Source organism: Spermophilus citellus (assembly GCF_964194105.1).
Source record: "Spermophilus citellus genome assembly, chromosome: 14".
Lineage (NCBI taxonomy): Eukaryota > Metazoa > Chordata > Mammalia > Rodentia > Sciuridae > Spermophilus > Spermophilus citellus.
In genome coordinates this window covers 38,507,911-38,579,999 of record NC_138194.1, presented here as the reverse complement: position 1 = coordinate 38,579,999, position 72,089 = coordinate 38,507,911, and the positions used below count along the sequence as shown (strand labels likewise).

The following is a 72,089-nucleotide window of genomic DNA, read 5'->3' as shown; positions in this document are numbered from 1 at the left end:
GGCCACCAGCCGCTTCTGCAGGCAACCGGCGGCCCGGAGTGGCAGACGACCCCCGCCATCCCGGCTCTCCTGGGAGGCTCCATTCTCGCTCTGTGAATGGCCACCCCGCCCGCCCAGCTCTTGGCCACTCGGCCTCAGCTGCCCGGCTCTACAGACGATCCCCGGTGGCCCGGCTCAGCGAAAGGGGTCCCGGCCCGGCTTGCGGAGGGCCCCTGCTATCCCGGCTCTCCTGGCGGCCCCGCCCACTCTGCGAACGGCCACCCCGCCCACCCGGCTCTTGGCCACGCCGCCGCAGCTGCCCGGCTCTACAGGCGGCCCCTGGTGGCCCAGCACAGCGAGAAGTGTCCCTGGCCCAGCAGATGGCCCGTGCCCTCCTGGCTCTGCTAACAGCCCCGCCCACCCGGCGAACGGCTCCCCACCCCTGAGACCACGTGAAGGGAATCCAACCAAGCCTTTACGAAATAGCGAACTGGGAACTAAAACCAGAGATTGTGTTAGACCAGAGACAAGCCAGTTCAACCCCTCCCTTCGGACACTCCGGCAAGGAGCCAGGGGCCCGCCATAGCAGAGAGGGGAAGTCACCAAAGTTTGGCCAAAGAGATTCCTTCCCAGCAGAATCTACTTTAGCAGGTGTGTGACTCCCACCCACACCAGATACAAACAACCGGGAAACTTCAAAATCTTTCCGTGGGCGTGACCGTAAGGGCCAAGGGACTCTTGACCCCCAACTCCTCCTACTGCCAGTGACGTGGGCGTGACTGTAGGGGCAGAGGGAAGCAGAGAAGACTCCCCACCCCCAACTCCCCCAACCGCGAACTGAGAGGGTGTGACGGTAGGGGCGGAGGGAAACAGAGGACACTCCAGACCCCCAACTCCTCCTACCGCCAGCGGAGTGGTCGTGATTGTAGGGGCTGAGGGAAGCAGAGGGGATCCTCGACCCCCAACTCCTATTACCACCAGCAGTGACACCAATGGTCTTAGCCGCCAGATTCTGAAGGTGTGCCCACCAAAGGGGTCCGGAAAAATTAAACAATTGACTCCCAGACCACAGCTCCACAGCACTGGGGCTTAGATGAATGACAGAGAGAGTGCTCAGTCATTAGGGAAATAGAGCACTCGGTGGGGCTGAAAGTGTAACCAAATCCTTGGGGAACTGCCTCCGGTGAGCAGGACCTGGCTGGCTGGCAAGAGGAAGGGGAGGAGGGGCCATAGAAGTGAAATGGCTCTGGACCAACAGGATTGAGAGACTCCCAGGAACCGCCTTACAGGGATTGCTGTTGACACATTGAGGGCAAAACTCAGCCCGGAGGGCACAGCTTTGCCTACGGGAAGAGAAGAAAATGGATCTCTAAGACCTAATTTTATTTCCTATTTCATTTTATTTTTTTCTCTCCCTTTTCCCTCTCTCTCTCTCACCTTCCAAGTTTTATTGCTCTTTCCATTCTCCTCTATGCTATCTATCTCCCTCTCCTTCTTTCTTTTCAAGAGCACCTACCTTCCCCTTCCCCCCAACTTTTATCCCAAGCATTACGTCCTCCATTTCATGTAACTGTCTAAATGCAAATAGGTGAATGTTTCGAGGTCCTCTATAGTGCTCCTAAATACCTAGCTCCTACCAACACCCTGATCCAATCGATGGTTAGTATCCCCCTTCAGTAGAGCAATCTTCTAAAGTAGCCAAGACATACTAACCCTTATACCTGCATAGCACCTAACCTAAAGTCCTAAGAATAAAAAACAAATGACTATATGCATACAAAATCCAGAAGCCCTTTATAAATTGAATGAATCAGCTCTAAAGTACAATAAATCCCAACATCTATAGGCATAATTTCCCACCACAAAGGAGAGACAACAGAGATAAACAAAGACAAAACAAATGTATAGGAGAAAGCAGTTTCAAAGCAGTCAAACAGAGCTGGAAAGTAACATGAACAACATGAAAAAACAAGGGAAAAAAGGATTACAGATAATGCAGGACAACTTAAATCTACAGGAGGACCTAGAAGCATCAGAAACATGGACAGGGAAAGAAATCAAGGTATACCTAACTCAGATGGAACGGAATTTTAGAGAAGACATGAGACAGCAAGTCCAAGAATTGAAAGTATATTTTGAAAATGAACTAAACAAACAAATTCAAACTGCAAAGAACAAGCTTTACCAGGAGATAGAGATCTTAAAAAAAAACAAAGAGTAATTTTAGAAATGCAAGAAACCATAAACCAGATTAAAAACGCTAACGAGAGTATTACAAATAGGCTAGATCAAGTAGAAGTCAGAATATCAGATAATGTAGACAAAGTTTATCAACTTGAAAAGAGTATAGTCAAAACTGAAAAGATGCTTAAATCTCATGAGCAATCTATCCAAGAGTTATGGGATCTCATCAAAAAACCAAATTTGAGAGGCATTGGGATAGAAGAAGGCACAGAGGTTCAAACCAAAGGAATGCACAACCTATTAAATGAAATAACCCTAGAAAACTTCCCAGAGATGAAAGATGGAATGGATTGCCAAATCCTGGAAGCCTACAGGACCCCAAACATCCAAAACTGTAATAGACCAACTCCAAGACATAATTATGAAGATAGCCAACATACAGAACAAGGAGAGAATATTAAAGGCTACAAGGGAAAGGAGGCAGATTACATTCAGGGGTAAACCAATTAGGTTAACGGCTGATTTTTCATCACAGACTTTGAAAGCGAGAAGATCCTGGAACAATGTATTTCAAACGCTGAAAAATAATGGATTCCAACCAAGAATACTGTATCCAGCAAAATTAAGCTTCAGATTTGACAATGAAATTAAAATATTTCACGATAAACAAAAGCTAAAAGAATTCGCAGCCAGAAAACCAGCACTGCAAAGCATTTTGGGCAAAATTCTACAAGAAGAGGAATGGAAAAATAGTGCCCAAAACCAACAGCAGGAGGTTTCTCAGTAAAGGGGGAGGGAAAAAAAATCAAAAAGTAAAAACTAGCCAAACTAAAATAAATAAATAAATAAATAAACATGACGGGAAGTACAAATCATATTTCAATTGTAACCTTAAATGTTAATGGACTAAACTCACCAATCAAGAGACACAGGCTAGTAACCTGGATCAAAAAAACAAACCCAACAATATGCTGCCTTCAGGAGACTCATATGTAGGAAAAGACATACACAGGCTGAAGGTGAAAGGTTGGGAAAAATCATACCACTCACATGGCCCTCGGAAGCAAGCAGGAGTGGCCATACTCATATCGAATAAAATCAACTTCAAACATAAGTTAATCAATAGCGATAAAGAAGGACACTATATCCTGTTAAAAGGAACTATCCACCAACAAGACATAACAATTATCAATTTATATGCACCAAATAATGGTGCAGCAACGTTTGTAAAACAAACTCTCCTCAAGTTCAAGAGTCAAATTGACCACAACACAATAATTATGGGTGACTTCAACACACCACTCTCACCATTAGACAGATCCTCCAGACAAAAGCTGAATAAAGAAACTATAGAACTCAATGACACAATCAAGAACCTAGAATTAACCGACATATATAGAATATATCAACCATCATCTAGTGGATACATGTTCTTTTCAGCAGCACATGGATCTTACTCAAAGATAGATCATATATTATGCCATAGGGCAACTCTTAATAAATATAAAGGTGTGGAGATAATACCATGCACCATATCTGATCATAATGGAATGAAACTGGAAATCAATGATAAAAGAAGGAAGGAAAAATCCAGCATCACATGGAAAATAAACAATATGTTACTGACTGATCAATGGATTACAGAAGACATAAAGGAGGAAATCAAAAAATTCTTAGAGATAAACGACAATTCAGACACAACATACCGTAATCTATGGGACACAATGAAAGCAGTTCTAAGAGAGAAATTCATTTCCTGGCGTTCATTCCTCAAAAAAAAAAAAAAAGAAAAAAACCAACAAATAAATGAACTCACACTACATCTCAAAACCCTAGAAAAGGAAGAGCAAAACAACAGCAAATATAGCAGAAGACAAGAAATAATTAAAACCAGAGCGGAAATTAACGAAATTGAAACCAAAAAAACCATTGAAAAAATTGAAAAATCTAAAAGTTGGTTCTTTGAAAGAATAAATAAGATCGACAGACCCTTAGCCATGCTAACGAAGAGAAGAAGAGAGAAAACTCAAATTACTAACACACGGGATGAAAAAGGCAATATCACAATAGACACTACAGAAATACAGAAGACAATTAGAAAATATTTCAAAACTCTATATTCTAATAAAATAGAAGATAGTGAAGACATCAATAAATTTCTTAAGTCTTATGAGCTGCCCAGATTGAGACAGGAAGACACACACAATTTAAACAGACCAATAACAAAGGAAGAAATAGAAGAATCCATTAAAAGACTACCAACCAAGAAAAGCCCTGGACCGGATGGGTATACAGCGGAGTTTTACAAAACCTTCAAAGAAGAATTAATACCAATACTTTTCAAGCTATTTCAAGAAATAGAAAAAGAAGGAGCTTTTCCAAATTCATTCTATGAGGCCAACACCACCTTGATCCCAAAACAAGACAAAGACACTTCAAAGAAAGAAAACTACAGACCAATATCTCTAATGAACATAGATGCAAAAATTCTCAATAAAACCCTGGCGAATCGAATACAAAAGCATATCAAAAAAATAGTGCACCCTGATCAAGTAGGATTCATCCCTGGGATGCAAGGTTGGTTCAATATAAGGAAATCAATAAATATTATTCACCACATCAATAGACTTAAAGATAAGAACCATACGATCATCTCGATAGATGCAGAAAAAGCATTTGACAAAGTACAGCATCCTTTTATGTTCAAAACACTAGAAAAACTGGGGATAACAGGAACTTACCTCAACATTGTAAAAGCTATATATGCAAAGCCTCAGGCTAGCATCATTCTAAATGGAGAAAAACTGAAGGCATTCCCTCTAAAATCTGGAACAAGACAGGGATGCCCTCTCTCACCACTTCTATTTAATTTAGTCCTTGAAATACTAGCCAGAGCAATTAGACAGACAAAAGAAATTAAAGGCATAAAAATAGGAAAAGAAGAACTTAAAATATCACTATTTGCGGACGATATGATCCTATACCTAGAAGACCCAAAAGGGTCTACAAAGAAACTACTAGAACTAATAAATGAATTCAGAAAAGTGGCAGGATATAAAATCAACACACATAAATCAAAGGCATTTCTGTATATCAGCAACAAAACTTCTGAAATGGAAATGAGGAAAACCACCCCATTCACAATATCCTCAAAAAAAAAAAAATACTTGGGAATCAACCTAACAAAAGAGGTGAAAGATTTATACAATGAAAACTACAGAACCCTAAAGAGAGAGATAGAAGAAGATCTTAGAAGATGGAAAAATGTACCCTGTTCATGGATAGGCAGAACTAACATCATCAAAATGGCAATATTACCCAAAGTTCTCTACAGGTTTAATGCAATGCCAATCGAAATCCCAACGGCATTTCTTGTACAAATAGACAAAGCTATCATGAAATTCATATGGAAAAACAAAAGACCCAGAATAGCAAAAGCAATTCTAAGCAGGAAGTGTGAATCAGGCGGTATAGTGATACCAGATTTCAAACTATATTACAGAGCAATAGTAACAAAAACAGCATGGTACTGGTACCAAAATAGGCAGGTGGACCAATGGTACAGAATAGAGGAAACAGAGACCAATCCACAAGATTACAACTTTCTTATATTTGATAAAGCGCTAAAAGCATGCAATGGAGAAAGGATAGCATCTTCAACAAATGGTGCTGGGAAAATTGGAAATCCATATGCAACAAAATGAAATTGAATCCCTTTCTCTCGCCATCCACAAAAATTAACTCAAAATGGATCAGGGAGCTTGATATCAAATCAGAGACACTGTGTCTAATAGAAGAAAAAGTTGGCTACGATCTACATATTGTGGGGTGGGGCTCCAAATTCCTTAATAGGACGCCCATAGCCCAAGAGTTAATAACAAGAATAAACAAATGGGACTTACTTAAACTAAAAAGTTTTTTCTCAGCAAGAGAAACAATAAGAGAGGTAAACAGGAAACCTACATCCTGGGAACAAATCGTTACTCCTCACACTTCAGATAGAGCCCTAATATCCAGAATATACAAAGAACTCAAAAAATTAAACAATAATATAACAAACAACCCTATCAACAAATGGGCCAAGGACCTGAACAGTCACTTCTCAGAGGAGGACATACAATCAATCAATAAGTATATGAAAAAATGCTTACCATCTCTAGCAGTCAGAGAAATGCAAATCAAAACCACCCTAAGATACCATCTCACTCCAGTAAGATTGGCAGCCATTATGACGTCAAGTAACAATAAGTGCTGGCAAGGATGTGGGGAAAAAGGTACACTTTTACACTGCTGGTGGGACTGCAAATTGGTGCAGCCAATTTGGAAAGCAGTATGGAGATTCCTAGGAAAGCTGGGAATGGAACCACCATTTGACCCAGCTATCGCCCTTTTCGGTCTATTCCCTGAGGACCTTAAAAGAGCATACTATAGGGATACTGCCACATCAATGATCATAGCAGCACAATTCACAATAGCTAGACTTTGGAATCAACCTAGATGCCCTTCAATAGAAGAATGGATTAAAAAATGTGGCATTTATACACAATGGAGTATTACGCAGCACTAAAAAATGACACAATCGTGGGTTTTGCAGGGAAATGGATGGCATTAGAGCAGATAATGCTAAGTGAAGCTAGCCAATCCTTAAAAAACAAATGCCAAATGTCTTCTTTGATATAAAGAAAGCAACTAAGATCAGAACACAGAAGAAGAGCATGAGGAAAAGACTAACATTAAACAGAGATGAGTGGGGTGGGAGAAAGGGAGAGAGAAGGGAAACTGTATGGAAATGGAAGGAGACCCTCATTGTTACACAAAATTACATATAAAAGTTTGTGAGGGGAAAGGGGAAAAAAAACAAGGGAGAGAATTAAACAACAGCAGATGGGGTAGAGAGGGAAAATGAGAGGGAAGGGGAGGGGTGATAGTAGGGGATAGGAAAGGTAGCAACAACAGTTATTAATATGGTATTATGCAAAAATGTGGATGTGTAACCAATGTGATTCTGCAACTTGTATTTGGGGTAAAAAATGGGAGTTCATAACCCACTTGAATCAAATGTATGGAAGATGATATGTCATGAGCTTTGTAATGTTTTGAACAACCAATAAAAAAAATACACTTATCAAAGCCAGGATATGCAATATTGATATGGTCCTATTATATAAACCACAAATATGTATTTTAAAATGTTCAGTTGTAACAAAAACAAAAACAAAAACAAATAAAATAAAACAGAATATCCAAAGATTATGGTGTAACTACAAAAGATGTAACCAATTTGTAACAGGAATACAGAATTAGAAAGAAAAAAACAGAAGAAATACTTAAAGAAATAATTACTGACGATTCTCCAATTCTCCAAAATTAATTTCAGACAGCAAACCACAGATCTGGGAAAGGCACAGAACACCCACCAGGATGAAAGTAAAAAAAAATAAAAATCCACAGCTAGGTTTGAATATGATAATTCAAACTGCAGACAGTCAAAGATAAAGAAAAGATCTTGAAAGAAGCTGGAGAAAAAGAATTAAACCATACAGGATCAAAAATAAGAATTGCATCTGATTTTTTTTTCTGAGGAAAGTAAAATTTTAAAAGTATTGAGGAGAAGAAAAACTCTTAACAACCTAGAATTCTGTATTGTTATTCTTCAAAAGTGAAGGAGAAATAAAGTCTTCCTCAGACAAACAAAAATTGAAGGACATTTTATGAGTGTTTCTACCTTGCAAAAAAAATAATATCAAAGAAAATCTTCAGAGATAAGGAAACTCAGTCCTACATAAAGGAAGAGTATCAAAGAAGAAATGAATGAAGTTAAAATAAAACTGATTTTTCTTATTCTTAATTGTCCTAACATAAAACTTGCTAAAATAATAAAAGCAATAATGTATGCAATTATATGTGTGTATACAATCTTATATATGATTCTGTATAAGGGAAATTAATATCAGCAATGATAGAAGAATAGGAAGAAGGAATCAGGAACATTTTTTTTTTTGTAAGATACTTGCCTTCCCAATGTTTCTATTTGACATTCCATGTCATTATATGAAATGATATGGACTTTATGTACCATGATTCTCATTTCTAAGCTTCATCTGCAGAAACATTAAAGTCTATATTTCTATCCAGAGTCTCCATGATGATTTAGGTATTTGTGACAGTAGCATCTCACTTACGATATTGAAAAATTCAGAGCACCCTTAGTGGCTTAAAAGCAACACACATTTATTCTATTACATTTGTGGAGCTCAGAAGATCAAAATTAGTTTCTCCTGGCTAAAGTCAAAGTGTCATAGAAGCAAGTTCCTTCTGGACACTTCCCGGGCTACAGAATTCTCTGACCGCTGGCTGTATCACCCCATCTATGCCTCCAACACCACACCACCTTGCTTTATGACCACTATGACCACTTACTTAGTCTTATGCTAGCATAAATCCTCTGTATTGATTGGGGAACATGAACAAAAGCAATTGTTACTTGAAAATCTGTGGAAAAAACAGAAAGAAGGGACAAAAGAAAAACCCTAAATTAGTTTCCTTTATATGCTTGGTAATTACTTCATTCTCAAAGTTGGCTGCTGAAAGAAATGGTGTAAAGGCCATGGTTTCCAATATAAATTCAAGTTAATAATGGTAATAACTTTGGTACTGAGCTAGTGTACTATTCTGAAATACAGTTCAGTTATCCAAAGTTTTGGCTTAAAATATAGTTTAAGACATACTATCATATAAATGTAACCCTTTTATTCCCTGAATTCTGATGATTCTTGCTTGGGACTGAAGTACTGTGGCCATAAAAACACATCTTTCTAATTATGTATGAGGAACATGCATTGGGAAATAAGAGGGGGAAAACTGAAGATTGTCAGTAAACTGTGACATAGATACAGAAATGTGATTCAATGTGTGAATGATATCAGTATAGAGAGTTAATAACTGTAGTTATCAGCAATTAAAATAGAAGTTACACCTATACGAAAGTTTATGGAAACCTCTGATAATTGCAAAACAAAAACCTCAAATACCTCAGATTCAATAATGGATAGAAACATCCTGACAGAAGATCAATAAGGAGACAGATGACTTGAGCAACACTATAGTCTAAGTGGACCTAATAGACTTACCCTCAGCTTCCCACCCAAGAGCAGCAAGAGGCATATTCTTCTCAAGTCTATAAGAAAACTTTTTCAGGATAGATCATTTGTTGGGACAACAAACAAGTCATAACAAATTTAATATTTAAATCATACCAAATGTCTTCTCAGACTACAGTACTACAGTAGAATGAAATCAAATATAGAAAGAAAAATGTAAAAGTTCACAAACACATGGAAATAAAACAACACTCTTTAAAACAAGCTTTAGGTAGAAGAATAAATCAAGATGATATTTTTAAAAGTTCCTTCTCTCTCTCTCTCTCTCTCTCTCTCTCTCTCTCTCTCTCTCTCTCTGTCTCTCTCTCTCACACACACACACACACACACACACACACACACACACACTTAGTAAAACTTATGGAATGGTGCCAAAGACTTATTAAGAGATTGTGTTTTTAAATTTCAGTATTGAAAAAGAAGAAAACTCTCTTAAACAACCTGACTTCACAAGGAACCATAAAAAAACACCAAAAGGAAGCAAAAAGAAGAGAATATTTAGAGCACAAATAAGTAAAATAATGTACAGAAAAGCAATACAAAAAAATTGGGTTTTCAAAAAGACAAATGAAAAATAGCAAAGTTTTAGCTAGACTATGAAAGTTAATTCAAATAAATAAAATCAGAATTAAAGAGGAGATATTATAATGGATGGCACAGAAATAAAAAGTGATCATAAGAAATTTTGAGCAATTATAAATCAACAAATTCAATAGACTGGAAGAAATGAATAAATTCCTAGAAACATTTCACCTGTCAGGATTGAGTCAAGAAGAAATAGAAATCCTGAATAGATCAATCACAAACAAGGAGATTGAATCTACTACCAGAAACCTTGCAACAAAATAAAGTCCAAGACCAGATGGCTTCCCAGCTAAATTATAACATTCTAAGAACTAATACTAACCTTCTTAAACTCTTCTAACAGAAAGGAACACTCCAAAATCCATTTTGTGTTGAGTTACAACACAAAAGTACTACCTTGATTCCAAAGCCAGGCAAAGAAAATGAAAAGAAAGAATACTATAACCCACTATTTCCCCCAAAGCTGGAGGTGACACATTATCTGATGTCAAAATCTGCTACACAACTGTAGTAACAGAAACAGCATTGTATTGGCACAAAAAAAGTAAAGAACAGATATACAAAGGACAGACTAGAGTGACAAGAAATAAATCCATGAATTTATAGTCAAGAACACATAATGAGGAAAAGGACAGTCTCTTCAATAAGTAGGTTTGGAACAACTGGATATCCACATTCAGAAGAATAAAATTGAACTCTTATCTCTCTCCATAGGGAAAAAAATCAATTGCAAATGAACCAAAGACTTTGACATAATATGTGAAACGACAGAACTTCTAGAAGAAGATGTGGAAAAAAAACATTCTGTCATCAGCATTGGCAGTAATTTTCTGAATATGGTGGTCCAAGCACAAGGCATGAAAGCAAAGATAGGAATAATGGGTAACATGAAACTAAAATCTGTTGCATCGCAAAGGAAATAATAAATCAAAGAGTTATTAAAATTTAACAATTTTATTATAAGTCAACAATATATTATAATTCAACAATTTTAACTAGAGGTTTGGCCCAGCTATAGTCATCACATAGGTTGGCCAGGAAATCAGGCAATCCTCCCTCAGTTGCTGGATTAGGGGAAGGACACAGGAAAGGTATAAGGGTTCCAGGGGATGGATGAGCTGGGGTGGAGGGTCCTCAGATGACTTCAGGCAATGGCCACTTAATCACTGGGGCATTAATCACTTGAGGGAATTTTCAATATTTTAACTCCAGTATATCACTACCAATATGAACTAGTTAAATACAGATATTTTGTAACAGAATTATTAATCAAACAATTCAGATCTATAAGCCTTTATCTGCAATTCCAAAGGCTAAAAAGTTGAAAACAACAACAACAACAACAAAATTGTCTTTGTAATTCATTTGGCTGCAAAACCTGGCTTCTGTTGAACAGAGACCATTTATAAACTCTATTATTCCTAAGTGAATAGTCATGATTTTCACTGCTGACACATTAATGTGTTTGATTATAGGATTCTGCTAAGGGTGCCCCCTGGGGTTACTTTATAATAGAAGATGCATACTATGCACTATTTTACTTTCATAAAATCTGAAAAAAAAATTGCATTGAGAAGCATATCTGCTCCCAAGGGTTGGATAAAGGGATGTATACAGATACCATCTAGTTTGGTGTTTGTTCTCGGACGGAGTGGATACTGATTCTACATTGCTGAGTGAATGTACTTAAGATGCTTTCAATTTTTTGCTTTTGTGAGATAAAATTGCAAAGGTATAGAAAAATCAGTTTTGGCTCAGACTGTTGTCTACACCCTTTTAAATCTAAAATCAGTCAATAATATTGATGGGGGCTGGGGATGTGGCTCAAGCGGTAGCGCGCTCGCCTGGCATGCGTGCGGCCCGGGTTCGATCCTCAGCACCACATACCAACAAAGATGTTGTGTCTGCCGAGAACTAAAAAATAAATATTAAAAATTCTCTCTCTCTCTCTCTCCTCTCTCCTCTCTCACTCTCTCTAATAATAATAATAATAATAATAATAATAATAATAATATTGATGGATTTTTTATTGTTTTCTACAACAAGAAAAAAATGATGTTTTATCATTCTCATATAGAACATATCCAAATATAGGCCCTAAGTAACTTGCCCATATGAATAATTCTATTTGTTCTAGCTCTCAAGTTTTTATGCAGAGCCTTGTGCATGGAAGATGTTCATAATCCATGTTAGTAATAATGTTAAAAGGAGATCAGTGTCAATTTAGGGAACAATGTACTTCACTTAGAAATGCTTCTGGTGTTCAACATCTGATAAATAGTCGAATTGGCTTTTATACACTGAAATGGTTAAAACATATAAAATAGTAGCCCTAAAGTATCAGAAATTATCTCATTGGAATAATGTGAAATATCATTAAAGATTAAAGAGAGGGCCTGGGGACATGGCTCATTTGGTAGAGTGCTTGCCTCTCATGCACAAGGCCCTGGGTTCAATTCCTAGCACTGCCAAAAATAAAAAAAATTTAAAAAGATTAAAGAGAGGATAGATTCCAACATTTTTAAATGCAGATTTAAAATTTCTACAAGATTAATTGAACCCCCCTGGAAACTCATCAAGTGTCATCACTGAAGGGAGACAAATCAAAATCACATACCATGGACAGCTAGTATCAGGAAGGCCAGAATCAGAGGATCCTGGGAAAAATAATGACAGCCTTGAAGTGTGGGAATACAGATGAAGAGTAAGAGGGTGGAGGGTAGCCTCCCTTTGAATGGGGTTGTGGGCCTGGGGAAGGAATTCCAACCACCCAAAAGGCTTGGAAATCCAGGGCATGAGGAACTGAATGTAGATCTGAAACACTAACGGGACCATATGAAGAATTCAGAGGCAGGACACAGGAAGCCCATAAGTAGAGAGGAAAACCATTGCAATAAACTAAGTTAAGCATGATGAGACTCTGAGTGAGAGTAGTAATCCTGAGGATGGGAAAGCATATCAAGAAAAGAGAGGGATAATGCAAAGGAAAATTACACATGGTGTTTGCATTTAAATACATATACACTAGATTGTAAGTTGAGGAAATGTTTAATATTCTGAAGCATAAGAATTAGGATGTATTCCTTATATAGAAATCTGTCATATGACTTAATTTTATTTCTATACTTTAGCTAAACTTTTTTTTTTTGGCTTTGGGTTTATGCAAGCTTTTTACCAAACTCTGAAGTTCTAAGGGATCAAATATTATTAAAACTTACTTACTTTGCCTTAAAAAAAAAAGAAAAGAAAAACAGGATCCGCTGAATTTCTTATCTGACCTTTCTATTTAAAGCTTAAAAAATCACAGTAATGAGTTAGTAACTGGGTTAAGAGAAAAGAGATGGCTAAATCTTGCCTCTGTTAGCACATTTCTATATATTGATAAAGAAGAAAAGTAGAAAAGTAAAGATTAATGAGCATCTGTATGGCAATGGTTAGAAACGTTTTGTGAATGTTTCATGAGGAACTGAAGACATATAGCAGCTCTGCACAATTGTCATAATCTGATGTATTTTACCATTGCTTTCTGACACTTTTATGGAGAAAAGAGGAAAAGAAAGATGTGCAGGCTTGCCCTTGGTGAGATCTGACTACAGTGGTGGTGATGTTCCTTTTTTAATCAAAGCATCATTCTTCTCTATGATAAACTTAGAGAATAATGGAAACTACATTGAGGACGGAATAATACAAATAGATGAGGTGTCTTTTTTTTTTTTTGCTGTGTTGAAAACAAGTAAAAGATAACATTTCATAGAAATCATTTGCATTGCACCATAATCCATCAGGCTATTAAACGTTTCTTGTGAGGAGAAAACTCTAGAATTATTAATCTATATAAAACCAAGTTCTTCAGCCTTGAGGAAAGCAGAGAAAATTTCCCAGGGGAATTTCCACTTTTCTCTATGCCTGGTGCAAAGAACCACATCAGATTTTTATCAATAAAAATTTAAAAATATAACATATATTGTTTTTAAAATGAAACACCCCTTCTTTCGGATTTCTTTATGTTGTCTACCTCTGCCTGGAATCTATTGGTAGTGCTTTTCTGATTTGAACAATTTTATAAAGTATCAGGAACTGAATAAAGTAGCTACCCACTGATTCACTTTAAATTTGCTCCATTATTTTGCTACAACACATCGATATGGAGAGATACTGTTTAGTTACATCTCACAGTGACTCTTTTAAATTGTTTTCTGCAGCTAAACTGTTTACCTTTGTTGATGATGGAAAAATGGAATCTATTATTACCTGATACATACTTTGTGAAAATGAGTTTGCACTTCTGATTTATTGCTTGTGGTAGTATGGGCACTAGCTTGTGAAACTTTGGGCACTTCTCTTTATATTCAGGCTTCTGTTTTGTCATTAGTAAAACTACAAACAAACAAGAATGGTCCAGATATACAGCATATATTCTGAGAATATTTATTTTTCCTACCATCATTAAAATACCAATGATACTTGATAGCAAGTATCCCAAGGGATACTGATGTTTTCACTTATGACATTGTGACATATTTTAAACTATTAACAAAAGTGTTTCAAAGATTTTTCTACTAATTTTCTGGTATCTTCCCACAATGCCTATGTGTCATTATCAAAATCCTCATGGATAAGGACAAATTTAACAATGAAGGAAACTTAAGGACAAAGCATCAAGATGGCCACAGCCTTACAACTAACTGAAGAATCCATCAGCACAGGTATTGTCTAATAAAATAACAAATGATTCAGGAAATGCAGGTAAATTTTTCTGTTAGGTCTTTTACTAGAAAAAAATTTCTTCTGAACCTTTTGACTGTATAATGAAAATGTGAACTGAAGATTTCCTGGTTGGACATTGAATCTAGAAATTCTGACCATTAGGAGACGCTACTAGGGGAGATTTCCCAGAAAGAGTTGTGCAAGAGAAGAGATCTTTCAGGCACACTAGTTATAAAGCACCTTTGCTCCTTTGGAGGTTAATAAATTTATGCCATTGAAATGCAAGGTTTAATACTAACTTCATCGTTTTTTATAAAAGAAACATGCAGTATGTATATGTGAACTTCCCTATTACACTGTGCTTGTTCCAGTTTCAAGGGAGAAAAATCAGTGATTGCTGAGTCTTCTCTGATATGCCTTTTCATAACTCTAATCTTTATCATCACTGAGGTTTCCTTGAAATGTACAGAATAATTATGTCAGTCCCACTCCTCATTCTTCTTCCTTCAGTATTTATTGCACTGAACACATTGTCTTATCATGATATTCTTTTCATGATATTGGATCCCCATTTCTAAAAATATATTTGCTTGCCTTTATAGAATTGAGGGGTCCAGGTTGATAGTCCCTGAAGTATTATGAGTTACTCAGAATTTAAGCATCTTTGTGGGGTCCATGAATCTTGTAGCTTTTTTTTTCTCAAGCAATAATACTCAGCCTTGGGTGTAGAACTGCTCTTATTTCAAGTGAGTTCAGCTAAATTCCATTTAATGCACATCCAAATCCAGGATTGTGTCAGGTTATGTAGGATACTGAAAATTTAAAAAAAAAAAACAAGCAAACAAAGAATACCCAAGTTTCTTCCTCCAGGCTGAGTGTAGTGTATTCTCTCTGCAGCTTCTTTTCCCTCATTGGCCTCTATGTTCCTCTTCACTCTTTCCTAAGTTCTCAAGCCATTTAATGTGTGCAGTAAGATCATCAGTTATTGCACAAGGAATCTGAACTTTCTATTAAACTGTGTGCCTCAAATGTATGACTTAGTAGTCTAATCACAATGGCTGAGTTTCCACACACTGCATCAAACACGCATCATGGTGCATCAGAGGCAAGAACTTGACCAAGACTGGCACTGCATACTTCCATGGTCTATGAATCAAAAAGCTTTCTCTTTCCCAGGCTGACTAAATTCATTCAAGTAATTATCCATAGTCTGCTTTGTAAGCTACTAATTAAATAAGTTGTCTAGTATAAGGATGCTTTTGATTCGCAAGGCATGCAGTACAGCATCTCTCAGACAAGCTTTCATTATTAGTCTTCCTCTCTGTTTGGATAAAATTTCTATTTCACAAATCCAATGTATGTAACATTTCCCTGATTCCAGCCACCAAACTGTTTGAGGTGTTATCTTGTACTGTGTCACATAAAACATGATTCTATCTTGTCCCTGTAAGCGGACCTTCTCTTCTCCATGATCCCTGGAATCAGATACTTTGAACATTATATATTGAATCATCTGGTGGTTCCTAGTGGAGGTTACTATTAACCTCAGACTTTTCTTTACCATAGAACATTCTTTTTTCAAACAAGTCTGAAAGCAAGGGCTGGTTCCAATCAGAACACCAGACAGAGCTGATCCCTAAGATGCTGGAGTTAGAATGGGAATTCCTCACCTTCCAAATGTCATCCTTCCCTGCAAATCAGTTGTTCACACAACAAGTTTCACCCTTTAATAAACTCTGCAAACCTCAAGCATCAAAAGGATTTTGGGCTTATATTATTCTTTCTCATCTTGTGTTCACTCTCTCTCTCTGAGATCTAATTTTCTTGGGTTATAATCTTCTTTGTGTAACTATTATAAAGCTTCTCTCTTTGTACAGGTCATGTACCACTCTTTTAATTTCTCTGGTGAACTCCATAGTTTTTTTTGTTATTTTTTAAATTTGTTCTAATTATTTATATTTGACAGTAGAATGCATTTATGCACTTTTATATATCATACATAGATGGAGTATAATTTCTCATTTTTCTGATTATACACATTGTTGAATCACATTGGTCATGCCGCCATATGTGTCATCCTACTATCATTCCTTTACTGATGTCCTCTCACCTCTCGGCCCTTCACTCCCCTCTACCTAATCTAAGGCAACTCTATCCCCCCCACTTTTGTGAATTAGCATCATCATATCAGGGAAAACATTTGGCCTTTGTTTTTTGTAATTAGCTTATTTTTGCCTAGCATAATATTCTCCAACTCCATCCATTTACCTGCAAATGTCATAATTTTATTCTCTTTTAATGATGAGCAATATTCCATTGTGTATATGTACCACAATTTAATTATCCATTCATCTATTGAAGGGCATCTAGCTTGCTTCCACAGTTAAGCCATTGGAAATTGGGCTGCTCTAAACATTGAAATGGCTGCGTCACTGTGGTATGCTATTTTTAAGTCCTTTGAGTATAGACGGAGGAGTGAGATCATTGGGTCAAATGGTGGTTCCATTCCAAGTTTTCTCAGGAATTTCCATACTGCTTTCCATAGTGGTTGCATCAATTTGTAGTCCCACCAGCAATGTACGAGTGTGCTTTTGTCCGCACATCCTCACCAACATTTATTGTTGCCTGTATTCTTGATAATTGCCATTCTGACCGGAGTGAGATAAAATTCTTAGAGTCCTTTTATTTGCATTTCTCTAATTGCTAGAGATGTTGAACATTTTTAATATATTTGTTAATTGATTATATTTCTTTTCTGTGAAGTGTCTGCTCAGTTCCTTGGCTCTTTAATTGATTGGGTTATTTGGGTTTTTTTTTTTTTTTGGTGTTAAGTTTTTTAGTTCGTTATGTATCCTAACAATTAATGCTTTATCTGAGGTACATGTAGTAAAGATTTTCTTCAATCTGTAGGCTCTCTCTTCACATTACTGATTGTTTCTTTTGCTGAGATGAAGCTTTTCAGTTTGAATCTATCCCATTTATTGATTCTTGATTTTACTTCTTGCACTTTAAGGGTCTTTGTAAGGAAATCACATCCTAGGCCAACATGCTGAAGATCTGGGTTTACTTTTCTTCTATAAGGTGCAGGGTCTCTGTTCTAGTGCCTAAATCTTTGATTCACATTGAGTTGAGCTTCATGCAGGGTGAGAGATAGAAAAACTTGTGGTTTTCCATTTTTCCCAGCACCATTTGTTGTAGAGGCAATCTTTTCTCCAGTGAATGTTTTTGGCACCTTTGTCCAGTAAGACATAACTGTATTTGTGTGGGTTTGTCTCTCTGTTTTCTATTCTGTACCACTGATCTACGTGTCTGTTTTGGTGAATACCATGCCATTTTTGTTACTATAGCACTATAGTATAGTTTAAGGTCTGGTATTGTGATGCCTCCTCCTTCAGTTTTCTTGCTAAGGATTGCTTTGGTTATTCTGGGTCTTTTATTTTCCAAATGAATTTCATGATTACCTTTTCTATTTCTATGAAGAAAAATGTGGCACATATACACAATGGAATATTACTCAGCAATAAAAGAGAATAATCATGGCATTTGCAGGTAAATGGATGCAGTTGGAGAAGATAATGCTAAGTGAGGTTAGCCAATCCCCAAAAAACAAAATGTCGAATGTTTTCTCTCATATAAGGTGACCGAGTCATAGTGGGATAGGGAGAGGGAGCAAGGGAGATACAGAGGAATTCTAGATAGGGCAGAGAGGTGGGAGGGGAAGGGAGGAGGCAGGGAGTTAGCAATGATGGTGGAGATGTACATCATTATCCAAAGTACATGTATGAAGACATGAATTGGTGTGAACATACTTTATGTACAGAGATATGAAAAATTGTGTTCTATATGTGTAATAAGAATTGTGATGCATTCCACTGTCATGTATTTAAAAAATAAAGGCAATTTAAAAATAATTAAATAAATAAGAATGTATTGGTATTTTAATAGGAATTTCATTAAATATGTATAATGCTCTTGGTAGTATGGCTATTTTAACAATATTAATTCTGCCTATCCAGGAGCATGGAGATCTATCCATCTTCTAAGGTCTTCTCAATTTCTTTCTTTAGTGTTCTGTAGTTTTCATTGTAGAGGTCTTTCACCTCTTTTGTTAAATTGATTCCCAAGGTTTTGTTGTTGTTGTTGTTGTTTTGGTTTTTTGTTTGTTTGTTTGTTTGTTTTGAGGCTATTGTGAATATGGTAGTTTTCCTAATTCCTCTTTCTGTGGATTCATTGCTGATGTATTGATGTGTAAGAATGTATTTGATATCTTGGTGTTGATTTTATATCCTGCTACTTTATATCCTATTCACCTAAGATTAATATAAGTGGAGACTGTTAACATTCTTAGAGCAAGAAGGATGAGGAAAAGAAATAGATGCTAGAAACTGCAAGACAGATTGACGTTGGTGGGGTGATCACAGATATCCTGAAAATTGGTACAAGATCACAGCCTAGGGCTGGGGATGTGGCTCAAGCAGTAGCGCGCTCGCCTGGCATGCGTGTGGCCCGGGTTCGATCCTCAGCACCACATACCAACAAAGATGTTGTGTCCGCCGAGAACTAAAAAATAAATATTAAAATTCTCTCTCTCTCTCTCTCTCTCTCTCTCTCTCTCTCTCTCTCCCTCTCTCTCTCTCTCTCTCCCTCTCTCACTCTTTAAAAAAAAAAAAAAAAAAAGATCACAGCCTATAGGAAGGGGCCAGGGCAAGTAGGTCCTGAGCACCTCCTTTCTCCCTTCTCTGATCTCACCATAGGGGCCCCATTTGTCCAAGCCCTCCAAAAGGCTGATGGTTTGAAAAATAGTTGAGGAGCCTAAAAAAGCAAGACATCCTGTTACAGAGAGGTGTTCAGAAGGAATGAGAATAATTTTGTAGTGAAAAACAAATAGACAATATACTTATTTTTTATTTCCCTTGAATTGATGTTTATCATTACTCTATATTTAATTCTACTTCCTACTCACATTGTTCATACTTTAATTTTGATATTTATACAGAAAAAATACACTCCTCTAAGTACATGGTTTTATGAGTTTAAATAAGCACAGCTACTATCTCAATCATGATACAGGCCATTTCTACCACCAACCCACCAAAGTGGCCCTGTGCAAGCTCTTTATCCTTCTTCTGATCCCCCAACCTAACATTCAAGGATATCTTCTCCTTCTCTGTAGTTTTATTTCTTCCAAAATGTTACCTGAATGGAATTATTGAAGACTGGCTTTTTTCTCTTATCAAAACATGTTTGAGATCTACCATATTGTGTGTATCCATAGTTCCTTTGCTTTGAATTGTTAAGAAATATTTCACTGTGTGAATATACCATATTTTTCAAATCTATTTGCAGATTGAAGCACATTTGAGATATTTCCAATTTGGGGTCACTATGAAATCAGCTGCTATGAACTTTTATACACAGCTCTAGTGAGATTGTTCGATGATATGGGAATTGATATTTTATTTTATAAGGTGTTTGTAATGTTATGCACCCTCTTAGGCAAAGCATGAGAATTTCATTTGCTCCGCATCCTTGTCTGTGCTTGGGACTATCATTTTCTTTAGTTTTGTTTTATTGTTTTGGACATTCTAGTGTCTATAAAATGATATTTCATTGTGATTTAATATTCCTATTATTGATGATTCATGAAGTTGATCCTATTTTCATGTGTTTATTTTCCATCTATATCTCTTTTTTTCTCAATCGGCTTATTCCAAATTTCTGTCCATTTCTATTGGACAGTTTGCTTTCTCGTTCTGGCAGTTCTTTGTATATTTAGACAAAAATTTCTTTGTCATATACATTATTTGAAAACATTTTCTCCTGCCCTGAAATTTGCCTTTTTAATCTTTTAAGAGTGGCTTTTAAAGAATAAAAGAGTAAATATTTATAAAAAGGGAATTAATCATAAACATTTATAAAAAGAAAATTAATCATTAAAATGAAGGAAATTTAAAAGAATTTACAAGTTGCAAAGTTTTATAAACTTGCTTGTACATTTGAAATACATACTGGATAAAATACATAATTGTCTAGGAAAAATGCAATTCACCAAAATAACCTCAGTAGGTTGTAATACTCACTGAGGAAGAAATAAAAATGGTTGTTTGTAGAGTTTCCAACAACAACAACAAAAAGCATCAGATATACATGGCTTTAAGGGGACTTTTGAAAATATAATTATATAATTCATATACTATTTAAAGTATCTGACAGCATAAATCAAGGAGAAAAATTTTAAACTCCCTTGTATGATTTGCTTCAAAACTTTGCAAGGGGAGCAGGTATACTGTGTGTGGAAGGATAAATGAAACAAAACTTGTCTTGAGTTAAGCAGAGTAAAGCTAGGGGATCAGCTGACCAGTACAAGAAAGCTGCTTACACTCTACTCTCCTCTGCAGGTTAGAATGTCTGGAATGTTGCCTAATGATAGTTTTAGCAAATAAGGCCACAACCTCACATTGACTACAGAAAAATATATGAAAAAAAATTACAGAAATATTTCATAAAGATGTAGGAAATAAACATAAAAACAGACAGAATCCCACCATAGCTAAGAGTTGAACAAAACATTGTAAGCAGAAACAAGTAATGGGAACAAAAATTAATAAGTAAGAATGGAACAAATCTCATTAACTTTCATTAATAAAATGTGAAAAACAACGTATGCTCATGGTGATATGTTAAACTACAAATTAGTTTTTAAAAAGAATGAGATGTCTGTGTAAGCCAGAATTTTAAAGCTTCCTTTTGAATATCTCTTGAGACAAAGGGGAAAAGCAGATCAAAATTGAAGAAGTCCTTTTAGAAATGATTAAAATTGTAAAAAAGCTACTCTGAAATAAAACTAAAACAATGTTCAGAAGAAACTAAGTACTCTTAATAGAAATAGCAATAAAAACTGAGGAGTACCTGTTTCATAAAGGAAGAAATAAGAAACAAAACTAATACAAAGAAGCAGAAAGAATAAAAGAGTAAAGATAAATGCAGAAACTAACCAACTAAGAAATAAAAAAGTATAGCTAATGTTAAATAGCTGACTCTTTGAAAAAAAAAATCAAAAAGCAAATCTAATGGGCAAACCTTTAGCTAACAAAATCAAGAGAAAGGAAATAAACACGCATAATCTAAAATTAAAATGAGAGACAAAATGGCTTTTTAAATTACATAAAATTTTAAAAATCCTTACAGAAGGCTTTATATAGTTGTTTGTACATAAATTTTAAAATCTACATGGAAAAAAATAATTTCCAGGAAATTTTCCATTAAACCAATTCTAGGAAAAAAAGAAATTATATACTCAACTACCTATGTGGGGATACAGTTCAGAGGTAGGATGTTTGCCTAGCATGTAGGAGGCTCTTGTTTCAACTCACAGAACTATGAGAGAAGGAAGGGAGGAAGAAAGGAAGTGGTGGGGGGGGAGAGACAGAGAGAGAGGAAGGAAGGAAGGAAGGAAGGAAGGAAGGAAGGAAGGAAGGAAGGAAGGGTAGGTAGGTTGGGGAGGAGAGAGAAAAAGGAAGGGAGAGAGGAAGGGAGGGAGATAGGTAGAAAGGACGGATTGCTATATTCCCAATAAAAACAACATTCAGACTTCTATCAGATCTTCAAAGACCAAATTAAGCTACTGGTATTTAAATCATTTCAGTGCTTATGAAATAAGGCAAACTTGCAAGTTAATTTCATGAAGGAACTATAAACTCTATCCCTAAACCTGGTAATTATTGCAATAATTACAACCACACAAATGACTAAATTACAGACTAAACTTGCTTGCAGATATTGATGAAAATGCATAGGTAAATCATTAATAAATTGAATCCAACAACACATTTTGAAAGATGCATCATCAATAAATGGAAATTATCTCAGGAAAATAAAGGCAAATCAACATTAGCAACTCAATTAAAGAAAATGCCTTTTCCATTGTTAGTAAAACCATGACTAAGGCAAGAATGAGTATAACATACCCTGCTACTTAATGTTACAGTGAAGGAAATGCTCAATTCTTCTAATCAATCATTTGAGACATAAAAGTAAGGACAAAAATATTTTTATTTGTAGATTATCTGGTCTCTTGGAAACTAAAGGCAATCCATAAAAATCTACAAAGGAAAGAGTGTTTCAGCAGGTTTTAAAAGTTAAATACAAACATCAACAGCCATTTTAACCCCAAAATAAAAAGTTATAAGATATGTTGTAAAAGAAAAAATATCTCTCATTATAGAAACAACAAACACCAATCCAGGAATACATGCAAAGTCTAAATGAGGAAAACTTTAAACTGCCATTTAAACTGCAGAGAAAATGGACTCAGTCTAATGTAAAGAAGATGTATGAGGTTGGATTAAAAAAAAAAAACTCAATGGAAAAAGTCATACTTTCCAAGTGAATTTACATGTTTAATGTGATACCAGCAAAATCCAACATATTTAATTTTATTTTCTTGATCTGGAGATACAAGGGCTAATTTTAAAATTAATATTAAAAATAAATAAGAACTACCTTGAAAATCCTGAAAAATATGAACAGTTGAATTCAGTGAATATATACATATGATACACACACACACACACACACACACACACACACTATAAAACCAAATTGATATACCAATAAAGCAGATAGGAGTCTGACAATAACTAAACTTTTACCTGATCAAGTTGTGGTCTTAAATACCTGCTTAAAAGATGGACTTTTTTCAGTCATTAGCATTGGAAATACTAGATAGCATTTTAAAACAAGGTAATTTGAAAATTATACCACATACAATCCAATTTAATAAATTAAAAATGAAGATCTGAATGTAAAAATGAAAACATGTAAGTACACATAAGGAAAAAAAGTCCAGCATGCTTTTATAAATCAGTTGCCACAGAATTTGCTGCAATGCAAACATGGAGATAAAGAATACAATATGCAGAGTTCTAGTTCTCCAACAATTCCTAGGGTGCAGTTCCCTAAGACACCTGATAGTGGAGGAGCAGGGTCTGATTCCAGGTGGTTCCAGGTGAGGTCCAGAAATCTGTATTTTTATAAGCATCCTAGGAATTTTTTAAGGAAAAAAAGATAATTAGCTGTTAGTGTTTAGTTTTACAGATTATGAGAATTTACATATATCAGTTCTTTTTAAATTTTTATTATTGGTTGTTCAAAACATTACAAAGTTCTTGACATATCATATTTCATACATTTGATTCAAGTGGGTTATGAACTCCCATTTTTATCCCGTATACAGATTGCAGAATCACATCGGTTACACATCCACTGTTTTACATATTGCTATACTAGTGTCTGATGTATTCTTTTGCCTTTCCTATCATTGCAATTATCTTCTTTTAACTCCTTAGTTTTCATTAGATTCATTTTTGCTTATAAAATTTAGTTATTCAGAGACACAGGTATGCCCAGAATTTTTGGAATTCTATCTATGTGAAAATAAAATTTAAAAAATTCAATTAATATATTCATTTTAACTACATTTCCAAGGAAGTTTCGTAATGTATAGGATATGAATCTCTTACCCTTATACCCTGCAACCAGTTCAATGGGAATCGATTCAACTGTGAAGCATAATAAATGAATAGTACCTTAATTTTAGATGGGTGTGGCACCAAGCAAGATGTCAGTTCCACTTCCTGTTTCTGCCTGCCAATCCACTCCTTCCACATGGTGCCTTCTTGGTTCTCTATTGGAAATAAGTAAAGATTAGTAAATATTTTTTTGAAGTACTCCTTAACATCAGTGCTCATGTTGTACAAAAAAAAACAAAACAAAACATCATTTACTCTCAAGAGCTTAAAGCCAAAGTGTCCCATTCGAAGAACTGAGTGACTTCATTTGCTTTGGGACACAGCAACAAAGAGTGTAGAGAGCAAAAACATAACTTTTTGAATGACTCATGAGTCCAGCGTGAATCCTTCTAAATTAAACAGTGAGAGTTGTACTGGAACTCAAGGATTCTGGAGTTCCAATTTTGAATTTTTGACTGAGGTCTTACAAAATAAGTCACTTTTAATCTATTTTTGCCTATTTAGAAAAATAAGGGCAATATCACATACTTCAAGACTGAGTACAGGCTCCACAAAAACTTGGGTGAGTAATTTGTGACTGGAATCCGCTGAGTGCTAAGTCCTATTTTCATGGCTGTGCCTCGGAGCACATCAGTCAGCGTTCCGTGCTGCACTCGGGGTCTGGGAGTCCTGTGAAGGCAAGGCATCCCATTTAGCTTCTTCATGACTCATTGATCTAAGCTTTTAGACACTCTTGAACTTCATGTTTCTTAGAAGGTGGTTAGAACTAGTAGCAGACTGCTCACTAGGGACAACTTGGAATGTCCCTTAAGCAGTATTAATGATGGCATGTGCTGGATATGTAAGGGAATCCGGAAGGTGAAAAATTATAGGCCTATGAGGTGTATTCCCTCCAATGATTCCAATTTTGCTCTGGGGTGGGTTTTCTCTAAAAATATGTTGTCTGAGTGACTGTTACAAATTCCAATAGCAATAACTCATCTAGCTGTGACGTTCGGTTTTCAGCATCTCTGCCAAGTTTTATGGTGAAGATTCTGCAAAGCAGTAGAAATCTGAAATCTGGCACATACCCCAGACTCATATGGCTCAGGTGCTCTAAATAATAAATATTCCTTATCCGATATTCAATCCAGCTACCCTTTCATCAGAAGCCAGCACATTTATCATACCAAAGGAAAAAAGGGAAAACGTTGGAGATATTCTGTATGTTTAAGTTTAGTTTCCACTAAAAGTAGAGCCTGAGAAGGGGCTTTGGGCAGTTTGTCTGAGAGATGATCTCAGAAAGCAGAAGTTAGAGACAGATGGAGGCAGAAAAACACAGAAAGAGGAAAAAACCAATATAAGTGTACATTATTGCTTACACTGCTAAAGGCAATTGGGCTCAGTTCATCCAGAACCACTGAGAAATGAATAGAATACTTCCCAGAAATGTCCTCGTGAGTCAGGAGGCCTTTTCCAATGATGTCGATCTCCCATTGGAATAAGGTCACTGCCAAGGGTATTGGCTTCAGGCTTCTGAAGTTTAAATGGACCAAGCCAGCTCTGTTGCTGTGTCTGGAAGCTCTGAGACAAAATGCATTGATTCAAGCTGCATTCATTTGAGGTAGAGCAAGGTGAGGCAGACCTTGCATATCTCAAACCACCTTCGACCACAGGTAAGGCAATAATGAAACAGGCCTATTGCTCTGTTCAGATTGCCTCATGCCTCTCACCAAGTTCTCTTTGTCACTGCATTTTCAACGTGGGAAATGGCTGCAATTTGTATCCCAAACCTTTGTCTTGGAAGGTTTAGTAGAACAAGCAGTGGTCCTCCCTGCTGCAATTGGCGTCAAGATCATAATTTGACTTTATCATCTCCATCTTCAATCACTTCTTCTAAATTTCCCTCTCTCACCCAACACTTCTGCAAAACTAAATTGCTTACCTGGCAGGGTTCCAGACCTTCATACCTGAGAGATTCAGCTTCTTGCTTGCCCTCGCCTTTCTGTGTCTTGTTTGCTACCATTGTTTCTTCACGGTTACCATTAGGCATAGCATTACCAAGATACCCCAGTGGATCCTGAGGTTACAAATACACTGCCTCAGCTCCTGAGGGTAATTGAAACAACAGTCAAAAATACAACTCCCTTTTACGTTAAAATAATGAGACCAAAGCAAGGATTCAGAGCCCCCAGTAAAGTCCCTTGGCAAAAGACTATCGTGCCCCTCGGGTTTAATCCAGAGAGTCTAAGATCTGCATTGCACCTATTCTGTAGCTGTGTTGCTGGAAATGATGGTGAGAGAGGCAATTTTACTTATACCTTTGTTTGATGAAGACGTCTACTGGTCCCTATGCCAGGTCTCAAGTTCTCATTACTTCTGGAAAGTTCTCTTACTTTAGCAAAAGATACCTCTCAAGATTGTATATACAGTCTTCACTGAACTCTTTCTCTTATAATTCAATTCTGGCTGCATTTTTAGCACATTTTTTTCCTATGAGTAAAGGAGATATTTAATTCCTAGAGCCCTTTTGGCTGTTATAGCATACCTTGGTTTGAGAGTTGAGCCTTAAATGCTCTTTATCTTCCAAGAACCAAGACATTTCACAAAATCCTGCAAATTCCATGACTTTCAGATTTACCATTGCTCCAAATTGTTTATATGCAAGAGCTTCTGGACAGTCCAATGCTTATCTCTCTCTCTCCTTTCCCTCATGCCAAAGTACCTCATAGTGCAATTTAGTGAAGGATCATGATGCTAGGCATGCCAGGGATTATCTCTGCCTGCCCTCTATTGGGTTTGGGATCTATGATACCCAGTTCTAGCCTCGTACCTTGACTGTTTTCTTGGATCACTTCCCATACCAGCTAACTTAGTTTGGGGTCTCCTGATAGGAGAGCCTGGGAGAATAGTTAGAATTCCACAATTTTGCAATTATTTTGATAACATCACAAGAAAATAAGAAATGAAGAAATTGACAAAAGAAAGACAATGTAAGAGTGAATGGAGCTAGGGATATAGCTCAGTTGGTAGAGTGCTTGCCTCCCATGCACAAGGCCCTGGGTTCAATCCCCAGCATCACTCAAAAAAAAAAAAAGAGTGAATGATCAGTGAGGCTGTAGTCACTCAGTTCTTCTAGGACAGCTCAAGGGCACAGAGAATGCTCCCAGGAGGACTCAGTGACCCTTGCCCCATGGAGATGCTCAATTTCACTGCACTTCTAGACTGTGCATAAGCAATAGCTAAAATGAAATCCCATGAGAGAAAATGACAAGAGGTCCCAGGTGTTTGATTAGTTGGGATGCTGACAGCACAAAAGCAGGCTGAGTTTTATGAGAACTGTCCACTGTAGTCAAAGTGACATCAGAAATGGTCCAAATGAGTGGGAAGAGAATATGGGATGTTTGCTCTAATGTGGCATTGAAGGAAAGGCATAATCTTTTCATCCGACTTACCTTCTCATGTTGAACACTGGCATGATAGCCATCCTGCCCAAACACTACCCCATCAATAAGCCTCCTGCGTACATGCTTGGACAGCAGCCAAATACCCGTAGCACATTCTCCTTCACTCTTGTGTACCACTCTACAGTTGATGCTGAGTGCATGTAAACAGACCTGCAGACCTTTTTCTGGGAAAATTTTTGATTTCCCATTGCACAGAGGGGACTCTTGTCTCTCACCACTCCTCTCAGTGCATATAAAAATCTGGTCATGCAGAATTAGATAACCTGTTTCACGGACAGGAAGAAAGTGGATTGTAATAGTTAGCACAAGGCTTAGGGGAGTGACAGACAGGCCAGGGTTTCTATCCTGCTTCTCAACCAACTGTGCGTTCTTTGTCAAGTTAAGCAAACAGCCCAAGCTTTGACTGCCTTCTCTTTAACAAGGGGACATCATCTCTTTCACAGGCTTGTCAGATGAATTACATTTTGGTTTTATGTGTTTATATACATACAGTATTTAATGTGTTTTATACACTTCTGGTGCATAGCCAATGCTTTGTAAGTATCCCAGGGGACAGGAGCTTTAGCCCGCTGGGCCCTTGCCCAGTTTTCTACAACTTCCCAGAATGCACCTCTCCCAGGCATCCCTCACAGCATCCTCTAAAGAATCCTTTGATGTGCTTGTTCAGAGTCGTTCATTGCTCAGAGCCCAATAATATGCACGTAAACATGGCCTTAGCTGAAACATTGCCAGATGTCTTGAGAAAATAAAGTATCTTCTGCATTTTTCCTCATGTATCCTTCTAGTAAGTCCACTGAAAAATACCATCATTTAAATCTCAATGATTTATATAGTTAGAATGCCCCTGCTATACTTTTCTAACTCTTCCCAAATTTGTGACAAATCACTTTCCACCCTTCCATGGGTACAGTCTATGGTTGGTAGAATTAGACTGGTGGTCATCTATAATTCATAGACTCAAATTTGTGCTAGTTCAGGTCCTCCAAGAAAGACAATATGCAAAGACAAGATTAGATAAGCAAGATATTTAATGAGGAAATGCCAGGGAGGATAAAGGTGGAGGGGCATGAGTGAGAGAAAAGAACATTTAGATTAAGAAGCAGGTGTGGCCTGGTGAAGAGAGGGAGGGAGAGGAAGGATTGAGGAACAAGGGTCCCAGACCATAGTGTAATTCTGAGGTAGTCTAGCCAACCTGACATGAGATCCCCAAGCAACGATTGTCTGTTAGGAGTCCCAAGGCCAGTCACCTTACTGAACTGGGCCTTTAACTGGAATGACTGGGAAAGCAACATGTATAAATTGACACACAAAGTATGAGGGCATGGTGGCAGATCTGTAATCCTCACAGCTACAGAGTCTGAGACAGGAGGATCATAAATTCAAAGTCAGCCTGGACAATTTAGCAAAGCCCAAAGCAACTCAGGAAGACCCTATCTCAAGGTTACAGATAAAAAAAGGTTGGGGACTTATCTCAGTGGCTAAGCATCCCTGCCCCTGGGTTCAGTTCCTGTTCACTATCAAAAAAAAAAAAAATTACAAAGTGCTCTGAAGACAACACAGCATGCAAGGTAAAGTTTGAATAAACAGGGAGAGATTGCTATTCTGATATTTAGCACACATTATTTCACCCATGAAACCCATGGATGACATTTGGATCAACCCATTTAGACCTATTCTGTCCCAGATGTGCAAGATTTTAAATGAATGGTTAGCTAAATTTTGGTGGTGCCCACCATTGATTTGAACAGGTTATTGCAGATTTTTTTCTTGTATTTTTTTTTCGCTTCATCATTGGGCTTTGGCATATGACCAACTCTGGGAATTTCAGCAATTCCTTTGACTGATCCAGAGCCTTCTGTCTGATTCAGTGAATCGCTCCTTCATTTTCCTATGCCCTGCACATTTCTTGTTAAGAGATGTTCATGAAGGCTGCTCTTGGCAGGTTGAAAGGAAGGTCTCAGACTACTCTTTTAACAGAAAGCTTTGTCTCTTTCCTGCGGTTTATCAAACAGCTTCACGGGGGAGGGGGGGGTTATCAAACAGCTTCACGGGCACTATAATGAGTTTGCCAAGCTCATCTTTTGTCTCTATAGATGAGCTTCTGCCTGCATTTTTTTTTTTCCAGGAGAGAGTCTTTCTCTGTCTACAGATCAATTTGGACTTGACGGTTAAGCTGAGACTTCCTTCCATTTCTGAGTAGTTTTATTGATATCGGTTTCTACACCCTGTCACTTCCAATGCTATTAAGTATCTTTTCTAATTTAGTGTTAAAAGCATTGCAGAAAATATAAACAACTTGGCACATCGGAGGCTTCTAGCACTCCAGTATTAGTCACTTGTGATTTATCTGTTTTGTTGACAACCAAGAAGCTAGACAGGTTTTATCTTTTCAACATCCTACACCACAGCAAATTGAATGCCACGAGTTTTCTCTTTAGAAGGGGAAGCCTAGCTAACTAAGTCAGTTTTTGGTGTTGTAATGGACAATTGTGTCTTGATTTTATCTCCCTAAAGAAAGTTGAAAGTGGCAGGTTTGATGTGATAGGGAGATCAAGTGCTTAGAGTCTTGAGAATGGCCATGGATAACTAACTCTTCATTGTTTTCCAAATTATGAGGTCCAGGTATTAGAATATTATCCCAGCACAGGCAGTTGAATTCTCATAGATAATGTCACTGGATAAAACTGGTTCTAAGAAGAACACTTCATCTTTTAACAATTATCTGCCTTCTTAACACAACCATTATTTTAGGATGTAAGTGTTACACAAATAGCAATTCATTTTATCAATTCTCTTTTGTGAGGTAAAAAAGGAAATAGAAGCAGAAAGTTATAATCTCAATGAGGTTTTTGAATGGAGTATTACTCAACTTTAAAGAAGAATGAAATTTTGGCATTTGCGGTAAATGAATGGATTCGAGAATATCATGCTAAGCAAAATAAGCCAATCCCCTAAAACCAAAGGCTGAATGTTTTCTCTAATATGCAGATGCTAATTCACAATAAGTGGGGTAGGGTACTAGGGAAGAATAGAGTTACCTTAGATTAGGTAGAGGGAAATGAAGGGAGGGAGAGGAGAGGATGTGAGGATAGGAAGGCTAGTAGAATTAAACAGACATTATTATTTTATAGGTATATATGACTGCATGACCAATGTGATTCTACAACACATGCACTCAGAAAAAATGAGAAATTATATCCCATCTATGTATGATATATCAAACTGCATAAATGCGTTCTACTGTCATGTATAACTAATTAGAACAATTTTTTTCAAAAAAGAATTTGTTGGCTCCTATGTATTCCCATGGTTTGATTATTCTATTTAATATTAGTTTTCTCCTTTCCTTTTGTATACACTCATTTTTAATCAGGTACTAATTGCCTGGGATACAAACTCAAAGAGAAGGGTATCACTGACAAAAATATATGGTTAAAATTCATATATTATGGGGGGGGGGTAGTAAAGGATAGGATAGGAAAGGTAGCAGAATACAACAGTCACTAATATGGCATTATGTAAAAACGTGGATGTGTAACCAATGTGATTCTGCAATCTGTATTTGGGGTAAAAATGGGAGTTCATAACCCACTTGAATCAAATGTATGAAATATTATATGTCAAGAGCTTTGTAATGTTTTGAACAACCAATAAAAAAATTCATATATTACAAGTACTTTCTATTGTATATTCACTTTCATTCTGCTAACGATTTTACTCTACTAATTTATGGCAAGAGAAAGGAGCTTCTCACCTTGGATACATTTTTATTCTGTTTTAATGCATGTTCTGCATTCTTTTCCCAGGACAACATCTGCTATTCTGTGTCTTTGTTTCCTGCTTTCCATCCGTTTGACCACTTAGCACAGTGCCACTTTTCAGGACTGGAAGAAACAGAAAAGCAGACAGCCTCCTCTCCTTGACCTTGAGGTCTGATAGGTAAGGGAGCACTATGTCCCCACATGACAAAGAGAATACTGTGAATGCCTCAGAACCACTTTCAGTTCAATTCCATTAAGTGAAAATTTATGGAAAGCAGTTCCACAGACTTAGAGGGACACACTTTTTATGATTATTATTATTGATTGCAATCGGTTTTAGTCCCATTCTAAACCTGGTATCCAGGGTCTACAGTGCATATGGAAAAGATTCCTGTGACCTTGGACTGTACTATTTATTTTCCTATTATCTGTTCTTAAAGTATGAGCTACAGAAAGTCTTTTCTAACTATTTTATGTGCACTGAAGGGTCTAATTCTTTATGGAGATTTTGCCTCTTAAAAGTTAGAATTCTTAAGGATTAATATTCATTGGCTGATAGTCTCAATGTACTAGAGTTCAAACTTGGATTAGGCTTTAGTGATCTATACCAAGTTCTGATATCACACATGGTGGTTCTAAAGAGCTGCAGGGAAAGAATTTTCAGGCTGGAAGATTTTATAAAAACATTCCAGAAGAAAAGGGTAAATCGTCAGAATTTATTTATAGGCATTTATTATTTACTTTGTGTTCCAGTTTGATGTAGAATACATTCATTAGATCAAAAATAAAGATTGCTATAATGCTTTGGGGAATGCTGATGTCTTAAGATGTGATGTCATTCCTGGCAGTGGACTGAAACACCAAATTGTCACAATCAAGAAACAATTGTTGTTTTTCTCAAAGAGAAAAAGCAAGGCTGATTTCTCTTAGCTGATACAATATATTAATGGAATGTCTGTATAGCAGGGTTGGCTCATGACCTGTCAGCTGTGGCTGCCGAAAGTGGAAGATAAAACAGCAGTAGCAGTCAGAAAAGCACCGGGTCACACATGGAATTGTCTAAGTTTACACTTGCTTTGGGGGCATTCAACAGAGTTCATGTATAGAGGAGATGGTCCTTGTACTTGCTGACCTGTCTCTGCAGAAAGTCCTAAGCATGCAAAAGAGCTGGCAAGGCTCCTAAACAGGTGACAATGTGGAAATCAACTCAACTGGCTCCATTGTCCATGCTGCTAGCAGCTCAGATGTGGGACCCCGTGGAATTTCAGGACAGAATCAGTGCCATTCACAGATATTATATTACTTCTTTTACAGGTGGTATTGATAGGGAGCCAAAAAGTTGTGACATCAACAGGATGGAGAGGTTTATACCTTAAATTCCCCACCTCTCTCTCTACTCCCAGGCAAGGCACCTGCACCCAATCTCAGCATCACTGATAAAACTCATCACATTGCAGTGATGGGGCACAGCTCAGACCCTGCTGTTCTCAGTCACTCATGCACCATTTTTATGGAATAAGTGAGATGCCACTCTCAGGTTTCATCCTGGGAAGGAAAAACGGAGAGCCATAGGGGTGCAGGGGGCCGTGATTCTGGAAGCTAAGGCAGACATCTTTTATTTATTTATTTTTTCAGCTTCCCGATCTTTTTTTAAAAACATTTTACTTATTATTATTATTACTACTATTATTTTGTACCAGGGATTTAACCCAGGGGCACATAACCACTAAGCGACATCCCTAGTTCTTTTTATGTTTTCTTTAGAGAGAGGGTCTTGCTAAGTTGCTCAAGGTCTCATTAAGTTTCAGTGGCTGGCTTTGAACTCTCCTCCTACCTCAGCCCTCACTGGATTACAGGTATGTGCCACTGAGCCCTGCCAGCTTCCTGATCTTGAGTAAACCTTTCCATGAGGATATGAGAAGTTTGAAATGTGCTCTGGAATATCCAAAAATTCAATGACAAGAGATACAATAATGGATTTGCTTTTCTTTTCATTTTCTATGATAAATTGTGGTATAAAGGTGTATTAAGGATTTGCTTTTAATATGAAGATTCTTCCACTGTTCTGTTTGTTGTGTGGAGCTCTGGTACCAGGCACAGTGATTAGTCTTGGGGGACAAGGGGGTAGGGAAAGCGTGACTCCATCACTCAAGGAGTGCACAGTTAATTGTAGAAGAGACAAAGAAAGAAAGAAATGTCCTCTAGGTATTTGTATTTATGAAAAGAGGAGAGAACATGGGGGCTCTAGAAGGGAGGATCATATCCCTTTGATTACCAGGGAAGAATGGAAGAAGGGATCCTGATTTAGTTACCAAAGATGTTGCTTTTTAACCAATCATGCTGATGTTGTAGTAACATAAAACCAGTGTAAAGGGCTTTGTGAATATTTTGCAGGGAGGTACTAGGGATTAAACTCAGGGGGACTCAACCACACTGAGCCACATCCTCAGCCTTATTTTGTATTTTATTTAGAGACAGGGTCTCACTGAGTTGCTTAATATCTTGCTTTTGCTGAGGTTGGCTTTGAACTTGCAATCCTTCTGCCTCAGCCTCCCGATTTGCTGGGATTACAGGAATGTGCCACCATGCCCAGCTAAGGCTTTGTGTTTTTAATGAGGAGCAAAATCCAGGAAAACTCAAGCATTTTAAAGATGTTTTTTGAAGCAATTTCATAAGAACATTAGAAATGATGGGACTTGGGGTGTGATACCGAATGGTGAATAAAAGGCTTCAAAAATCCTGTATTCTCATGGTACACAGAGCTTAAATGTTTTCAGATCTTTAATCATAGATTGTGCCTTTAGTTATACTGTACTCTTGTAGAAAATTGTCAGCTCAACATCACAAAATGATGATGATCTTAACATAATAATTCCTTCCACTTCATGCTATAAATTCTGATTTATATTTATATGGTTATAAAAGAAAGAATAAATCAGAAATTGTCAATCATATTATAATTAAAAATTTGGGCAAAGACAATTTATGGTTGTGACAAATGCTTTCGGTAATATAAAAAGTATCTTGGTTGGCCTTACAAGTTTTAGAAAATTTAAAACATATAGAACATGAGACTGCTTTTTATATGTTTCATAAAAATTAAGCTCATTACATTATGCTTCCTTATCATAGATTAAAAGCAAGGGATCCAGGACTTTCTGTATGAGTCTTGTCCATCTCTGAGGGCGGAGCTTTGTGAATTGCATGGGGATGGGTGAGGGGTACATGTCTACTTATCCTCACTCATGGCAAAGAACACAGGATATGTTCAGTTCACCATCTGGATTGGGAGATGATACACAGCCAGGCTGAACAACTCCTTCATTTTATTTTCTTTCCTTTTCATCTAGCTGTAGCACAATAAAGGAAATTAAAATCAGTGATCGATTGTGTTTGAGTGTGTTATCATCAAGATGGAATATATAAACAATGCACCAAATAAGCTATTCAATCTCATTTTTTTCCTGTGTATTTAACTCTGTATGTGATGGGCCAAGTAACTGCCATTTATTTTATTCAATAGATGAAAAGAAATTTATTTATTCCATTTAAGTGTTTTTCCTGTGTTAATAGAACATTCTATTTTTCTTGAAGGACTTATACTTAGAAAAGTGTGTTTAGCAAAATACTTGTTTATTAAATGGAATAATTATCACATAACCCCTTTGAAAGCACTACTTAACTATTTGCTACTGGTTTATTTCAGTTCAGAGAAACCTTGGGTGTGAATTCTGAATTTTAAAATAGACTAAAATGTCTCTTCATTGGAAAGTTCTTAGGACTGCTATTCTTTTGATCAAATCATATTGTTGCCTAAGATTTCATTTGGGAATGAGTCTGGTACTCTTAAAAATAAAGGCAGATTAAAACTCTTCTAATTATCAAATTTCCTTCCAAAGGAAAGTTTCTGCCCTGGAAGAATTGGATCATAAATACACATTTCATTTGGTTAATTACTCATGTGGTCATAAAGACATTTGGTACTTCCAAATGGGTTATGGACCAGCAGTGAATAAAATCAGCCAGTGTTGTGCAGCAGTTGGACACACAAAACACATGATGACTCTGGAGGAAATGATGAGATTGTATTTTAAAATGGTTTTCTCTATCTCCCCCAATTAAAGAACATGTGATTTGATAGTTGAAACAAGATCCATTTAAGTCCATACAAAAGGATCTGCTTTATAATTACTTACCAAATGATTATCTTATGATATCATTTGACATCATAATATGATATCCCACTTTTGTGTTTCAATTGAAAGTGTCCCAGTTTATACAATTTGACACAAAAATGATTTTCTTTAGAACACATGAAATTGTCCCTTTTCCAACTATCCACCTGACAGCTTTGTTCAAAAACTGGCTCTGAGAAAAGGTTAGGGTTGCCGTCTTGGGTCAGCACTCAAGCACACTGTACACACTGTACTACCCCACACTGTAGAAGGGTGGAAGGTCTGTATGTAAGATATGCCTCTAACCAGAGCGTCATTTCACTGCATCTTGGGACTTGGCACAATCTCAAACAACAGGGTTTGCATATTTAAAAGAGCAAAAGGCTAGAAGAAGGAATGTTAAATGGTTTCACCACAAATAAATAATAAATGTTTGAGGAGATAGAGATGTTTAATAGGAACTGAAAATTACACAATGTGTATATGTATCAAACCAACATCTGGCACCCCATAAATTTGTCCAATTAAAAAATCAATATATATTGAAACAGATAACTAGGAATCTGTCTCTACCTTAAATTTACTGTGTATGCTTGGCAAGTCCCTTAGCCCACTTGGGTCTTAGTTTTCTGATCTAAGGAATAAGGATAAACATGCTTCCATTCCCTGTGCTACTTCAGCCCTATAGTGATGTGTTGAAAAGTAATATTTCAGCATTGGTGGAGTGCCTCTTACCCATGGCTGATATCCCACTTTTGTGTTTCAATTGAAAGTGATCAATTTCATCAAAATACCAGAGTAGGCATCATTATTTTTCCAGGACTTTAGAAATCAGAAGATGTGAAGAACGGCAATCTGAGTGTACATGGCAATACCTGGTATGTCACTGTGTGTGTTAGGGGGGAGGAGGTGTATGGTGAAAGTCTACAGATGGACTCTAACAAATTTATTCCCTATGAGGGTCTCACCTGAGAAGAGAGACATACAGCTAAAGTCAAAAAGCACCATTGAGTAAATCATTGTGGAAATGTATCTCCTTTAGAAAAAAATTATAGCAAGAAGGAAGACCTAGAAAAAGCATTGCAAATTTTAGCTTCCTTTAGACTCTTCTAGGATGAAGACTGGGTGCAGGTAAAAAAAAATAAAAAGATGTAGGACAGCAAGAAGAAATACCAGAAAATATCTAATAAATGTGCTATTTTCCTATGATTTACTACTGATTTGTTCGTTATGCACTATGACTCAAGGAGGCAAAGCATTGGTCTGAAAAACACTTAAAATTTTAAGACTAGATTAGATCAAAATAAATAAGAGGTAATGAATTTATTTTTTAGGAGAAAAAGCCAATTGTGTTAATTTCTATATATTGCAAATTTCATGGAAAATAAAATGAGCTGACATTGTGACAAGGTATTAGAACATAGAAGAAAATACAAACATAAATCACTCCTGATATGAAATTTGTTAAATCATTCCTTCCTCCCTGTATTCTTTTATTAAAATAGTCATAGAAAATATTTACCTTTTTTTTTGCTTCAGAATATTTTATTCCTGAAAAATAAATCTTACAAATACAATTAAGGCTCCTATTCCCATCCAGTTCCCCAAATATACCAGTTTGTGTGCTCACATATGTGTGTAACTATAAACAGTCTGTGTTACAATATGTGCTTTTACAGTTCACATGAATTATACTGTATTTTACATAATTTTTCATTTGCTTTCACTCAATGTTTTCCAGATTTACCCATGTTTATCCATGTACATTCAGACCATTAGTTTTAACTGATGTGTAGTTTTCTATTCTATGTACACACCACAATTTATTTCTTCATTTCCCCAGTAATGGATTTTTAGATTATTGTGAATTTTTAGCTATTGCCAATAATCATGCAACAAATATCTTGACATTTTTTTTTGCTGATGTGTGTGGATTTTTCAAGGAACCATCTTAACATGGTAGAATTTCTGATGTGTGTGTGTGTGTGTGTGTGTGTGTGTGTGACATATATTTTATATTTTTAAAAATTTTATCATGTATTTCCAAATAACTTTCCAAAGTGGTAGATTTGAACTTTCATTATTCCTGGTTCCCAAAGGTCTTACTATAATTTTTAATTTTAATATTTAACTCTTATAAATATTAGATTGTGTGCTATTGTTTAAAATATTTCTATAAAAATTTGCCATTTAGTTTTGTCATCTACTGTGATTATTCTTTCGTAGTCCTTAATTTTTTCTATCAAATTTATTTTACCTCATTGATTTGTAGAGATTATCTCTATATTATGGGTATGATCTTTTTATTTGTACATTCTGTAAATATCTCATCCAATTCTCTGGCTTGTATTTAATCTTTATTTGGGATGCCTACAAATTTTAGTTTAATGTGGTATAATTTATTAATCTTTTCTTTTATTCATATTTTCTGGTATATGTTTCGTAAATCATTCATTAAACCAAAGTCATTAGTTTTCCATATGTATTTTCAAATATTTCAAAGTTTTTTTACTCTTTAACCCACATTATTATGTTTTTTGTCATATAGTATAAAATTCTGAATTTATTTGTATATAGATATCCAATTATTCTAGCAGCATTTGCTAAATAATATGATTTTCCTCCTGATTTAGTATTTTGTTTTTTTTTTTTCATTACAGGCCAAAAAATTCATCATATCCATGGATCTATTTCTTGATTTTTAGATCAATTTTTCTAAAAACTTTGTTTGATTAATGGATCACTGAGTATAAACAATTTTAATTATAAAATGTTAATATTGGAGAAGTTCTTCTTTCTCAAAATGATTTTGTCTCTTTCTTTTCCTTGATGTTTTTCAGTATAACTTTTAAAATAAAATTCTAAGAAAAATAGCGGTGGACATTTGACTCTTAGTGAACATTAGTTGATTCCTATGGAGTGCACTAGATAGGGGACTATCTATTTCTTTCTACCTAACTGGGTAGTTTTAGAAGATTTTAATAAAGGAACTACTTATGGCAAAGTAGGCCAGGCATAGAAAACCCAGAAAGAACAGTGTTCTAGCCTGGAGCTTATACTGATAGTTCATTTATTTCGCTCCTTCTTAAAAAAAGTAAAAATGAGTGTCAAGAAGAACAGCCTCTGAACCCAGAGACATTGTCAGCTTGCAGAAGAAGCAAGAGACAGAAGCTATGACCTTCACCAAAGGAATGCAGCCTACTCTGATTCTGCAGGGAAGAAACTTAAGGATAAACACTCACTCTTGCAATCTCCCACCTCCATTGGTTGAACCCTGACAAAAACACAAGGGCAACAGGGACTTCTGAAATATCTAACTCAGCCTTCTTAGGTACTAAATAGAGTGGAGAAAAGTAGAAAGTGGGTCTAATAGAGAAATGCAAAAGAGGTTAATGATACATCAAGAGAAGAAAAATATCTGAACATCTTTTAGATAACTAGACATTCAACATAAGGAGACACTAATATTTGGGGCCTCTTGTGTCCTCAGAATCACTTTATTCAAAATATGAGCTCATGCATGCTTTAAAATTTTTGATGCTGTGCAGTGCATATATGGGGATTTTATATATCTTGCTTTTGTATGTGTTAGAAATTTTCTTTCATAAAATGTTGACAGAATTGAAATTTGTAGTGGTCAAATGATAATGGAGTAGTGGATTGATTCTGTCTCAAAATTGGCTGAGTTATATAGATCCATTCTGTGGCTAAACAGATATATTTGGAAATTGACAAATTTCCAAATTCAGCTCTTTGGTCTACCTAATGTCCAGATGGTTTTTATTAGAAGTGTATCCTGATTCATGAGTTGTTGATAATAACTTGGCTAGATCATCAAAGAACTGAAAATACAACGTTGAACGTTAGATTCCAAAAGGATAACCTCTTAAAATAGAGTATAAGTATGCTCCCAAATGAACTCCCACCAAGGAGAATCCACTACAAAGTATTCTCAATGATCAGATGCACAATTGATTTCTGCTGGATATTTTCATTAAACAATACATGTCCAGTGGGATCATGGACAAAGTGGACATGGCATTAAGAAATAAACAGGACAGCTCTACCTCCAAGTTCTATCATTGGCCCTGTTCCAGTGCTCAATTTTATGTGAGGAAATGCAATAATGAGCCTTTGGTCTGTGCAACAAGTAGGTTTTGAGAACCCAGTGTTTTTCCCAAGAGTGGAGTCTACATCAAGGGTTTGGGGACTAGAGTTAAAGACAGATACATTGAAAAAAAAAAAACCCATGGCAGTGAAGTTAATATGCTTTACACTGAACCTGTTGAAGGGAAGTAGCTCAAAGGAACACCTCTTATTCACATACAGCTGTGGGGCACTCACTTACAACATGGGCGCTTATATGAGGAGCAAGGGCTTTGCTGATTCCTGCTTGAAAAAATGTTTATTATTGCTATTCGAGCCAGTCATTTGGAATAGTGATCACTTGTGTATCCAGAAATCTACAAATGTTGGTTTCATGGTTTACTAAAATTTGTATTTTGCATTAAACCATCTTTGCAGCAAAGAGAGCAAAAAAAAAGGATTTTCCTTAATAAAAGCAAGTATATATAACGTGTCCAAAATATCTGTTAAGATTTGTCATCCACCTGAACACTGTGATAATATCACCGACAACCAGAATAGAAACCAGAACATCCAAGTATAATAAACATTTATTTCAAATGTTAGGTGCTATTTTAAGACTACCCCAAAATTACATTTTAACAAGTGCAACTAGAAGGGTACATTTGCATATTACTTCATTATATGAAATTCATATCAAAACCTGATCAAGAATTATCCTCACGATCCGAAGACATGGATATGTGTTTATAATTTACTAATAAATTAAAGACCATGTAGTGTCACCATTTGTGCCAGGGCTGAGGGTTCAGTAAAAACAATGTCATTTTTCTTCTATACTGACTATATTTTTCTAAATTGACTTTAGTCATCTTTAATAACAAGTTTTCTTATCTATAATAAAATGTAAAGCCATATCGCTTAATATGGTCATTCTATAGGCAAAATATTAACCTCACAGTTAATAAATAATGTCAGTACATCAGGTACCTTAAATAGAATGTCAGTTAATTTTAAAAATGGTTTAGTATTCCCATCCAACTAATAGAATTAAAGGAAAACTTTTGGAAGTCATTTTAACAGAATGAAAACATCTGATATTATCATAAAAAAACATTTAAATTCAATTAAGTTCAACTTTAAAAATAATTATTTGTTGTAAGTTGATGATACATGATATACTTACAGTGCCATGGTTAAAAACTAAATTTCACAAAGTTAAAGTACAAAGCACAAATACTTTTGGAATTGGTTGTGGTACACATTATGGTAACTCTCTTGTTGTTAAAGTTTACAAATAGTTTTCCCTATATGTCATTAGAGTAACTGAACAATTGATGTTTTTAAGTAAAACTAATAATGCTGAATAGTTTTTTTAAAAAACTAAAAAATAAAAGAATAGAAAGAAGGCAAGAAAGAAGAGAGAGAGAGAGAGAGAGAGAGAGAGAGAGAGAGAGAGAGAGAGAGAGAGAGAATGTAGTCGTGATTTCATATCATTTGATTATACCTGAACCAATGTAGGCAAACTCAACCTAAGATGGCAACTTTCTCCCAGGTAGCTAGCCAGACAACTTGAAAATTGATGACATTGAAACTCATCCATAATGGATTTAGTTTTCATTGAAATAAGTACTTAGTCTGGGTACAAATTCACCATTTGTGTTTGCAATTCTTCTGCCTGACTACTATGCATGAACTTAATTATTTTACTATTGATCATCATGGTGTCCCACACAACATTGTTTTTGACAAAGTAACTCATTTTCCTGCCAAAAAACAAAACAAAACAGTGATGGGCTCATATTGGTAAAATTCATTAGATTTACAACACAATCTCATTATTCGGAAGAATATGAAATGATGGAATGAATACAGGTAACCTAGTTCATGTTCTCAGCTGGTATACATTCATAGCAAGAATGAGATGTAGTCCCATACTACGTCCTGTGCCCTTTGAATTTGTGACAAATATATAGTATTATTTCTCCTATAAGCAAGACATATGAATCTGAAAATCAAGGATGGGAATGCTTCCTTAGATGACAGGCTTCATTGAAGTGAAAGTTGAAACAATATTTGGCCAAATTTGGTACTTCTTGAAACAAAAGATAAAAGGGGGGGGCAACTGACAGAAGAAATCGATCTGCAGATAACTAAGGTGAAATTGTTTTTTTCTATACAATGGGACAAAGAGGACAATTCATAGAACATAGGATTATCTCAATAATTCTACGACACAGAAAAGAGACAAGCTGTTTTAATGCTATTCACAATGCAAAAGTACCTCTTCTTCCTGGTATGGATGGATTGCTTTATGCAAATATGACTGTCTGCTATTTCTCATTGGCCCCACATCTTCTGTCTTAAAATCACACTTGGTCCAGGGCAGATTCTGCTACTAGCAGATGCTCCTTATTACCCCTGTTACAAACAACATAGTTTGTATTAGCATCTTAGGGGATTTCCTCTACTCTGGAAATGTAAATAATATATATTTTTTTTCAGAGATTTGGCTATGCATATCCAATCCCTACTTTCTCTCTTACTCTTGCATATTCATAACTGCCTTGGGGAATCCCCTTTATTGATTTTTTTTTGTTTAGTGTCCTTTGGATTTATTAAACAGAATTTATTCTAGTTACTCATTTTGTTTGTGGGTTCTATTTTCAGATCACAAATTCTGGAGTTCATCAGATTGAAATTAATATTAGAATCAATACCCTTTCTCTTGTTACTTGTTTTACATGTGTCAAAGAGTGACATATTGATTGAATTACCTGTGGAATAAAATACAAAAGAAATGTCTCACTCAGAGGCAGCATGTCAAAATGAAAATGACTTGGAAAGCTAGTATAGCTTGGTCTAGTGCTTAATAAGTAAGGTCCTGGGTTTGATCCCCAGCATAAAAGCCCATCAGTGAAAATGGTTTGGGCTTTGCTGTCAGCTGATCTTTTTGTCAATTATTTTTATCTTACCTCTTAGATGTTTGATATTGTATAAGGTATTTATTCTTCATATGATTCCCTTATTTGTAGTTCTTAGGGGGTTTCATTAGGATTAAATGATGTTAAGAGGAAAGCCTGGCATAGATATCACTTCTAAATTTGAATTATCTTTCTTCATTTAGTGATTGGGGGTTGAATCTTATTTAAAAGAAAAAAACAAAAGAGAAGGAGGACTAATGTCTTTATGGAGATCAGTTTGGTATACCTAGATATTAATAGTATGGAGTGATATTTATGGAGCCATATTGTGACCAAGAGTCTTGGGGTAGAACAAAAAGAAACTACAAACAACAAAAATCCAAGACATTCTCTAAAATGCTAACTATGAAGCAACTGTTCAAGACAGGCAGCTAAATAATTGTTCCTAGGATAAATATGGCTCATTGGTTTTGTTGGCCCACAATGTGTTTTAATTTTTTTAAATGTATCACAACTGTGAAAAATTGGGAGGGATCACATTAAAAAAATCCAGTTTTCAGCCTTCTCTTGACGATCTTCAGAGATGATCTATAGCCCTGGAAGGCAATATTTGGCCGAGCTGAGGAATGGCTGCCCTCTTTAAACAAGACTCTCCACTGCCTTCCTTGTGGCCTCTCAGGCAGCTTCCCAGGTCACCCCCTCCTGCCTGGCCCTGATGCATTTCTATTCTAAATAATTTCTGTAATTATTTAGCTGCCTGTCTTGAACTGTAATGGGTCAACCAACATAGCAGATTTTTTTAGGAATATTATATCTTTCTTTACTCACCTAGGCATTTGAGTAGTAATATTTAGAACCACCTATATTTATTTTAAAAATAAACAGGCTGATCAAATAAATACAATATTAAAATCAGGTGTTCAAAAACTTCTTCAATAGCACCGATTTTTTTTTTCCTTTAAAGGTTTAAGTAAAAGATGACATTGTTTGTGCCAGATTTGCAAATCTCTGTAGCTTTGCACTTTTTTTTTCCTTCCATGTATATGAAGCCCTTTGAAGTCAAACAGGGCTGACTGCAGAGGACTCTTTGTGCCATCCAATCAGGCTAATTTCCATTTTAAGTACAGGAGACAGGCCTGCTTTTCATCACCTCCTTTGTGAAGCTATAACGGCTTGGCCAGGGTTATGTTAGTAAGATTTCCAGGAAAGAACAGCACCAATGCTGTACTAAGCAGCCTGTTAGCTAATAAATGGACCTCCAGTCTCCAACTCATCCATTTGCTGGTTTAAGAGCAGAGTAAAGCTCCAATGAAGCACAAAATACATTTCACTATGCAGTTTCATCTGAAAAGCCACCAGTATTTATAGTCCCACATGCTTCGAATAAGAAATGCAAGTAAGGATCACTACTCAAACACACAGACTTTTAAAAGCACAACCTGGTAAGAAAAAATGTAGTTTCATGCTAATTCAAATATTTTCTAAACATATTAAGATTACGCTTGATTTATTTAAAATATTTTATAGAAATCTCCTTGTCAACATATGTCTAGAATACAATGAGAAAAATTCTTAAAATAACTAAAATTATTTTAGTTAAATAATCAATAAATAAAGATATGAAATCATTTAAAAATGATTATTGCATGTATGTTCTTATGTGTTAAAACTATCAAATCGTAACTTGAAAAGAAGCACATCTATGTTAGTTAGGGAAAACTGAAATGTTTCCTAACAATTTTCTTTAATTTACTTTTTATTGCTTGAATTCTTCCAAGAAAAAAAAAAAGAGAGAGAAAAGCAAAGAATAAGAAAATAAATAAAAACACACAAAAAGTTATGTAATCAAATTCAACATCAATCTTTAATTAGAATCAAGAGAATTTTAAAAGTTGTTCTAATCAAAATACTACTGAACCTTCACCGTGGATATGGGGCAGTTCCAAATGATTTATATTTATTTACTTAGCACTTATAAAACTTATATAAGTTAAATATTTTTTTAAAAATCCTCCTCCTCCTTTCACAGAGAAGGACATGAAAAAAATGTAAATTTCTCAATGGTGCCAAGCTCATTCACAGCAATCATCTGGGTCTGGAGTTTTTAGTAACTACATATTATTACTGGCTATTGTTCACTAGATAAATATTTTGACCTCTTGTTGTACAATCCAACTTTGCTGATGCTTTCTCAATTAGGCATGAACATTAGATATGTCTTTGGGGATCTCTGTACACATTAATTCTCTTTAATTCCAAATAATTCTGCCCCTCCATATTACCTTCCCTTTGTTTGAAGTGCCTTGGGAACTTTTGACCTGATGGAGGAGTTTGGTTACTTGAGGAAGGGAGGAGAAGTTGAATGAGACTTCATAGAGAAGTTAACAATTCAGTTAAGCCTCAAATTGGATTATAAAATCTCCAGGCAGAGGTGGGAGGCATGAACATTGTGCCCATCTGGAATGTGATTGTCAGGAAGGAATATCATTGGAAATTCAGTCATGCCAGGGATAAATAGTGGGAGAAGAAGATGGATGGTAAAAGGTTTTGTCAACCATGCTTAGGATCTCACCCCACACCTGGACCACAGCTCAGCAATCTGGAAGGCAGAGCTTGTCAGAATCTTTCCACATTAGAAGATGCTTTATATTCCACAAAGCACAGGACTTGTTAACACTGCAGACTTGCCACCAACTCAGGAATTAAACTTTATATCAAATTTAGGAAAACTCACCTAGGCTAGTAAATTTCTTACATTCTTCTGATCTTGAGAATCTGAGTCCAACCCAGAAATCAGGCCTCTCTGGTCACTTCCTCTGGCTCTCTTGGAAACAAATTATTCTACATTTTCATCATCCTACAATATTCTAGTACTTCCGAGGGGATGAAGATATTTTCAAAGATGAGAAACGTTTTCCCCTTATTTTTGTCTTTTTTGGACACTAGAACAATCTACTCTATTTTCAAACAATTATTTTTTTTCATCCTTAAATAAAAATGTACTGATGTCCACAGCATCAGGCTATAATGCCATGTATGCCCACTTGTATATGATCAGTCTCTGGGATACTCTTCTACATTTAGAAAGAACTTGAGGGTCTGGTTCATGTATACCCCACCCCCCATCCAATTCCTGACACTTTGGAGAATCAGAATTGTTTGACTACTTGATTCTAACTATTTTTTGCTTACACTTGATTTTAGACATTCCTTACCAAGATTAGGATCTGAATCTTTCCATCAGCCAGACCCATTCAGCTTTAAAAGCTGAGCCTCCTACAGGCCATTCATGAATATTTACTAGAAATAGACTTTGTTAAGGATGCTTGTCAGTCTTCCTCAGATTCGAATACTGGCCTTCCTATAACATTTTGTGCTGTTACCTCATCCCTGCTCTTTAAAAATGTTCCCTAGAGGTCTCCCTGATTCCAGTTATTGAGGAAAATGAGAATTGTTTTCTCTAGAGACACCAAAAGACAATGATGAGGTTTTACAATGTAGTCAATCTTCTGGGGGTGCATCTTGGTGGTAGAGCCATTCCCTAGTGTGACTGAAGCCCTGGGTTAAAATAAAACATGAAAAACAAACAAACAAAACAAAAAAACAGCTAATCATTAATAGAATTTGTATTCCATTGGACAAATAATCTGTAAATTTACTAATAGAACAATGGCTTATAATGGAGACTTTATTAAGAGTATATTATGGGAATAAAAATTAGTGAAAGCTCAGGATCCTGCTCCAATTAGACTACATTTAAAATTGTTTTCAACAACAGGTTTATTTTGACTTGAGAACAAACAGAACATGAAGAAATAATTGAGTTGTCTAAACAAACTGATTATGATCTGTCCTTGTGTGCCCATCTGAAACAAAAATTAACCTTGACAAGATGTTTCTATGTCTTAAAGTGATTTGGAAGGTATGTTATATAACATACATATATTTTGCTATAATGCATATGTAAGCATACATTCTATTCTCATTATTTGGGGTAGTTATGATCTATGAAGTCCGTGGATCCATTGAGCATTTGTAAAATATCTAGTACATATAACCATCTATTTTAAGTTGATAACAACTTCAGTTGCACACTCTATACTTTTAACTCCTTCCCCCATTTGTGTTCTTATAATCTAGATTTACTTCTTTTTACATTGTGTGTTCAATGATGGTTTTGCAGTTATTGTGGGTTTTTTTTTTTGTTTTGTTTTCATTGATTGTTCAAAACATCACAGAGCTCATGATATATCATCTTTCATACATTAGACTCAATTGGGTTTTGAACTCCTATTTTTACCCCAAATACAGATTGCAGAATCACAACTGTTACATACTCACATTATTACATAATGGCATATTAGTGACTGTTGTATTCTGCTACCTTTCCTATCCCCTACTATCCCCCCTCCCCTCCCCTTTCCTCCCATCTTCCCTCTCTACCTCCTCTGCTGTTGTTCAATTCTCTCCCCCTTTTCCCCCCTCCCCCTTGCCCCTCATAACCTCTTATAATTTTGTGTATCATTGAAGGACTCCTACCATTTCCATATGCTTTCCCTTCTCTCTCCCTTTCTCTCCCCCCATTCGTCTTTGTTTACTGTTAGTCTTTTCCTCATGCTCTTCCTTCCTGTTCTGTTCTTAGTTGCTCTCTTTATATCAAAGAAGACATTTGGTATTTATTTTTTAGGGCTTGGCTAGCTTCACTTAGCATAATCTGCTCTAATGCCATCCATTTCCCTGCAAATTCTATGATTTTGTCATTTCTTAGTGCTGCACAATACTCCATTGTGTATAGATGCCACATTTTTTTTATCCATTCATCTATTGAAGGGCATCTAGGTTGGTTCCACAGTCTAGCTATTGTGAATTGTGCCCCTATAATCATTGATGTGGCCGTATCCCTATAGTGCCCTCTTTTAAGGTCCTCAGGGAATAGTCCGAGAAGGGCGATAGCTGGGTCAAATGGTGGATCCATTCCCAGCTTTCCCAGGAATCTCCATACTGCTTTCCAAATTGGCCTCACCATTTTGCAGTCCCACCAGCAATGTACAAGTGTACCCTTTCCCCACATCCCCGCCAACACTTATTGTTGTTTGACTTCATAATGGCTGCCAATCTTACTGGAGTGAGATGGTATCTTAGGGTGGTTTTCATTTGCATTTCTCTGATTGCTAGAGATGGTGAGCATTTTTTCATGTACTTGTTGATTGATTGTATGTCCTCCTCTGAGAAGTATCTGTTCAGGTCCTTGGCCCATTTGTTGATTGGGTTATTTGTTATCTTATTATTCAATTTTTTGAGTTCTTTGTACATTCTGGATATTAGGGCTCTATCTGAGGTGTGAGGGGTAAAAATTTGTTCCCAGGATGTAGGCTCTCTATTTACCTCTTTTATTGTTTCCCTTGCTGAGAAAAAACTATTTAGTTTAAGTAAGTCCCATTTGTTGATTCTTGTTATTAACTCTTGGGCTATGGGCGTCCTATTAAGGAATTTGGAGCCCGACCCCACTATATGTAGATCGGAGCCAACTTTTTCTTCTATCAGACGCAGCGTCTCTGATTTGATATGTAGCTCCTTGATCCATTTTGAGTTAACTTGTGTGGATGGCGAGAGAAAGGGATTCAATTTCATTTTGTTGCATATGGATTTCCAATTTTCCCAGCACCATTTGTTGAAGATGCTATCCTTCCTCCATTGCATGTTTTTAGCCCCTTTATCAAATATAAGATAGTTGTAACTTTGTGGATTAGTCTCTGTGTCCTCTATTCTGTACCATTGGTCCATCTGCCTGTTTTGGTACCAGTACCATGCTGTTTTTGTTACTATTGCTGTGTAGTACAGTTTGACCTCTGGTATCGCTATACCTCCAGATTCACACTTCCTTCTTAGAATTGCTTTTGCTATTCTGGGTCTTTTGTTTTTCCATATGAATTTCATGATTGCTTTATCTATTCGTACAAGAAATGCCGTTGGGATTTTGATTGGCATCGCATTAAACCTGTAAAGAACTTTGGGTAATATCGCCATTTTTATGATGTTAGTTCTGCCTATCCATGGACAGGGTACATTTTTCCATCTTCTGAGATCTTCTTCTATCTCTCTCTTTAGGGTTCTGTAGTTTTCATTGTATAGATCTTTCACCTCTTTTGTTAGGTTGATTCCCAAGTATCTTATTTTTTTTGAGGATATTGTGAATGGAGCGGTTTTCCTTATTTCCATTTCAGAGGTTTTGTTGCTGATATACAGGAATGCCTTTGATTTATGCGTGTTGATTTTATAACCTGCCACTTTGCTGAATTCATTTATTAACTCTAGCAGCTTCTGTGTAGACCCTTTTGGGTCTGTTAAGTATATTATGTCATCCGCAAATAGCGATAATTTAATTTCTTCTTTTCCTATTTTTATGCCTTTAATTTCTTTTGTCTGTCTAATTGCTCTGGCTAGTACTTCGAGAACTAAATTGAATAGAAGTGGTGATAGAGGGCATCCCTGTCTTGTTCCAGATTTTAGAGGCAATGCCTTCAGTTTTTCTCCATTTAGGATGATGCTAGCCTGAGGTTTAGCATATATAGCTTTTACAATGTTGAGGTAAGTTCCTGTTATCCCTAGTTTTTCTAGTGTTTTGAACATAAAGGGATGCTGTACTTTGTCAAATGCTTTTTCTGCATCTATCGAGATGATCATATGGTTCTTGTCTTTAAGTCTATTGATGTGGTGAATAGCATTTATTGATTTCTGTATATTGAACCAGCCTTGCATCCCAGGGATGAATCCTACTTGATCATGGTGCACAAGTTTTTTGATATGTTTTTGTATTTGATTCGCCAGAATTTTATTGAGAATTTTTGCATCCAAGTTCATTAGAGATATTGGTCTGTAGTTTTCTTTCTTTGAAGTGTCTTTGTCTGGTTTTGGGATCAGAGTGATGTTGGCCTCATAGAATGAATTTGGAAGAGCTCCTTCTTTTTCTATTTCTTGAAATAGCTTGAAAAGTATTGGTATTAATTCTTCTTTGAAGGTTTTGTAGAATTCCGCTATATACCCATCTGGTCCAGGGCTTTTCTTGGTTGGTAGTCTTTTAATGGCTTCTTCTATTTCTTCCTTTGTTATTGGTCTGTTTAAATTGTGTGTGTCTTCCTGTCTCAATCTGGGCAGATCATATGCCTTAAGAAATTTATCCATATTTTCACTATCTTCAATTTTATTGGAATATAGGGTTTCAAAATACTTTCTAATTATCTTCTGTATTTCTGTAGTATCTGTTGTGATATTGCCTTTTTCATCCCGTACGTTGGTAATTTGAGTTCTCTCTCTTCTTCTTTTCGTTAGCATGGCTAAGGGCCTTTCTATCTTATTTATTTTTTCAAAGAACCAACTTTTAGTTTTATCAATTTTTTCAATGGTTTTTTTTTTGTTTCAATTTCGTTGATTTCTGCTCTAATTTTAATTATTTCTTGTCTTCTACTACATTTACTGTTGTTTTGCTCTTCCTTTTCTAGGTTTTTGAGGTGTAGTGTGAGTTCATTTATTTGTTGATTTTTACTTTTTTTGAGGAAAGAACTCCAAGAAATGAATTTCCCTCTTAAAACTGCTTTCATTGTGTCCCATAGATTCTGATATTTTGTGTCTGTATTATCATTTGTCTCTAAGAATTTTTTCATCTCCTCCTTTATGTCTTCTGTAACCCATTGATCATTCAGTAACATAATGTTCATTTTCCATGTGATGTAGGATTTTTCCTTCCTTCTTTTATCATTGATTTCCAATTTCATTCCATTGTGATCAGATATGGTGCATGGTATTATCTCCATGCCTTTATACTTACTAAGAGTTGCCTTATGGCATAATATATGGTCTATCTTTGAGTAGGATCCATGTGCTGCTGAGAAGAACGTGTATCCACTTGATGATGGTTGATATATTCTATATATGTCGGTTAAGTCTAGGTTATTGATTGTGCTGTTGAGTTCTATAGTTTCTTTATTCAGTTTTTGTCTAGAGGATCTGTCTAATGGCGAGAGCGGTGTGTTGAAGTCACCCATATTATTGTGTTGTGGTCTATTTGACTCTTGAACTTGAGGAGAGTTTGTTTTATGAACATTGCAGCTCCATTGTTTGGTGCATACAAATTGATAATTGTTATGTCTTGTTGGTGGATGGTTCCTTTTAACAGTATATAGTGTCCTTCTTTATCCTTCTTGATTAACTTAGGTTTAAAGTTGATTTTATTCGATATGAGTATGGCCACTCCTGCTTGCTTCTGAGGGCCATGTAAGTGGTATGATTTTTCCCAACCTTTTACCTTCAGCCTGTGTACGTCTTTTCCTATCATATGAGTCTCTTGAAGGCAGCATATTGTTGGATTTGTTTTTTTGATCCAGGTTACTAGCCTATGTCTCTTGATTGGTGAGTTTAGGCCATTAACATTTAAGGTTACAATTGAGATATGATTTGTACCTCCAGTCATGCTTCGTTATTTATTTATTTTAGTTTGGCTGGTTTTACTTTTTGGTTATTTTCCTCCCCCTTTACTGAGATACCTCCTGCTGTTAGTTTTGGGCACTATTTTTCAATTCCTCTTCTTGTAGTATTTTGCTCAAAATGCTTTGCAGTGCTGGTTTTCTTGCTGTGAATTCTTTTAGCTTTTGTTTATCGTGAAAGATTTTAATTTCATTGTCAAATCTGAAGCTTAATTTTGCTGGATACAGCATTCTTGGTTGGAATCCATTATTTTTCAGCATTTTAAATACATTGTTCCAGGATCTTCTCACTTTCAAAGTGTGTGATGAGAAATCATTCGTTAACCTAATTGGTTTACCCCTGAATGTAATCTGCCTCCTTTCTCTCGTAGCTTTTAATATTCTCTCCTTGTTCTGTACGTTGGCTATCTTCATAATTACATGTCTTGGAGTTGGTCTATTATGGTTTTGAATGTTTGGGGTCCTATAGGCTTCCAGGATTTGGCAATCCATTTCATCTTTCATCTCTGGGAGGTTTTCTAGAATTATTTCATTTAATATGCTGTACATTCCTTTGGTTTGAATCTCTGTGCCTTCTTCTATCCCGATGACCCTCAAATTTGGTTTTTTTATGACATCCCATATCTCTTGAATAGATTGCTCGTGGGATTTAAGCATCTTTTCTGTGTTGACTATATTCTTTTCAAGTTGATAAACCTTGTCTTCATTATCTGATGTTCTGACTTCTACTTGATCAAGTCTATTTGTAATATTCTCGTTTGAGTTTTTAATTTGGTTTATATTTTCCTGCAATTCTAGGATTATTGTTTGATTTTTTTTTAAGATCTCTATCTCCTGGTAGAGCTCGTTCTTTGCCATTTGAATTTGTTTGTTTAATTCATTTTCAAAATATACTTTTATTGCTTGGACTTGCTGTCTCATGTCTTCCCTAATATTCCTTTCCATTCGAGTTAGGTATGCCTTGAGTTCTTTCCCTATCCCTGCTTCTGATATTTCTACGTCCTCCTGTAGAATTAAGTTGTGCTGCATTGTTTGTACTCCTTTTTTCTCTTGTTTTCTCATGTTGTCCACGTTACTTTCCAGCTCTATTTGATTGCCGTGTTTCTGCTCTCTTCTATAGATTTGTTTTGGTTCTGTATTACTCTGTTGTTTCTTCTTTGTGTTGTTAAACTGTGCCTGCTAATGTGGATTCTGCTGGGAAGGAGTTCCGACGGCCAAGCTCCAGTGATGTCACTACTCTGCTATGACGTGCCCCAGGCTCCTTGCTGGGGTGTCCTAATGAGGCTGTGTGACTGGACTGTCTCTGTTTGGTTTCAGCTCCCCGTCGAGGCAGGCGGGCAGTCTCCAGCCGCCCAATATCTCAGGCAGCGGGCGGGTGATCGGTCGCCGGCGGGGGGGGGTGGACTGCAGCCGCCCAGTCGCGCGGGCAGTGGGCCGGCTGTCGCCGGTGGGTGGGTGATCTCTAGGCACCCAGTCCTGCGGTCAGTATCTGGCGGGCAGGCGTTCTCTACCGCCCAGTTACACGGGCAGTGGGTGAACTGTCACCGGCGGGCCTGCGGTTTCCAGCCACCCAGTCGAGAGGGCCTGGCCTCTAGTCCCCTGGTTTCTCCTGCTAGTCTTGGTTTCTCCTGCTAGACCAGATTTCCCCTGAGTGATGGCTCTCGGCAGTTCAAACTGTACTCTGGGCCTGCCGTTTGTTGGGTGTGGAGGGTGTCTATTGGGAACCCCGGCACTCTATTGTTTTGTTTCCGTTGTGGGGGAGGGATACAACTGTACCGCTTCCTTCCCCCTCTGAAATCCCGTACTCAGCCCGGGGGTCAGTGCGGGCTCATCCAGCAGGATTCCACAGAATCGCAGCCACTTTTCTCCCTGCTTGCTAATTAATCGCTTCTCTGCGGCACCCCGCCTTCTGTAGCCGCGGGGAAGGCCGAGCGAATCAGTCAGCCCGGATCTCCGGGGTCGCACAATTGGCTATTGGGATCCCTGGCACTCTATCGTTTTGATTTTTTCTGCTTGCCCCTCCCCCAGCGCTGGCTAGACAGGTTTCGTTTTGGCTGCTGATGGGAGGGGGAGTTGAAGGTCAGGTGTCTCTAGTTTTCCCCTAGTCTTTATGTGGGCTCACGCTGATACTCCCTCCCCCGGAAAGCCTAGGAGAGGTTTTATGTGAATTCCCTGATGTATGGGGGATGGGCTGAGTGACACAGACCTGTTTTATTGTTGCAGTCTGTCGGAGAGTGGCGGTGGATACTTCAGCTCTCCAAGATGGTGGCCGCTGATTGCCTTGGTGGAGTTTCCGTTGTGGGGGATAGGACTGTATCACTTCCTTCCCCGTCTGAAATCTTGTACTCAGCCTGGGGGTCAGTGCGGGCTTGGCCAGCAGGGATCCACCGAATCACAGCCACTTTCCTCCCTGCTTGCTAATTAATCCAGTTATTGTTATTCTTAACATTTTTGCCTTTAACTTCCATAGTAAGTTGGAACAAAGCCAGAATGCCAACTCTTCTATTCAAGATAGTACTGCAATACTTCCCAAAGCAATTAGGCAAGAAAAAGAAACAAAAGGCATCCAATCAGGAAGGAAATAGATAAATTACCTGTTCACAGATGACATGATCACATATACCAAAATTCCTAATGACCCAACAACAAAAACCTGTTAGAACTTGCAAAAAATTTTCAGTAAGTTTGCAGAATACAAAAGTCAACATACAGGGGCTGGAGTTGTAGCTCAGTGTTAGAGCACTTTCCTGGCACGTGTGAGGCCCTGGGTTCGATCTTCAGCACTGCATACAAATAAATAAATAAAGTAAAAGATCCATTTAAAACTAATTTAAAAAAAACTCAAAATACAAAAATTAGTGATGTCTTTATTCACAGGCAACAAACCATCAGAAAACAAAATAATCCTATATTCAATAGCAACAAAATAATAAAATACTCAGGAATAAATTTAACTAAAGATGTGACACTGAATATTATAAAATAATAATGAAATCATGTAGAGAAGACACAGATAAATAGAATTACATCTGCATTCATGTATTAATATTGTTAAAATGTCCACATGACCCAAAGTACTAATGGGATTTCAAATTGCAGTCATTGGTCTTATGATATAGTTTGGTGGAAGAGTACTTGCTTAGCACATATTAGGCCCTGGGTTAGATGATTCAGGACACACACACACACACACACACACACACACATTTACACATACACATACCATTAATAGAAATAATGTAATCCTTATAAAAATTTCAAGTCCATTCTTTATAGAAATAGGAAATATAATTCTGAAAAGTCTATTGAGGGGTGAATTGATGAAGAAAAGATCTCTGATACAATGCTATTCTACCTTAAAAAAATCAAAGGAAAATTCTGGCATGTTAGTGCATGCCTGTAATCCCAGTGGCTCAGGAGCCTGAGAGAGGAGAATTGTGAGTTCAAAGCCAGCCTCAGCAAAAGTAAGATGCTAAGCAACTCAATGAGACTCAGTCTATAAATAAAATACAAAATAGTACTGGGGATATGGCTCAGTGGCCCTGAGCTTAATCCCTGGTACCTCTCCCTCCCCACAAACAAATAAACAAACAACAAAAAAAGAAAATTCTGCCATTTTCAATAGCAGGGATGAAATTGGATAACAGTATGTTGAGTAAAATAAGGTAGAGACACAGAGGAGCAAATGTTGCATGGTCTTCAAGGGCTAGAGGAAGGGGGAAGTAGGAGATCAGGTCAAAGGGTACAAAGTTTCTGTCAGACAAGTTGAATGAATTCTGGAGATCTAATGTATGGCATGGTGACAATAGCTCCTAAAACTGTATTGTATACTTGAAATTCTCTAAGAAGGGAGTAAGTTTTCATCAAAAAAATTTTAAAGAACAATAAAGGAAAAATGGTAACTATGTGAGGTGTTGGATATTAGCTTCACTGTGAAAATCATTTTACATTGTATATACATATACACAGACAATATATATCTAATAATGTGTATTATATATATATATACACACACCAACAAGTTGTACACCTTAACTATACATACAATTTTTATTTTTCAAAACAAAACAACAAAACAAAAAACCCACAGGCACAATGCCACTTTGATTTCAACTAAGAAGGTGTTTGTCAGGCACTCAAATTTTCCTGCTCTGCATGTCTGTAAATAATTGCAAAATGCTGTTAAGTACTGATTTAAGGATTACAAATAAATTCGAACTAGTGGGTGAATTTGCTAATATATATTCTGAGAATAGTAAGCATTGACCTTTTATTATCGTAGCTTTTACTGTTTTATATTAGCCAAGAGTGGTAGCTATGTTTGGATAAGTGGCCTGGAGCCAGCCTGTGAAAGGCCTTGGATCCCAAAGGAGATTCCAAAGGCAGTGTAATTTCTAATTTACTGTAGAAAGACAAAATTTAACCATGACTTCTCTGGTGAAACTTGCTTCCCTGAGTCATCTAGCAGTCTCCCAGGGCTGAAAACTATCTGCTTATTTTGAACAATGAAGAAAAATCCAGACCCTCTTTAGCCAAATGTTTTAGAAATAACCTGACTTCTGGGTACAACTTCTGGCCAATATTGGCCAGGAGGTGAGGCCAAACATGTACTTAGACTCTTGTTTGGAGTGCCTAGAGCTGTCCTTTGTCTTCTAATGTCAAAGTTAGTACCATTTTCTTCTTTCCAATACGAGTATTAAACCATCTGCATTTGGTTAAATGTGCATGCTTAAATTTGTGGTGATGTGCATGCTTAAATTCGTGGTGATGTGCACAGAATATTTATTCTATTTACATTTATTGTCCTCCCATGGCTTAAAATAAATAGTAATGGGAGAAAATTTTGCCTGAGTTCTTGTCTTAGACATAATGATAATGAGAGAAATTTGTCCATCTTCTATTAAATTAATACCAGAAAATCCACTCCTATTTTCTACAGAGTAAGTTAAATCTATGCATATTAATAGTATGTTTATGTTGGTTGTAAGAAGACTCTATTTTTATCTGAACTGTCCTTTTTCAAAACATTTGGATAAAACTCTCCTCAGTTTTCTACAAATAGTAACTTGGTAGTTTTAAATTAATTGAATCAACCAATTTCAATCTCATAGAACAAGATAGAAGCATATGAATTTAAAACTACAAAATATTTATGCCTGTCTTTTAAAGAATGTACAGGTGGCTCTCTGTGGGTTCTACATCCTGGGATTCACTCAAGCTGGGATCCAAAATATTGAAAAACATTGAGTTTATACTGAACATGAGGACAGTTTGTTTCTCATTATTCCCTAAACAATATAGCATAAGAACTATTTGCATTGTGTTAGATATTATAAGTAATCTAGAGGTGATTTAAATTTGGGAAGATGTACCTAGGTTATATTCAAACATTATGCTTTAAGAGCCAGATTTCAATATCCACAAGGAGGTTCTAGAATAAATATCCCATGGACACCAAGGGGCAATAGTATTGAAAATTGGATTCTTTTGCTAAAATCTTCAATGCTAATACAGAAATTTCAATGGTATCTAGACCAAAGATAACACTAGGTAAAAAATACTTTTGAAACACTGATATCAGTCATAGGGTCAGCCACTATAAGAAGTGATTGGCACATCTAAAGATGTCTCTGGTGGAGCATCCTGAGAAATCCCAGGAAAGAGATCCTCGTGGGACAAAGTACATACTTTCTTGTGACAAATATATTCTTAAGGACATGAATAGTTGGCTGGATTAGCAACTTCCATAAATTCCATTTTCATTCATGAGAAATCTCTTGTCCCTAACACTGCCCATCTGTTGTCCTCTGTATATGAAATAAAGGTTACAGTCATCTATAGAAAAAAAGGAAAAGATTTCTAATCTCCTTACTGCAATTAATGGATGTGACAAATTTCTCAGGATTCTTATGACTATCCCTTCTTTTTTTTCTGTATCATTATAAAGGAAAATAAACTATACTATTTACAGAGTTAAACATATTTGTCTTCCTCACACCCTCGCTACTCTAGAAAAGAAATAGCAAGTCAGATTCCTTTGTCACTTATTATTCTATGGCACATAGGAACAGCACTCTCACAGCCAGGTACTTTAGAGCCTATTGGAAATCCTCAATTGTTATTCATGCACAGAGAACATATATCACTGGAGAAATAGTAGGTAGTGTTATTAGCAGGGCTAGAAAAAAAGGAATAAAAAAGTCACTTGAGGAGCCTAATACACCCATGGCTTAGGCATGTAATAAATTTTGTGTGCTCTTTTTCCCGAAAAAGAAAATTCACTTGGGCATCTTGAAAATAGAAATATCTAGCAATTAGCATTCTACATGCCAGATATGTAGGAAAGAAACTGGAACTTGTAGTCATATGAAATCATATTTGTGATATTCACAGTCAACTGCAGCATTTGTTGTTTCTAAATGCAGAACATAATTACTTTATCTTTTAATTGTTATTGGATAATTAGAGAGATTTACTAAATCATATATAATTTGGTAATCTAGATCATTTTAATACTGTGATGAAACAATGTATTCAAGTTGAAAGAAAAAAAATGCACCAACCTAGACCCTACATATTTTCATAGAGTGCTATTGCCCAAAGTGAGGTGGGAGGGTTAAAAAATTTCTCACATCAAGGTTTCCTCTCCCTCTCACATCCCTACTATAACTGGGTTCATGCCACTTGAGAAGTACTGGGATTCCATAACCTGCACTGTGCTGGGGAAATGACAGGTTACAATGTCTTCACAGATGGCTGACCCATGGGCTTAACTGTTAGGGTTTGTACCTTTGGAGAAGGGACTAGTAGTTCCCCCAAATGGCTGAATGAATGAGCATCCAAATCAACTTGGAATTGTTTTCAATATACAGATCTCTAGGTCTCATATTGCTTCAGTTATGCTTTATAGCAAAGACTCCTAAGAAGCTCAGTGGCTTACACTGATCTGTTGCTCACATTTGGGAATGTGATTGGGGCTCAGCTGGTATGGTGCTATGGAGTGAAGGTTTGCGTCTCCTGTAAATTCATGTTAAAATCTATTCACCAAGGAGATGGTGTTGGAAGGTGGGGACTTAAGGAGGTGATGAGGTCATGAGGGTGGAGTCCCCATCAGGGGGATTTGTGCCCTTATAAGAGTCTCCAGAGAACTAACTAGTCCCTTCCACCATGTGTGGAACACAGATGGAAGGCACTGCCTGTGAGGAATGGGTTCTCACCAGACATTGAATATTCTGATGTCTTTATACTTGATTTCTCAACTTTTAGAAATGTGAGAAATAAATTTCTGTTGTTTATAAGCCACTCAATCTATAATATTTTTGTTATAATAGACCAAATGGACTAAGAGAGCTGGGCTGGGCCTGGGTTCAATACTGCCCACGTGTCTCGTTCTAGAAGGCAGACAGAAGGAAGAGCAGCTGCCTGGGACCTGAACCCTTCATGGCAGATGTCAGGAGTGTGAAGAAGATCAATGAAAACACACAATAGCCTTTAAAAGCCCGTGGATGGAACTAACTTACCTGAAATTATGTCAACATTTCACAGGTCAAAGAAATTTATATGACCAAACCCAAAGTGAATGCCATTGGGCAATATACTCTGTCCTGAAAGATGAAAGAGAAGGCATAACCCATAGGGGCTTGTGCTGAGGCACCAGGTGTAAAAACTTCCAAATGAAATTCTTTTGAAGTCAATCCTTCAAAAGATTGGTGAATTGTAGAATTGTCCTCTTGGTGCCAGTTGAATATGTCACAATACGAGGAATGATGGGCTCTCTTTCAAGAGCTCAACACATATGTATTAAGTCACCAATATGCACTGCTCCAAATTAGATAGAAATGTTAATGCAACTCAAGTGATTCAATAACAGGATTGTTAAGAATGGAAATGGAGCAAGAAAATCGGCATCTTGTACTTTGAAATTTTCCCAGAGGAGGCAGCATCTGAGCTCATTGACCATGATGGTCAAACATTTTCCAGAGACGATTAGTGCATGAAGAGAAGGGGAGCTAGGTAGAGGATGTCAAGTGACAAAAGGGGAAGTTTAGAAGCAGAATAGCCAATTTGACAGTGTCATGTGTTCTCCAGATCTCTTTCCTTTTCCTCTGAGCCCCAAGGCTAGATCATTTTTGAGCCTCCATTGCAGTTGGAGGGGGCCATATGACTATGGTCTATAAACAAGACCAGAAATGATGTATGCTCTTCCAGGTCCAGCCTTTAGAAAATCTCCCATGTGCAAACCTTCATCCTTTAACCACTTTCCCCTCAATCAGCTGAATGGGAGGGTGAAGCCACAGATGGAAGGCACAGAATCATTGGACAGCCTTATGGAAAGCCCTCCTCTTCAACTAAGAATGTTAGTGTGAGGGAGACAGAAAGTTGCATTGTTTTAAGCCACTAAGATTTAGAATTCTTTTTATCTTTTTATACTAGCTAATATTAATTTTTAGCATAGTTTTTATGTGTTTTGATGATTGGTGATTATATATATATATATATATATATATATATATAAACTTTTTCTAAAAACCTCTGGGTTTATTCTGTGAGCCAGAAAAATTAAAAGATATGATAGCACCTTAGAGTTACAATGCTAGGAAAAACATTACATGTAATCCTGTCCAGTTTAAGGGGTCAATTCACAATGAGGAACTGTGTGCCCAGCACAATGACTCACAGTTTGCACTGGTAACAGGTGAACCATGATGATGCTGTTCTTCTGACAGCTTTCTAATTTTTATGTGTTGATGTGTGCCCCCGCCCCACCACCACAAAGGAAGAAACTTTGTTTAACTGCAGTGGGGTTGAGCTCCCCCTCATCCATCTTTCAGCCTTGGAAGTGTCTGTTTTCTACAAGACCTAAAGAAAAAGCTCAGTTTAAGAATCAGTATGTTGTGGCACACACCTGTCTTCCAAGTGGCTCAGGAGGCTGAGGCAGGAGGATTGTGAGTTCAAAGCCAGCCTCAGCAAAAGTGAGGCACTAAGCCACTCAGTGAGACCCTGTCTCTAAATAAATATTACAAAATAGGGCTGGGGATGTAGCTCAGTGGCCGAGTGCCCCTGAGTTCAATCTATCACATGACTGGAATTAAATAGTGAAGAAGTAAAACCTCTGAGTTGAAGCCCAGGCAAGTATCACAAGGTGTAGGTTTCTGCTCCTCCATTTCAGAGGAAGATGCCATCTGGAAGTTATTTTTCCTTCCAAAAGAAAAAAACAAATAGAGACATAAAGGCTGCTCCTTCTTTTTCAATATTAAGACTCACAAAAGAGCTAAGCTCTGCCAGATAGAGAAATGAGTCCTTACTGGAGATGTAAGGGCCTGGTAGGCAGGAGAAGTCCTGGTCAGAAGCAACATTTTCTGAATACAAGAGATGATAACTTTATATTAAAAATGTATTTGAGCTGCACATAGGCAGAGATTGGGGGATATTTGGCATAAAATTATAACAAGGATCTTGACATGAGATCAGGATTACCTCTTTGGAGATCTTCATGGGACAATGAGAGAAGATACTTAGAAGTAGGTTTGGCAGAATATCAGAAGAGAAATACATTTAACTAAATATTTAAAAGTTTCAGTTACTTCTTTCTAAGCATGTGGAGAGTTGGGATGAGAGTTTGCATCAACATTCTCCCACTGTGTAAAATTTTTAATGTGTAATATATTTGGTGTGTGGGTTAGTGATCAAAAATTGTATGAGGTTCTGAGACTACATTGTGGGTATAGTTGCTATCCCCCTATCTTTTTGTTATCATTATAACATCTGCATTCAAAGACTTCTAAGCTGTTTTCAGATATTAAAAATGAGGTCAGATCCTACTGATTATTAGATCCTGATGTTATGAATGGACAGACCAGTTGAACACAACCATGTCTTGGTTCAAGGTCTTATGAAAGGAGACACAAAGACAGAATTTAAACTCAAGTTTATTTAAAAGATAATCCCTGTAGATCATAGTCGAGTCATGAAGAAGTAGAACCATCAACAAGAAGGGCCAGGAAAAAGTGGATTATGAAACAAATTACCACTAGGAGTCCCCCAAACTGGGTAACTCTGGAAATGGGACCATATATGCACCTCAAAGTCATATTCTTGAGTGTCCAGGGAGCTCCTGTCACTCAGAGATTGTTACTCCAGAACAGCACCCTGCCCTGTCGGTGAAATTCTAGTGCTGGCAGGAGGAAGTTGATCCTCTATGTACTGAAATGGTAAGCACAAGGGAATAACAGTGAAAGCATCTACCACAAACCCTTATTGGATGCATCTATGGCAAACACTTATTGGAAGCTATTTGTTTTCATTTTGATTTTAAAAATGTTTTCTCCACAATTTTTTATTGGTGCACTATAGTTGTACATAATGGTGGGATTTGTTGTTAGATATTCATACACGCACACAATATAACAATGTAATTTGGCCATTATCACTGCCTTGCACTTTGCTCTTCCTCCTCTCCTCCCCCAACCTTTCCTTCCCTTTCCTCTGTTCTACTGATCTCCCTTTAATTTTCATGAGATGCACGGCTTCGGCATGAGAGAAAATATAGAACCCTTGACCTTCTGAGTTTGGCTTATTTCACATAACATAATTTTTCTCTAGTTCCATCCAATTTTCTACAAATGGCATGGTTTCATTTTTCCTTTATGACTGAATAAAACTCCATTGTGTATACATAATCACATTTCTTTATCCATTCATGTGTTGTTGGACACCTAGACTGGTTCCACAGTTTGGCTATCGTGAATTGTGCTGCTGTAAACATGGATGTGAATGTTTTGCTATAGTGGGCTGACTTGAATTCTTTCAGATAAATACCATGGCATGGTTGAGCAGTGCCATAGGATGGTTCCATGTCTAATCTTTTGAGGAACCACTGATTTCCATAGTGGTTGTACTAATTTAAAATCCCACCATATCCTCTCCAGCATTTATTTATTATTTTTTATTGATTTTTTTCAAATACAGCAGAATGTATTACAGTTCATATTACACATATAGAGCACAATTTTTCATATTTTTGTATGAAGTATGTTCATGCCAATTCATGTCCTTATACATGTACTTGGTTTTTTGCATTACAATTCTTATTATACGTATATACCGTAATTTTCATATCTCAGTTTGTATATAAAGTAGATTGACACCCAATTCGTGTCTTCATACATGTACTTTGGATAACTTGATGGCCGCCCTTCAGACTGGTGGGAGATAAAATCTCAGTATAGTTTTGATTTGCATTTCCATAATTGCTAATAATGTTGAACATTTTTTTTTCATTTATTTGTAGCCCATTTATATTTCTTCTTTTGAGAAGTGCCTGTTTAATTCATTTGTCTGTTTATTAATTGGATTATTTGGCCTTTTTCATGTTGAGATTTTGAGTTCTTTATATAGTCTAGATATGAATCTTCTGTCTGAAGTGTAGCTAGAAAAGATTTTCTCCCATTCTGTAGATTTTTTTTTCTTCACATTCTTGTTTACTTTGCTGTGCAGAGCTTTTTAATTTGATGCTATCCCATTTATTAACTCTTGGCATTATTTCCTGAGTTTTAGGGGTCCTATTGAGAAAGTCTTTGCCTGTGCCCATATGCTGGAGTTTGACCCTACATTGACTGGTATAAACTGTATAGTTTCTGGTCTAATTCATGTTGGAAGCTATATTAAGAAGGCTTTTTCCAGGCATAATCTGTGGCTTGGTTAAATAACTTTTGTGCATTTCCCACTCTGTTCCAACATCAGTGACATGACTACACACAGAGTATCTGCATGTGGGTACTCAGGGTTGTTTTTAACCAAACATTGGCTTTCTGTGCCTTTTACTTTTTAGTTTAGCAAGTTTGTCTTTTATATATGGCTTAGAGTCAAAACTGAGCTATGTTTCCAACTGCTTTCAAAATCCATCAGTTCCTTACCACTGCTCAGGATATGCACACTACGTAAAACCAAGGTAAAGGGACACTAATAAAATGGGCTCCCCTGTGGTGAGCTGTGCCTCTTTCAGATGGAAGCATAGCTTTACTGAAGGAGCTATGAAATGCAAAGCAAATCAATGAATTTGACCTGGAATGCCACTTCTAATTTTCAAAACAACTTCATCATATGACTGTATTTTTACAAATAAGTACTCATTCTATTATCCATTCCATTTTCTTATTTTCTCATTTAAGAATATAGAAATTGTGTGATTTTACTAATTTTAATGGTTCTTTAAATGTTCTCTCAATGTTTACAATAAATATGTGTGGGGGTGGGGACCAGGGGCTGTAACTCAGTGGGACAACTTGTGGTTATCATGTATAAGGCCTTGGTTTAGATCCCTAGAACCAAAAACACAAAAATAAATATAAATCACAGGAACAAATAGAGTTAGGTTTATTCTAAATTATAAGCATATCTCAGTGATTTAAAAAATAAGACAAATGGGGTCTGAGGGTATAGTTCAGTTGTAGAGTGCTTACCTAGAATGAGCAAGACCCTGGGTTTGATTTCCAGTACAGGAAAAAAGATATATATTTATGTGTATTGGTATAGTTATTGGGATTTTATGTGCATATTTAAATATTATGAACAAATAAAACCCAATCATTCATGTTAGAAAAAACAACTTTCTCCATTTTAGCCCGAGTTGATGTATTTTTTTAGTTTTTTAAAAATATTTATTTTTTAGTTTTATGTGGACACAATATCTTTATTTTGTTTTTATGTGGTGCTGAGAATCGAACCCAGTGCCTCATGCATGCTAGGCGAGCACAATACCACTTGAGCCACATCCCCAGCCACTGAGTTAATGTATTTTAAGTTTTACATTTGTGATTGGCAAACTGCTTAGTATTGTATACAGCTGCTGTATACACATATCACATTTTACATGATTATTTACTTTTATTTACTTTGTAATAATCTTAGACTTCTGATAGAACTGCAAAAGCAATACATAGAGACCCCATTACCTTTCACCCACCTTCATACTAACCTTTTAGGTAAGTATAATGCAGTAATACTTGGTGGATTCTTCAGCCAGACAGATGTGGGGAAATCTGCCCCAAAGTCCATCATCTGACAGTGATACTCTGTCATACATGGTATGAAGTGTTTCCTTTGGTTAAAAATGGTATTATGTGTGTGTGTGTGTGGGCCCCCCCCCCCCCACACACACATAATACCATTTTTAACCAAAGGATGTTGCCTCTACTTTGGAGCACTCAATGTAATCAACAAAACAGACACATGTGTACATACATTTAAAATGTTTGGGGTGACATCTACATTTCCTGAGAGTTCTCATTAGTGTTTCTTTTCACTTTCAGTCATGCTAACTCCTCCCTTCCTTTGTTACTCTCAGTTCTTGGAAGTCTAGCTAAGGTACTGTGAGGATTAGTCTGATTGACCTTCTGGATTCTTGAGGAATGCAGCGGGCAGTCCAACTAACTTTTAATGGACACTAATGAAGTGGTTTTGTCCCTGATACAAGGACATTGACTTGTGGCTCCCACATTACATAGTAAGAATGCAGTAATATTTGTTGCTCAAAATCTCCAATAGATGCTGACACTCAGCAGTACATTAGTACATTAGGTTTTGAGAAAGGCTTGGACTTGGCTGGTATCATTTGAGGCTGCTCAGTGCATGACATCAGAAAATCCTTCAGTGCATATCATTGCAATACTAATTATGATAACCAGATCAGTATTATTAGATCATTGAAAAATAGATAGAGTTAATACTGAATCTTTTTTTTTAAACCCAAACAGAAATTTAAAAGGTGGTGCTTGGCTCTTTCAAATCTCAAAACTAGTTATAAGTTACATTTCTTGAATCAATATACCAAAGGAATTTTCTTTCTTTTCTCCTTTTGTAAATCTCTCACTCTTCAGGCTTTCTAGCTCCTTTAAAAGTACCTCACATTATATATCATTTCCCCATTTCTTTCTTATCTCCCGATGAAATAGATGGTTGAGGGTATTTACATGCTAAGATAAAAAAGCACTTATCAGAGCAAGAAGCATTTTTAGGGTATAAGAATGTACAGAAGTTTTAACTGCCACCTCTCCCCATTTTGCTTTGTAAATTTATAGGACTTACATCTTACATATAGTTAGTGAACCAATTCTACAAAACGAGTGGCGTCAACAGGCATGAAATAGCAGCCCAATGTATTGAAGCTCTTCATGGGCGAACTCTGAATTCTCTGTGCACATTTTGCATCAGTGTAAGTCTTATCTTTGCTTCAGCCGAGTTGGCATTCTATTTTTCTCAAGGTCTATCAGATAACCATGAAATAAAGCCAGTTGTAGGGGTAGGTAAAGAGGATTATACCTGGTTTGCTTGAATAAGGTCCTGAGGAGAGGTCCAATATTAAGCAGACACCAAAGAGAAAGCACATATTTAGGGCACATTTTAAAACATTTCACAGTGAACATAAAAAGCTTAATCAGGCTATAAATTATTCTATTCAAACAAAAATGTAGAACTGGAAGGCTTAAACAAACCAACAGGCAAACAAAATAGTGAAATCACCGAAAAAGAATTTTAATTAAAAAGGAACTTTTCATTTGAGGAGGAACTAGTGCCCCACATCCTGGTACAGGTTGGGTGTCTCTGATCTGAAAATCAGAAATTCAAAGTGCTCCACCAGTGGAAAATCTGTATTTGACTTCACATTTTAGTCAAAACACAAGGGTACTAAAAACATTGCCTAAAATTACCTTCACAGTGTGTGAATAAGGTTCCTCTGAAACAAAAATATATTTTGAGTTTAGACTTTGGTCCCATCCCTAAGATATCTCATTACATATATGTAAATATTTCAAAACTCCAAAAGACCTTCGGTTCCATATACTTTGGATAAGGGATACTCACTCAACTTGTGTTTGAAATACATAAATCTATACTTCCAATTTGGTCTTTTTGATGTGTTGTCTCCTCCCTCCTCCAGTATCCTGTAGTCTGGCAAATCTCTTCTCTTCACCCTTACCTCAGCTTTAAGGAAGACAGGACTGGGGGTTCTCAAAAGCAATTTTACCAAAAAACAAATAAAAAAGATAGATGTGAGACACAAACAAAAACTCACAAGAGACTCAAAATGGCATTAAGTATGCATGGGTATGTTTATATATGTTGAATACATACCATATATTATTTGTGGCTATACATATGTTTGTTTTAGTGCATTGTGTGCTGCTATAATAGAGTGATACAAACTGGGAAAGTTATGAACAATAAAAGCTTGTTTGGATTGTGGTTCTAGAGGCTGAAAAGTCCATGATGGAGGGGTCACATCTGCTGAGGGCCTTTATGCTATGGCAAAGGGCAAGGAAGAATGGAGAAGGAGTGGGTATTAAGAGGAGTAAATCCCTCCTTTTATAACTAATCCATTCATAAGATAGTGGATAATGGCATTAATCCATTCATGAGGGCAAAGTCTTACTAGTATTATTCTAATATATTAGAATATATATATATATATATATATATATATATATATATATATATACATATATAATTCATCTTTCAATGGTTAAATATGAGTGGCTAGGGTGCTCCTTCAGATGGCATGACAGTGCCGGTCACCTTGGGATGAGAATGAGGCTGAGACCCACAGGAGGCCAGGAGGCCAGCTCTACCAGAAGGAGGATGAAGAGTACATGTGGAAGCTCAGTCCAACTGGGCAAGTCACATCATAGTGCCCGCTTTACACATGGGAAAAATAGTCACAGGGAATCAAAGCAACATCTCTAAGATTCTAGATCCAGGAAGTGGTATAGACAATCTTATATCTGATTTGCTATTCTACTTGGATTTTTATTTCCTCTTCAACTGGGTTTTCCAATCTTCTCTCCAAGTCCCACTTTTTTTCATTGCTCTGTAATTTCCTACTTTCTTCTCTTTTCCTCTCCTCAGGAGATAGACAATTCCTCTTTTAAATCTTCCCTAACCCTCATAGGAAGAAAACTCAAGGACAGCACTGGGTACCAAACTCCTTTAGAGGAGGTGCTACTTTATTTGTTCCCCTGCTCTGCCTTCCCACCTGCAAGCTCTTGAGGGAAGGGCAGAGAGTGATATCATTTACCTTTGCACACCTAGTTAGCATGCCCTTCACATCATGAGCAATTGAGAGACAACATGCATAGGAGCTACTGGAGGGAAGGATGGAAAAAGGGAAGAAATACAGGGGGCAATTTTTACTCAAGATTTTGTTCAATTTAGAAGAATAACAGACTGCGGCAAAAAATAAAGGTAGCTTTGCACAATTTCTAGACTTGTTACTAGTATTGTGTTATCTTTGTATACTAAAATGCATTTAAAACAAATGCAGTTTCAACTTCTTAAATTACACAGAAAAGAAGCTCTAATCTGGATCTCTTGGGAGAGAGTGAGCTGGGAGAGATACAGGGTCTCCTAAAGTCATAGCAAATGGGTGATACTAACTCTGGAGATTAGATGAATGCAAATTATTATGAACTCTGAGGGAGCAGTTTGTTACACTGTTAGTAAGCACTCCCTGGGTCCTCTGTTTCTGAAGCAGTGTGGTAAATGTGGAATCCACTTGCCTGCCCTTGCACTTTCATTCCTCCATTTGGTAGTATAAGGACTCTCTGCTCTGGTTTTCACATCCCATCCCTGGGGATATGTACAGCACCTATCTTAAGGGGCTCTTGTGAGGATTAAATAAATCAATATATACAAAAAGCACTTAGATCTGCACCTGGTTCTGGAACCCAGTATATCCTAGTTGCTGTATGGTACTTCCTAAATAAATACATAAAATCATGATTAAAGTATATTTGGTTAACATATATAATTTGGCAAGAAGATGGAGGTATTATCTTTATACCATTTTTATCATAGTCTCTAGAGATGAAGAGACCATGGTAATTTCCAGAAGTTTTGGATAAAATACTGGTTCATATCCTCATGCTCAATTTGCTTCCTATAATTTAAAGAGGGGTCAATAACTCATGACTTTGTGTAGTGACCTTTTCCATATGCTACATTTTTTATTTTTCAGGGTCTTTTTTTTGGTATTGTTTCCATCTATCAGGATAGGTGTTTTAGTCAGCTTTGTGTCAACGTGACCCAAATCACTGATAAGAATGCTTATAGGAAGAAAAGTTTGTTCAAATTCACAATATCAGAGATTCAAGCCATGGTCAGTCCACTCCATTGCTCTGGGCCCAAAGTGAGGCCAAATGGCATGGGTCAAGGATTCAGCTAAGAGTAGCTGCTCACCTCATTCATGGTAATCAAAAAGCAGAGAAAAAGGAAGAGGGAAGGAAAAGGTAAGGAACCACTGGGAACCCCCCTCCCAGGGCATACCCCCAGTGACCCATCTCTTTCAGCCATGCCCCTCCTGCCTACAGTTATTACCCAGTCAGTCCATTCAAACTAGGATGGACTGATTAGGTTACACATCTTAGAATCCAATCATTTCACCTCTCAACATTACTGCATTAATACAGGCACTGTTGAGGGTCACCTCATATATATACAGTCATAATAATGGATGTGTTTATTGTGCATGAAGGCAGCATGTCCACTTAATCCTTGATCATGGATGTCTTAAAGGTTGGGTTAATTTTTTTTTAAGTTTCTGACTCCATTTCTCCATTCTCCATGATAATAAACAGAACTGGATTCTAAACAATGAATGTTCTTGACTGTTTTACTGACCCGCATCCTGAGGTTATTCATATATCCTTGCTAGAATTACAAAGATATCATGCGAAGATTTTCCTGGGAATTAAAACAGCCTTAAATTATAAACATGGGTCCTGAAGAAATGTTTCCCAAACAGCCAGTTAATTGCTAAACAAATAAAAACTAAAGTCCCTTTAATGCCTGAATGAATGGTTTGAGCAGACTCCAGGTATGGAACAAATGTTTTAAAAATGCAAAGATCCTCTGCCCCCCCCATCTCCCCCTCCCTTTTTAAAAAAATCAGCCTACCATGGAGAACCCAGGAGGTCAGCAGGAAATTAGAAGGAGCATTTTTATGCCAAAGAAGAGGCTTGGCCAGGAGGCTTGTTCTCTGTTAAGGCTGCTCTTGGCAGTTCCACTAGGTACTGAGAATGCAAACATGAAATATGACTCTGAGCCCTGATGAAATTTAATTCTCCACAGGACAACTCTGCTCTGTTTTTTTTTTTTTGTTTTGTTTTGTTTTGTTTTGTTTTGTTTTTTGGTGGAGGAGAACCAGAGAGCTCTCCTGGGATTCATAGAGAGTTTGTCCAGGATCTTAAGTATCAAGAGTTAGGTCTTAATCCTAAATCCTTCTCTATTTCTCTCTAGGAAGAAATCATATTTATCTTTATTCTGGAAACATTCTCCGTTTCTATAAAGAGCTACACATCCTCTTCTTCCTCGACTTCTTTCTTCTCACTTCTGGATGAGGATTTCAAAGACTCTTTGGGTTGAGAACCCTAAGCCATTTTCCCCAGCATCACGGTTTGTCCCAGTGCTCCTACCGACGCATCTCTTCACAGCGCTTCTTGCAAACCAACTCCGTCCAACTTTCCCTTGCAGACTCCAGCAGGGGCGCCCTCCCAGCAACCAACTGCGGCGGACAAAAGCGACCTCAGCTTGGAGACTCGGAGCTGCGCGCTCCGTGCTCAGAGAAGCGGACTGCGCCTCCTGTGCCCCTCCAGCCATCTGTGCTCACAACTGGGCAGGTTCGGGACCTCCGCCTTGGGTTCTGTGGCCCTTGCCCATCCTTGGTTTCTCGCCTCTGGACTCTTCCTCTCTGGGCACCAAATCATCCCAATTCTCTCCATCTCCAGGGCAGATCAACTGAACCTTTTCCCCTCTTTTGCAAACGCCTCCGACCACTCTCCCAGCCCCCGGCGAGAAAGCCCAGAAAGCCCAGCCCGCGTATCCCCAATTATACTGGTCCCGGAGGGGCTCCATCACTGCCCGCCGCCCTAATTCACGCTCATTCATATTCATTCTCTTTCTTTCTCTCTGTCCCTCTTTCTCCTTCCCCAAAGACTCCTAACAAGACAGGCTGATCCTCTCCAGTGGCACTCCCTTTCATTCATCCCCTCCCAACACACTCGCGCACACACACAACACACACACACACACACACACACACACACACACACACTCCGACCCAGACAGCCCACTGCACTTTCCAGACGCCCACCTCCTAGATACTCCCCTCCCCTAAAGAGACATTCACCCACTCACCATCTGTAGCCTCCTTCCGCCCCCCGCCCCGCCCGCTTAGCCAGCTCCCCCTACCCAAGAAGCAGACCTACACAGTGGGAGGCAGGGACCCCCGCCAGACGCGCGGGTCGTGCGCGCCTCACTGACCTCGGCCCGCCCCGCCAGGAAACTAACAAAGACAGGCGCGAGCCCTGAGCCCGGGAGCGGCGAGCGGTGGCCGCGGGGCCGGCGTGCCTGGGCCGGGCCAAGCGAGCGCTAGAAGGGGCGCTGCTCCGGAGTCAGGAAGCCGCGGCGCCGGAGTACGTGGATCTCTCGCCGCCGGTGCAGCTCGGAAGCCGCAGGCACCATGGGCTGCTGCACCGGGCGCTGCTCGCTCATTTGCCTTTGCGCTCTGCAGCTGGTGAGTGTCCCGCGCGTCCCCACCCTGGTACTGGTCTCTGCCCGCGAGTGGCTGCTGCTCGGAAACCGGTCATTCGGGGCTCTCTCCGCGGATCCACAGCTCGGGACAAGTGGCGGGAGGGCGAACCGGGGCGCCCCTGCCGGCCCAACCCTCCTTGCCGCTTCTCTGGGCTCACGCTGCCCTCCAGGCTCGGGCACTCACAGGGTCTTCCCTGCCCACGGGAGGGCGCGGTCTCACTTCGGGTCCCAAGCGCTAGGGTTCACTGCGCCCCTGCCGGGCGTCACCACGCGGTCCAGGGGCTGCAGCCGGGCGCTCCAGGAGTGAGCGTTTTCCCCGCCCCTTGTTTGGACACCTGGCTTTTGCACCCTCCGCATTCCCGCTGAAGTTACACAGGGGCTTGTGGGCTCTTCTTGGGATGATTTCCAGGAACATTGCTTAATTAGGAGGTGCGTTGGGAATACACAGGTTCAGAGGAGACAGTAGCAGCCTCAATTCTCTTAGTTAAGAGCGAGGTGGTCTTACCTTCAGCAAATCTAGCTGTGTGCTTTCAAACAGAGTAGTTCCAGCCCTGCCCTTTCAATTCCGCTTTGGATTAGCGAAAGACTGACAGCTGTCATCGGGGAGAGAACAGACTAAACTGGCTTTTTATTTTGGCCCAGTGCCTTGCGGAGGAAGTGCCTGGAATGGGGAGTTGGAAAACAGAGTGCAGAGAAAAAGACAGTTCGATTTGGAGCAAGTATTCTTAATCCCTTTGGAAACTAGACTGACCCTGCGGTCTATTCCATGATCACTGGAGGTCAAGGCCATGTACCTTTTGTGTCAGACTTTGGTGTGTGAGAGATTAATAGACATCTCCCTTTCACTGCACTTATCACAGATCCTGTAGGTGCACCTCCACTCTTTCTTCTAAGCTTTGTATTTGTCACAAACCACAAAGGTGTAACTAGCATATTTTGACAAGCAGCCGGAAAAAGCTTTCAATGAACTTTACTGAGTAATGTCAACTCTTGCAAAACTCATTAACTGAAAGATGAAATAATTCTGTTTAGTACTTAGTCTTGTTCCCTGAAGATTTTAACATGTTTTCACTTTCTCTTTGCTTCAGTGTTCCATAAAAACCTCATTTTAGATGTACTCATTGTTTACATAATGCATGCATTATTTATATATTCATTGGTTTGCAAACCGTTGGGTCTTAAGTCTTCGGACAATCCTTTCTGTCCTGCAAAAACTTATGCAGAACATATTTTATAGAATATTTTTTAAAAATAATTTTAAAATTCACTCAAACATGTATGCTTTTTTTTCCACTAAGGAAAATGGCCAAGGGACAATTTGTACTTTGGTTTTTAGAAAATGATATGACTTGTGAGTTGGAAAGCTGAATATTTAGTCAACACTTGATTCTATAAGACTATAGATAAACACACTGAATTTTATAATCCATAAGGGCATAATTTCTATTTTATGTGGAAATTACATACGGTTATTTATGTAGCAGATTT

General features: G+C 37.3%; 1 protein-coding gene across 1 annotated transcript in view; it reads left to right on the top strand.

Annotated features, from left to right (window-relative positions):
- Nucleotides 1–70,530: 70,530 nt before the first annotated feature.
- NKAIN3 (sodium/potassium transporting ATPase interacting 3) overlaps nucleotides 70,531–72,089 on the top strand; it is a gene marked incomplete at both ends in the record, with an annotated part of 615,336 nt that continues 613,777 nt past the window's right edge. Inside the window, one exon of the mRNA XM_081266514.1 lies at nucleotides 70,531–70,584. Within this exon, the coding sequence (XP_081122640.1) occupies nucleotides 70,531–70,584 (54 nt within the window). The remainder of the gene's footprint in view (nucleotides 70,585–72,089) is intronic.